We start from the raw sequence: 72,089 nt of genomic DNA, 5'->3' as shown, positions 1-72,089 counted from the left end.
ATAGTAAACTTTCCAGTTTTCAGGGAGCTAAAAAAGGGAGTCTAGATTCAGATTTGTCTTCTTTATTAGCTTTGAGATTATTACTATATTTCTCTCTCATCATCCCTTATCATTGCCAGAGAGAGCCAATTAAAATAACCCCCCCCTTTGTATGTATGACTTCTTTTTCCCCCTTTTCTTTTAAAAGTTTGCTTCTGCCCAAAGGGTGCATTGGTCTTTCCACTATCCCTTCCTCTCTTCTCTCCCTTTCTCTCATTCCATTCTTTCTGGCATCTCCTTCTCCAGTCTGGCCCCTCTCCCCTCTCCTCTGCTCTCCCCAGCCCCTCCTGTCCTTGTCCTTCCCTTTATTCCTTATTTTCACAAATTAACATATTATAAGCATTAACTGGCAGCCACCCTGAAAAGAGATGAGGCAGCAGGAGAGAAAGGAAGCATTAAGGCCAGGTTTTAACTAATTCCTGCCACCAGCCCTAGTTCTGTGGCATTTGCCGTGGCTGTGAAATTGCAATAAGCAAGGGGCTGTACTTATATTTCTAACCTTTCCTCTGTCTGGTGCCCAAGACATGAATTGAATGTTGAACAGTCATACTGCGCTGTCACTTTCTGAACATATTATATATTCTTTTGGAAGAAAATTGAAAGAAGTGAAGGTAGGATGGGGGAACAGGGAGAAAAACCTCCAGTAATAGAGCAGGAAAATAGTAATTTCTTTTATTGAAAGAAATTTATCATCTTAGTAATCCAGTAATGAGATGGCCTCAAAATGAGGTATTAATTTTCTAAGAATTAACCTCACCTATATAAAACCCCACAACTGTAGAGGAAAGTATTTTTTTTAATTCCATTAATTTTTTTTTTGGGCGGGGGGAGAGATGGAGAGTTCAGAATGGTGAGAGTACGAGGGTACTCAGTATTTGAAGAAGACTGTTTCTATATTCTGACGCAATGCTTAAACGCTTAGCTGGGCTGCTAACCAAAATGTCAGAGGTTCTAAACCACCAGCCACTCTGCAGGAGAAAGATGTAGCAGGCTGCTTCTGTCAAGATTACAGCCTTAGAAACCTTGTAGGGTAGTCCTGCTGTGTCCTATAAGGTTGCTATGAGTCGGAATCGACTTGATGGCAGCAGGTTTGGTTTAGGTTTATAACTCCTAAGGAGTTCAGATTAAGTGCTTGGTTGCTAAGTGAAAGGTCAGCTGTTCAAATCCACCAGTCTCTCCACAGGAGAAAGATGCGACAGTCTGCTTCCATAAAGATGCACAGTCTTGGAAACCCTTTGGGGCATTTCTACTCTGCCCTATAGGGTCACTATGAGTTGAAATTGGCTTAACTGCAACGGTTTTGCTTGTAGCACCAAGCCCAGTGGCATACAATAAATGTAACATATTTTGGGTTCCTACTCTGTGCTAGGCATGTCCTAACATTTATACACATTATCTCACAACATCCCCATTCCAGTCCTGAGGAAGGTACAATAAGCACCTCATTTTATAGATGGGGAAATACAACTTTAGAGAGGTTTAGTAAAGTGCCAAAGTCACAGAACTGGCCATATACCTAGGTGTTCAATAAATGCCTTTAAATGTTTTAATCTTTTTTTTCTGGTGAAGGTATTCAATACCCAGTCCAGAAGTGAGCAATCAAGGGCTAGCAAGGCAGCTGTGCTCTTTGAGGATGTAAATGACATCTTGGCTCTCTTTCATGGTTTTTTCATGCCTTGTAGTCTCCATTTTCTAGACCTCATGAAAGGGGGACTAGGGAGTCAAAGCAAGTGTGTTTTTCTTCAAGAATTTGATCAGAAGCTGAATTCTTTTACTCACAGCTACTCACATTCTGTTGGCCCAAGCACATTCTGTGGCTCACACCTAGCTTCAAGTTATTCTTTCTGTCAAGCTGGCTCTCACCCATGGAAACGTCATGTATAACAGAACAAAACTTTGCCCAGTCCTGCACCGTGATCATTGGTACGAGTCCACTGAGTCCGTTGTTGTAGCTACTGTGTCAATCCATCTCATTGAGGGTTTCCTTCATTTTCAGTCACCCTCTAATTTGTTGTTAGGTGCTGTTGAGTTGGGTTGGACTCATAGCAACCCTATGGACAACAGCACAAAAAAGTGCCTGGTCCTGCGCCATCCCCACAATTGTTATACTTGAGCCCATTGTTGCAGCCACTGTGTCATCCATCTCACTGAGGGTCTTCCTTTTTTGCTGACCCTCCACTTTACCAAGCATGGTGTCCTTGTCCAGAGAATGGTCCCTACTGATAACGTGTCCAAAGTATGTGAGACAAAGTCTTTCCATCCTTACTTCTAAGGAACATTCTGGCCGTACTTCTTCCAAGACAGATTTGTTTGTTCTTCTGGCAAAAAAAAAAACCCACAAAAACCTAAAAACAAAAACTCGTTGCCGTTGACTTGATTTTGACTCATAAGGACCCTAAGTCCACGGTACATTCAATATTCTTCACCAACACCATAATTCAAAGGTGTCAATTCTTATCCAGTCTTCCTTATTCATTATCCAGCTTTCGCATGCATATGAGGCAATTAAAAATACCATGGCTTGGATCAGACCTGCCTTAGTTCTTAAAGTGACATCTTTGCATTTTAACACTTTAAAGAGATTTTTTGCAGCAGATTTGCCCAATGCAATACGTCATTTGATTTCTTGACTGCTTTTTCCGTGGGTATTGATTGTGGATCCAAGTAAAATGAAATCCTTGACAACAACATAAAGAAAACAGAACCTTGTTTTCTTTATGTTGCAGTGTAATCCATATTGAAGGCTGTGGTCTTTGATCTTCACGAATAAGTGCTTCAAGTTCTCTTCACTTTCAGCAAGCAAGGTTGTGTCATTTGCATGTCACAGGTTGTTAATGGGTCTTCTTCCAATCCTGATGCTGCGTTCTTCTTCATATAGTCCAGCTTCTTGGATTATTTGCTCAGCATACAGGTTGACTAAGTATGCTGAAAGGATACAACCCTGACGTACACCTTTCCTGATTTTAAGCCACGCAGTATCCCCTTGTTCTGTTTGAACAACTGCCTCTTGGTCTATGTACAGCTTTCTCATGAGCATAATTAAGTGCTCTGGAATTCCTGTTCTTCACAATGGTATCCATAATTTGTTATGATCCACACAGTCAAATGTCTTTACGTAGTCAGTAAAACACAGGTAATCATCTCTCTGGTGTTCTCTGCTTTCAGCCAGGATCCATCTGACATCAGCAGCGATATCCCTTATTGCACATCCTCTTCTGAGTCTGGCCTGAATTTCTGGCAGTTCCCTGCTGATGTGCTGCTGCAGCTGCTTTTGAATGATCTTCAGTAAAAGTTTATTTGTGTGTGATATTAACGATAATTTCTGCATTTTCTTGGATTACCTTTCTTTGGTATGGGCACAAATATGGATCTCTTCCAGTTGGTTGGCCACGTAGCTGTCTTCCAAATATCTCGGCATAGACAAGTGCTTCCAGCACTGCATCCATTTGTTGAAACATCTCTGCGAGCATTCCATCAATTCCTGGAGCCTTGTTTTTTGCCAATGCCTTCAGCGCAGCTTGGACTTCTTCCTTCAGCACCATCAGTTCTTGATCAAATGCTACCTCCTGAAATGGTTGAAAGTTGACCAATTCTTTTTGGTATAGTGACTCTGTGTATTCCTTCCTTCTTCTTTGATGCTTCCTGCATCGTTTAATATTTTTCCTATAGAATCCTTCACTATTGCAACTAGAGGCTTGAATTTTCTCTTCAGTTCTTTCAGCTTGAGAAATATTGAGCATATTCTTACCTTTTGGTTTTCTAACTCTAGGTCTTTGCACATTTCATTTTAATACTTTACTTTGTCTTCTCGAGCCACACTTTGAAATCATCTGTTCAGCTCTTTTGCTTCATCATTTCTTCCTTTCACTTTAGCTAATTGACGTTCAAGAGCAACTTTCAGAGTCTCTTCTGACATCTATTTTGGTCTTTTTTTCTTTCTTGTCTTTTTAATGACCTCTTGCTTTCTTCATGTGTGATGTCCTTGATGTCATCCCACAACTCATCTGGTCTTCGGTCATTAGTGTTTAAAGAGTAAAATATATTCTTGAGATGCTCTCTAAATTTAGGTGGAATATACCCAAGGTCATACTTTGACTCTTGTGGACTTATTCTAATAACTTGCATATGAGCAGTTGATGGTCTGTTTGGCCCCTGGCCTTGCTTTGACTGATAATATTGAGCTTTTCCATCATCTCCTCCAAGTCATGGTCAGTTCGATTCCTGTGCATTCCATCTGGTGAGGTCCACTTGTATAGTCGTCATTTATGTTGGTGAAAAAGGTATTGCAGTGAAGAATTCATTGGTCTTGCAAAATTCTATCATGCAATCTCCAGCATCTTTTCTATCACCAAAGCCATATTGTCCAACTACGGTTCCTTCTTCTTTGTTTCCAACTTCTGCATTCCAATCACCAGTAGTTATCAATGCATGTTGATGCATGTTTGATCAATTTCGGACGGCAGAAGTTGTTAAAAAATCCAGTTGCCTCATCTTTAGTGGTTGGTTTGTAAATTTTTACAATAGTTGGATTAACTGGTCTTCCTTGTAGGCATACGGCTATTATTCTATCACTAAAAGCATTGTACTTCAGGATAGATCTTGAAACGTTTTTTTGGTCATGAATGCAATGATATTTCTCCTCAACGTGTCATTCCCAGCATAACATTCCATATGATTGTCTGATTCAAAATGGCTAATACCAGTCCATTTTGGAACAGTAATGTCTCAGATATTGATCTCTATGTGTTCTGTTTCCTTTTTTACAACTTCCAATTTTCCTAGATTCATACTTTGTATATTCCATATTCCTATTATTAATGGATATTTGCAGCTGCTTCTTAGTTTGAGTTGTCCCACATCAGTAAATGAAGGTCCCAAAAGTTTGACTCTATCTACATCATTAAGGTCGACTCTACTTTGGGGAGGCAGCTCTTCTGTCGTTTTTGGAGTGCCTTCCAACATGAGGGGCTCCTCTTCCGGCACTATATCAGACAATATTCTGCTGCTATTCATGAGGTTTTGTCTGGCTGATTTTTTCGGAAGTGGACCTCCAGGCCATTCTTTCTAGTCCACCTTAGTCTGGAAGCTCTGCTGAAACCTGTCCACCAAGGGTGACCTTGCTAGTATTTGAAATAGAGGTGGCATAAGGCACCACAGTATGGCAGACTGACAAATGTGTGGAAACCCTCTACTTTACTTTTTTGCTCATTCTAGATCCTGAAGCCAGCTCTTATTCATCTAACCTCCAGTTCTTGAGACTGGAGCTAGCAGCTTACCTACTGTGTTGCCGGCTGATCTTGGGATTCATTGGTCTTCGCAGCCTGTGAGCCAGAGCCCTGTTGTCTGACTTGTAGATTTTGGGTTTGCCAGCCCCTGCAGCTATGTGAATCAAGAGAAGCCTCCAGCCTGACCCACAGAATTGGGACGTTCTAGGCTTTACAACCACGTGAGCAACTCCTTAATATAAATCTCTCTATATTTGTATGCTCTACTGGTTTTGTTTCTCTGGAGAACCCAGCCTAAGACCATCACTTTACCAAGCATGCTGTCATGTTTGGTAAAGCTTCAAGAGAGACTGGGAAATACAGTCTCTAGATGAGCAGCTGCAAGCCCAGCTAAAATGACAGTGTAAGCTTGTGTGTGAAGGGTGTTGGGATGATCTCTGTTACTAAAAGAAAAGGGGAGGGTGCCAGCAGTTGGAGGGGATTAACAGACTCTACCTGAGAGCTTGACTGAAGCCTTGCCTTTGAAATAGGGAGTTAGCTTTCAAATAGTGTAAGCAAGATCTTAAAGTGGATCCTTAAGAGATTTATTCCATTTTCAAGCTATGTACAAGTGTCTATGTAATATTACTCAAGCAGTTCAAGGACCTCTACTTGGACCTGATTCTAGCACTTACTAGCTTTATGACCTTGGGCACATTACTGGTAATTAGTTTCTCTCAGCTGTTTTCTCATCTACAATTTTGACCTGATAATACCTGCCTCAACTGTTAATAAGGATTAAATGTGATATCCATAAAAGAATCTTGGCACAGAGTATTTACTCAAAATTGTAGCTCTGTTATTGTTGCAGACACTTGAAAATAATAAAAATAAGTGGCTTTAAATGCATTTTGATAGTTAAAATAGTTTAAAAGTTATTATTAAAGTTTAAAATATGACCCACAAGCCTGACTCCATTTCAGTGGATCGCATTCTCATTCCCATTTAATTCAAATTAGTTAATATTTTTACCTCAAGACAGCCAAGATTAAATTCCCCTTTTTTCTAAATTATCCTCACTTTTACATTCTCATTTTCCTTAACCACCAAGGATAGCTTCTTGGTGTTTCAGAACTCTGTTTGATACATTCTTTTACTGACTAACTAATTTCTCCTCATGGGATGAAATTCCTGCGGCTTTAGCCAAAAGAAAAGTGTAAATTCCAACCTAATTTCTTCTCAATGTCATACGATTTGGCCATTGCCCACGTGTATATGCTAGAAAATAGATTAATAGTATCACATGTGGGAAGGAAACGCCATTCTGGCAACCTGCTTAAAATGGTTATAGGATAGGGCTCCTGGATATGGCAAGCACAGAGAGGTCAATTCACCCTTTTCCCCCAAGATAATGATATAGCTGGACAGTCAAATCAACAATTTCAGGGCTCTAGAAATTGACCAAAGGCAACAACAACAAAAAATTGAGAAGCATTTATTCATAAAAAAATGTGCTTTTGGGACATGAACAGGGAGAGGCCACTGCCTTCTTGCCTAGGACTGCCCCTATTTCCCTCCACCCCAACAGAAGTTTTACCACTCTGAGGATGGTTCAAAAAACCAGGAGCTTTCCTGCCAGAGGGGGCAGGCTAGATTTGCAACAAAGGGCAAAAACCTGAGGTGTTGTCAGTAAAACAGCACACTTGGCAGGAAATAAGAGGGGAAACCCACAGCTCTGCTAGCCTGAGGTTGAGGTCCTTGTGGGGTGAGCAGTGCATCAGCCATAATTTAACGGGGATATCTGGAAACAAGAAAGCCATGGAAGGCTAAATAAACTCTCTACACATCCATGACTGACTGAGAAATTATGTGCATGTGCAGGGAAGGGGAGAACTAAGAGAGCCCAGCAGAAAGTGAAAGCCAAGGCAAACCTGAGAATTAACTGAGTTTTGATGGCTCTCCCCAACACACACAGATCAATCAGCGGTGGGTGGAAATCTTACAGGTTCGAGGTGTTCAAGCATAACTTCAGCCCAAACCATTGGCTGGCCTCTACACAATTCAGATTCAGGAAATATCTCAAGTAAGCCATGCTAAAAAATTAAAATAAATTAACCAAGCAGATCCATCAGTGATTGCACACTGTGAAAGAGAAAGATTCTGCTGCTCGAGTCCAGGCAAGTTAAAAGACAAGCACTCAGGAAAAATAAGTCAGAATCAAAGCAGCTATTACTAATATTTTCAAAGAACTAAAGGAAATTATGTTCAAAGAATTAAAGGAAAATATGATGACAAAGACTCAACAAGTAGGGAATCACGATAAAGAAATAGAAACTATTTTTTTTTTAAGTGGAAATACTGGAGTACAACAACTGAAATGAAAAATTAATTAACTGGGCTCAATAGCAGATTTGAGATGGCCAAAGGAAAATAATCAGTAAAACTGAAGATAGGTAGTAGAACTCCAAACTGAAGAACAGAAGAAATATTGAAGAAAAATAAACAGAGCCTCAGGAGCCTGTGGGAGAACATCAACCAAACCAACATATGTGTAATGGACATTCCAAAAAGAGAGAGGAAAGAAAGAGACAGGAAAAATCTAGAAAAATAATGGCAAAAACTTCCCAAATTAGATGAAAACATCAATGATAGATCAAATAATCCCAAAAAACCTCAAATAGGATAAACCAAGGAGATCCACACCTAAATACCTCATAGTCAAACTTCCAGGTGTAAAGACAAAGAAAAAATTTTGAAAGGAGCAAGAGAAAAACAAACCAAAGAGGAAAACATTACAATTAATGAGAGATTTCTCAACAGAAACAATGGAGGCCAAAAAGCAGGGCAATGACGTATTCAAAGTGCTGAAAGAAACAAGTCAACAAAGAATTTTACATCTAGCAATATAAAGATATTACCAGATTAATAAAAATTGGTAGGATTTGTAGCTAAAAGGTCTACCTTACAAGGAATATAAGGAAAATCTTTTAGGTTGAAAGAAAATGACTTCAGATGGTAAATAGAATTCACAGGAAAAAATGAAGAGCACGGCAAATGGTAAATATAAAGAACCTGCATAATTATATATTTTCTACTTCTATGTTTTCCAAAACATACTAATGTAAAAAGCAATAATTATACACTGTATTCTTGGGTTTGTAGCATACAGACAGTCCCCGGGTTATGAATGAGACCCGTTCCTAAGTGTGCCTTTAAGTCGAATTTGTAGGTAAATCAGAAAAGGTGCATATGGTTTTTATTTAGCCTTATCTTAGTGCAAGAAAAGCCTCGAGGCATTTTCAATGATTTAAAAGCTGCATGTACAGCAATTGAAGTTGATTATGATGAAGAATTTTTTGCCAGTAGAGTTTGGTTCAATTGTTTCAAAGTGAGGGCAAATTTACACAATGTTAAAGGGCAAGTAGGAGTTGTCAGGTGTTTGTAACCCAAGGACTGCTTGTATCTAAATTCAATGTCTGTGACAACAGTAGCATAAAACAAGAGAAGCAAATGGAGGTATACCAAAACAAAAAAAAAAAACAAAACAAAAAAACACAAACTCATTGCCATCGAGTCAATTCTGATTCCTAATGACCCTATAGGACAGAGAAGAACTGCCCCAGAGGGTTTCCAAGGAGCAGCTGATGGATTTGAACTGCCAACCTTTCAGTTAGCAGCTGTGCTCTGAACTACAATGCCACCAGGAATTAAGTCAGTATTAACCTGACATAGGTTGTATAAATTAAGATGTATATTGCAATTCCCAGAGCAAGCACTTAGAAAATAACTAAAAAGTATATAGTTAAAACAACATAGGCATTTAAAAGGTATACAAAAAAAAAATCCTTTAACACAAAAGAAGATAGTAATGGATAAACAGAGGGAAAAAAAAGACATGAGGCATTTAAAACAAATAGTAAAAAGACAGAAACAAACTCAATCATATCAATAAATACAGTCAATGTAAATAAATCATACATTTAAAAAAGCAGAGTTTGTCAGATTGGACAACAAAGCAGGAGTTAATAGATAAGAGACACACGTTAGATTCAAAGACCCACATAAATTTAAAGAAAAAAGGTAGAGAAAGGATTCACTATGCAAACAATAACTATAAGAGAGCAGGAATGACTATATTAATATCAAACAAGATAGGTTAACACAAGAAATGTTATTAGAAACATAGGGATGTTTCATAATTAAAAAGGGTCAATACATCAAGAAGATATTACAATTATAAATATACATGTACCTAACAAATGGAGCACCAAAATACATGTAACAAGAGCTGACTAAATTGGAAGGAGAAATAGACAATCCAACAATTATTAAATATTTCACTACTCTTCTCTCAGTAATTAATAGAACAACCATACAGAAAGAAAATCAGAAACCAGCCACTTATCAACCACTTTGATCTAACTGACATTTATGGAACATTCCACCTAAAAAGCACATTGTTTTCAAGTGCCCACAGAACATTCTTCAGGATAGACCATGTGCTAGGCCATAAAACAAGTCTCAATATATGTAAAGAACCAAATCATAAAAAGGCAAAAAAATTTTGAATAAACATCTTATCAAAGAGTGTGTACAAATGGTTAATAAGCACATGAAAAGATGGTTAACATCATTAGTCATTAGGGAAATACAAATTAAATTCACAGTGAGATACCACTATATCCACTCAAATAGCTGTAATAAACGGTTGACAATACCAAGAATTGGTGTGGATGTGGAAAAACTGGAACACTCATATATTACTTGTTGGAATGTGGAATGGTACTGCCACTTTGGAAACAATTTGGCAGTTTCTTAAAAGGGTAAAGATATATCTAGGAGATAACCCAACAATTCTCCTCCAATGCATATACCCAAGAGACACAAAACCGTGCCAAGAAAAAGAATTGAGTGTGAATGTTTATAATAGCATAATTCATGACAGCCAAAACCTAGAAATGATCCAAATGTCCATCAACTGGTGAATGGGTAAATAAAAGTGGTATAGTCATACAATGGAATATTATTCATCAATAAAATGAAATGAACTATTGATACATGCAACAATATTGATGAATCTCAAATGCATTATACCAAGTGAAAGAAACTGCATACAAAAGTCTACATACTGCATGATTCCCTTGTATGAAATTTCTAGAGGTCAAATCCATAGAGACAGGAAGCAGAGGGGTGGTTGCTTAAGGCTGGGATGGGAATGGGGATTGACTGCAGCCAGCACAAGGAACCTTTTTGGGGTAATGAAAATATTCTATAACTGGATTGTGGTGATGGTTGTACAACTGTATAAATTTACTAAAAAATCATTGAGCTGTACATTTATAATGTGTGAATTTTATGGTGTATAAAATATGCCTCAATAAAACTAGTAGAAAAACAAAGATGGTTTTTTAAAAAAAAGTTATTTCTTCTTTCAGAAGTTAAAAAGCAGCAATCCTTTAAATTTAAGAAAATTGTTTCTGGAATTAGAGCTGGATTAGGAGAAATGGAGGAATCACATGGCAAGCCAACCCTTGACTAGGAGAATCAGGAAAAAAATTAACTTTGGGGAACCATGGTTTGTGGGTATATTTCTCTGTTTGAAACACACCTAGGTAGGAGTATGGAGTCTATTTTTTCCCGGGCAGTGAAAGGAACACCTAAGCAACTCCATCAGGGCCTCAGAATAGGTAAGGTCATTCTGGTTATTGAAGTAAATATTGCTTAAAATGAACAGAAATAGGCTCAATCAAAAAAGTTTTCAACACTCTTTGATGTGCAGGAGGAGGAGGGAGGTAGAAGTGAGATTAGGCAGGTGGTTAAGTTGTGCACAGAAGAGGGCCAGGTGATTGGAATAGAGAAGCAGAACAGCTGGGAGTAGCAAATGAGCAGGATAAGTTTATTCCCTAAATTGGAGTTAAGGTATGACATTTTCCCTGGGGTTCTGTTTCTTCTATCTGAAAACATCTTTGTCTTCATTCTTTGTTGTTGTTGTTGTTGTTGTTGTTGTTGTTGTCTTTGTTCTTGAAGGATATTTTTGCTGAATATAGAATTCTGGGTTGACAGTTTTTTCTTTCAGCACTTTAAAGACATCTCCTGGCCTCCATTATTTCTGACAAGAACTAAGCTGTAATTCTTATTGCGTATCACTGTGTATAATGTGCTGTTTTTCTCTAGCTGCTTTCAAGATTTTTATCTTTGGTTTTCAGCACTTTGGCTATGATGTACATAGGTGTGATTTTCTTTGCATTTATCCTGCTTGTAGTTTCCTCAGCTTCTTGAATCTGTAGATTTATGTGCTTAACCAAATTTTGAAAAATTGGCCATTATTTCCTCAAATATTTTTCCTGCCCTAGTCCCTCTCTCCTCTTCTTTTGGGACTCTAATTTCACATAAGCTTGACCTTCTGATATTGTCCCACACATCTCTGATGATTTGTTTATATTTTTCTTTTTTTTTTCTCTTTGTTCTCCAGAATAAATCATTTCTATTGATGGGTATTCAAGTTCACTGACTTCTTTGTTATCTCTATTCTTCCATTAAGCTCATCCATTGTATTTTAATTTCAGATACTTTATTTTTCAGTTCTAAAATTTCCATTTGATTTAAAAAAAATAGTTGCTAGCTCTCTACTAAGATTTCCTATTTGTTTATTTATTAAGAGCATATTTTCCTTTTTGCTCTAGCACAGTTATAATCGCTGTTTTAAATTCTTTGTCTCCTCATTTCAAAATATGGGTCATATTAGGATTTGTCTTCATTGATCTTAATTTCTCTTGAGTATGAGTCACATTTTCCAATTTGTTTACTCATTTGGATTGAATCCTGGACATTGGATGATACACTGCAAAGACTCTGCTTATGTCTCTGTTATGTTCTTCTGAAAGTTACTGATTTTTTTTATAAAGCAGGCAATTAACTTAGTTGATGACAGCTGAAATATCATTCAACACTTTTAGTTGGGTTGTTTGGAGTCTGCCCTATATATGAGTACAGGCAGTCCCTGGGTTATGAATGAGATCTGTTCCTATATGTGTCTTTAAGTTGAATTTGTAGGGAAGTTGGAACAGGTGCATACAGTTCTTATTTAGCCTTACTTGAGTGCAAGAAAATACTCGAAGCCTTTTTAACGATTTAAAAGCTGCACGCAGGAAGTGAAGGCGATTGTGATGAAGAATTTGTTGTGAGTTTTTCACTTAGGGGCTGGTTCAATCCTTTCAAAGTTAGGGTATATTTAAAAAAAACATTAAAAGGCAAGTAGGAGTTGTCTGTAAGTCGGATGTTCCTAACTGGGGGACTACCTGTACTGTGGTTGCTCTGAATTCTGTTCTCTTATTCTTCAAGCCAGTAAGACTTCAGATTTTCCACCCTAGTGTTAGCTTCCTTGCTTGGCATAAACTTGGGTCTGCCCTCAGGTAAAAACTAATAAGACATGAGAAATTCATGCAGTAGCATTCCCTCTTCCAAGTGTTGTCTCCCTACCAGAGTCTGCTTTTCCTTGCTCTCCAGTGCCTTCAGATAACATTTTTGTTGTTGTTGTGCAATGTTTATAGTTGTTATCTTTGGGAGGATTACTCAAATAGAGTCTTCTCTTATTACCAGAAGCTGGAGTCCCTGCTACATTTTAAGGAATACTAGCATATAATTAATTGTGCTACATTTTGAGGGATACTTGGTTAATACTGTGGTTAATTATACCCTGGGTGGCACAAATGGTTAAGTGTTTGACTCTAGCTGAACGATTGGCAGTTCAAACTTACCCAGAGGTACCTTGGAAGATAGGCCTGGTAATCTGCTTCCAAAAAGGTCACAGCCTTGAGAGCCCTATGAAGCAGTTCTACTCTGTACACATGGAGTCACCATGAATCAGAATTGACTCGATACCAACTAACAAAGACAACAAACAAATTCTTCAAAACTTTTCCCATTGAATCACAATAGAACATCCTGGACAGAGCTGGGGGAAAATGTAGAACAAAATTCTAACTCACAAAAAAAGACCAGACTTAGTGGTCTGACAGACTGGAGAAACTCTGAGACTACGGCCCCCGGACACTCTTTTAACTCAGTACTGAAGTCACTCCTGAGGTTAACCCTTCAGACGAAGATTAGACGGGCCCATAAAACATAATGAGGCTAAATGGGCACACCAGCCCAGGGGCAAGGACGAGACGGCAGGAGAGGACAAGAAAGCTGGTAATGGGGAACCCAAGGTTGAGAAGGGGAGAGTATTGACACGTCTTGGGGTTGGCAACCAATGTCACAAAATGATATGTGTATTAATTGTTTAACAAGAAACTAATTTCTTCTGTAAACCTTCATCTAAAGCACACACACACATACACACAAATCTTCTCCCATTGAGACGTGAGAGCTATGTTCCTTCCCCTTGAATATTAGTGCAGCCTTTTTTGATTTGTACAATATGGTAGAAGTTGCACTGTGCCAGTTTTGGCCAAGATACTAAGTGACTGGTATCATCTACTTTCTGTTTCACAGGCACACTCTTTCTTAGAGCCCTTAGTTGCCATGTAGAAAATAAGGCTACCCTGAGGCTTCCATGCAGTGAGCAAGCCCAAACTAGTTACATGGAGAGGCTTTGTAGAGAAACAGAGACACATAGAGACAAACTCAGACAGCCACCAGCCACCCAGCCCCCAGCCATTTGAGTTATCCTTGCTGACTTTCCAGATATCATAGAGCGGAGCTGACTGTCCCGTCTGAATTCCTGACCCACAGAATAATGATGGATGTAATAATAATAAATTATTGTTTTGAGCTACCAAGTTTTGGGGTACTTTGTTACGTATCAATAGATAACAAAATATTAACCAATTCATATTACTTTAAATAAGGCATCATTTTTTAAGAGCAAAAATATAACTGATACATCAAGTGTCCACACCTAGAGTAAATCTACATGTCATGTTTACACTATCCTAATTTTTCTCCCTTTAATGGCTCCTGCAATTACAGACACAGACTTTCAGGAGAAAATAAGAAGGCATCAAGGGTTGTACCCTAAATAAGCTTATTTTTGTGACAGCAAAAGTAGCAGTGCCATTATTGACAGATGAAGAAACTGAGAAGCAGTTTAACTAAGGATAAGTGCCTGGAGTGGAATCACTAGGAGGTGCTAGGATTTGAATTGAGTGTTTCCAAATTCATTGCTTAGTTCAGAGAACATATTGATTAATTATTGACTCATTTCTGACAAGTTAGATCAATGAGCATAGATGAGTTCAAAAATAGCTACTATTATCCAATTGTGAGTCTTAAAAGGAAAATCAAGTAGAAGAGTTTGGGTCCCTTTTTTTGCACTGATCCCTGTTAACATCAATTAGACTTTGCCCTGCTATGATATTCTAATTCTTAGCACAGAGAGAAGATGAATTGATTTCAGGGTTGCTGTATCTTAGCATTTAAAGGGAAATACTTCTATTGAAAATATGGGCACTTTAACAATAAAATAAATGGCTTGACATTTCTGAGGGCAAAATAGTCAATACAAAGAGAATTTTCATATTGAAAAATAAATCATTAACCTAGTTATGTCTAAGTTCAATTTTAAAAACCTGAATATGTCATTAATACATTTTTCCTTCTACTTTCTTGTGATTAAGGCAACCTCTATCACAGGAAGGAATGGTCTGCTTTCACTGATACTCCTGATTCTTGGACAGACTAACAGCCCCAATTCATCTCTCCTCACTGCTTTTTTTTTTTTTTTTTTTTCCTTACAAAAAATAGGAATCCCCCATAACAAGCAGGAGGGATTTGGAGAGAGATTCAGTCATCATAGGCCAACACCAGACCCTCACAGAAGCGTTTTGTGAAAGGCTATGTCTTCTCTCTTGAGTATTTTGACAATGGAAATCAAGCCAGGTTAGGAATTCATTTCCGGGGTCCACTGTCAAGGCTTGTTATTGTGTCATTCCTTGACACTCCTTCTATCAACAGGTAGAATCCAATTCCCTTCTCCTTAAATATGGGTTGACCTTGGTGCTTCACTTCAAAGGAATAGAATGCAATAGAAGTAATGCTGTGTAACTTCTGAGGATAAATTAGAAAGGACAACAGTTTCTGCCTGACACTCTTTCTTGCGATGCTTGTTCTTAGAATGTAGTCATCATGCTATGAGAAAGCCCAGGTCATATGGAGAGGCCATGTGTAAATACTTCAGCTGACAACTCCAGCTGAGGTCCCAGCCAACAGTCAGCACTAACTTCCAGGCACATGAGTGAGTAAACTCTAAAAATGACTCTGTTCTTAGCCACTATCTGCCTGCAATCATGTGCGTGATCCCAAGCAAGAACTGAGCCCAGTCAACCACCAGAACTATGAGAGAAAATAGTAATGAAATATTGTTGTTTTAAGCTGCAAAGTTTTCAGGTGACTTATTACAGGGCAGTAGACAACTAGAACACAATGCAAAGTGGTATGGGCTTCTGTCTGGTTCTTCAGTTTATAAATGGATTCACAGCTGGCTCTTCAAAGCTTCACTTCCACCTGGTCATCATTCTCTTGGATTGGATTTCCCCAAAATCTGACCTTTGACAAGGAAATGGGTATAAGTGGTTGATTTGGGAGGTGATCACAGGAAACAGAAGTGAGGTAGAGGAGAAAGTGAGACTGTGGAGGGAAAAAGCCAATAAATGTTTGTAAATGAGCTGGTTATCACAGTGGGCAACTGGGGCTCAGAGACCATGGAAGCCTATGAGGAAATGTGTAGAGTGTGCCTCAGAATTGTCACACCAGAGGATGGGGGAGCTGGAGAATTTATCCACTCACTGTCATCACTCATGGATTAGGGTTGGCCACAGGGACATTGATGCCTCTGCATTTCCAGATTATACCTGCTTACAGATGAGCTTCCTTCTGCAGCTCAGGAGGAAGCAGAGTGTAGACATCATTCTGCACCTGCCCGACATGTGACATTGGCATCATTGCATGGAACTGTCCACCAAGCAGTGCTGAATTCAGGTGGGTCAAGGGAATGTGACCCAGTACTTACTTCACAGGCATCTACCACATCTTCTCATTCATTCTCCACACGTAAGCCAGGGAGAACGTCTTAAAACACAAATATGCTTTCAAAATACTCCCCTAATTCACATCCCCCAGTGGCTCCCCACTTGCTAATGGAAAAAGACAAAATTCTTATCATGGTCCTGCATAGTCTGGCCCTGCCTAACTCCCCAGCTCATCTCATACTGTTTCCTGACATTGTTTCGTTTCCTCAAAAAGCCACAGGGTCTTTGCACATGTGGTTCACTCTGCCTAGAATGATCAGCCCACCCTCACCTCCAGGCCACCTTGGTGACTCCTACTCATTCTTCCCATATCAGTTCAAGCATCACTTCCTCGGGGAAGTCTTTCCCTCAGATTGAATCAGGCTCCCCTAAAAGCTTATTACAATTTATAATTATATATTTCTCTAGGTGTCCATTCTATTTTTTTTTTCCTCATACTAGACTGAAGCACCAAGAGGGCTGAGATTGTTTCAGACTGAATAGCTGGGATACAGAAAGTGTGTCTGTGTGTGTGTGTTTATGCAGGTGTGCATTTTTGAGATTAGATGCAAAACCGTTTGAAAAATGTGTATTCTTTGGGTCATATGAATTGTTTCAAAGACTTGAATTCACCATTTTTTCTTCTCAAGAATGTATTTCTTTGAATAGCCCTCTCCTCTCTCTCCTTCACTCCAGCCTCCCTGTCAGCTTCAGATACACTTCTCAGACAGAGGTGCTAGGCTGAGGGAGGAGTAAGGATAGGGTCTGTGTGAAACAAACCCAGAATTAATCTCTCAAAGGAGAGATCCCCTTTTTGTTCTCGGCCTGCTGAAGAAGCAGCCAGAAAATATTTTCAGAGCTGCTAGCTCCTGCTCTCTAAAATAAGCCTGACTGAAAAACATGTATACTTTCTTGGTGCCCCAGAAGCTTTGGTGGGGTATATATATATACGTATACGTATATACACAAATATATGTATATATGTGTATATATATGTTTATGTTTATGTATATATAATACACTTATATATATACATGTAGTTGCCAAAATGGTTCAGAATTCCCCAGTGTGTTTGGAAACTAGAAATTTGAATGAATGAAAGGGGAGGAGAAGGAAACCTTACATTTCAAAATTCCAGAGTTTAATGGCAATAAAGATGGTACAAGAGCCGCATTTGGGGATGCTTAAGAAGAGGCATTGAATATAAATCCAGGGAATTACCTTGGTTCTTTGTAAGGACTGGCACAGCCCCGTTTGGAATACTGTGTGCAGTTCCAGTCACCTTATTATAAAAGGATATTATAGAAATGGAGATGGCACAACAAAGGGCAAAGGGAGCCATGCAGGGATTGAAGGATCTTAGCTATTCAGAGTGGTATTCTTTGGCAAAGAGATTAAGTGGGAACTCATTAAAGTATAGACAATTCTGAAGGGAGCACAGAGGATAATTGTTTCAAGGCTATTTGAGTTAGTGTCAAATACAAGAACAAGGGTTAGAAACTTAAGCTGAGAAAACAAATTTAGCCAGGCATTTTCTGAAGTGAGAGTAAATGATACAAAACAAAGGACAGCAGATGATAAAAATAAGACACACAGGTTTTACTGAGGAGAAAACATGTAATTTTTCCAATTTGGCTTGTTTACATTTAATAATGCAGAGAGATGTTTTTTCTTTTTCACTTTGAACAATGATATCTTACAGGCAGTGTTAAAATGAAAAAGTGTTAGGGTGGCTATTTATAAGTTTAAAGAACCTGGAGGGGAAGTTGCTAATTCCAGAGAAAGAATGCATGATTAAGAGCTTCTTGACTTTGTTCTGCCTCAAAATGTCTTAAGTTTCTGAGCTGAATCTGTCAAAATACCATGTACCTGTTCATAGTTTTACACCACCTGCCAGTCCTGGTGAAATTCTTCTTCTCTTCAGGTTGTAACATACCCCAACAGTAATTTTTAGAGTGTTAGTTACCATTTTGCTAAGGTAAAATTTGGGGGGGGGGGGAATAAATATATAGTATATTAAAAATATTAAGTGTTAGCAGTGGCTTATCCCATCCTGATCTTAAGAAATGTGCCGTTGTTTGTGCCATCAAGTCGATTCTGACTCATAGCAACCCCTATGGAACAGGGTACAGTTTCCTAGGCTATAATCTTTACAGAAACAGATCACTGGGTCTTTTCTCCCTTGAGCAGTTGGTGAGTTCAAACCACCAACCTTTTGGTTCACCGCCGAGAGCTTAACCGTTGTGCCACCATGGCTCCTTCAGAAATATGCTAGGTATTGTGAAATATTCAATGCCTGCACCTAAGGTACCTAACATTTATTGAACAGACACCATCCCTACCCTCAGTGAACTTGCATGCACATAATGGCATTGGTACCAAACGGGAAGGCACAAACAATGTTGTTGGGGACAGAGCAGGCACCATTTGAGCCATTTTATGCAGAGGAGTGATTAAGAGCCAGGCTTTGGAATCAGCTTGAAACTCTGCTTCATCATCAGCTGTGTCATCTTGGGCAAGCTACTACTCCAAACCTCAGTTTCTTTACCTGTAAAATGAAGGTGATAACATCCCCTTGGGAAACCCTGGTGGCCTAGTGGTTAAGTGCTACAGCTGCTAATCAAAGGGTCGGCAGTTCGAGTCTGCCAGGTGCTTCTTGGAAACTCTATGGGGCAGTTCTGCTCCGTCCTATAGGGTTGCTATGAGTCGCAATCAACTCGATGGCACTGGGTTTTTGGGTTTAGTATCCCCTCAAAGTCCAAATAAGGAATAAGCTGAATTGACACATGTAAATTACACATTACTGATGCATATTGAGTCCCAGGGTGGCACAAACAGCTAAATGCTTGGCTATTAGCTGAATGGTTGGCAGTTCAAATCAATCTACAGGTGCCTCAGAAAAAGGCCTGACAATCTACTTCTGAAAAATCAACCACTGAAAACCCAATGTAGCATAATTGTACTCTGAAGCACATGGGGTCACCGTGAGTTGTAATCAACTCGATGGCAACTGATAGTGCATACTGGGCATTCAAAACTGGTAGCTATTTAATTATGAAGCTGAAGGAACAGACTGGACAAAGGCTATGGCAGTAGGAAGCAGGGCTATCTTATGTGCTTAGAGGGAATGGGTGGAATTACTGTCATTCTCTAAGTTTCTCTTTCTTCATCTGTAAAATGTCATATATAATATAAAATGCTTAGCACAGTGACTAGCATTTAGTAAGTGCTTGTCATGGATTGAATTGTGTCCCCCCAAAATACGTGTCAACTTAGGCCATGATTACCAGTATTGAGTGGTTGTCCTCCATTTTGTGATTATAACTTTATGTTGAAGACGATTAGGGTGGGATTGTAACACCCTTACTGAGGTCACATCCCTGATCCAATGTAAAGAGAGTTTCCCTGGAGTGTGGCCTGCACCACCTTTTATCTTACAAAACACAGAAAGAAAGGGAAGCAAGCAGTGAGTGGGGACCTCGTACCACTAAGAAAGCAGTGCTGGGAGCAGAGCATGTCCTTTGGACCCATTGTTCCTGTGCAGAGAAGCTTCTAGTCCAGGGGAAGATTGATGACAAGGACCTTCCTCCAGAGCTGACAGACAAAGCCTTCCCCTGGAGCTGATGCCCAGAATTTGGACTTGTAGCCTACCAGACTGTGAGAGAATAAACTTCTGCTTGTTAAAGCCATCCACTTGTGGTATTTCTGTTATAGCAGCACTAGATGACTAAGACAGTGTTCAATAAGTGCTACCATTATTGTTATTATTCTAACCTGCTTCAGTGAGAAACTTCAGGCCGTATATGAAGATAGCTTATATATTTGTCTTTTCTCTCTCTCTCTTTTTACACAGTGCATAGAAAAGAAACTAGCTTTTTGCGCCCGCTTGCTTTGCTGCCAATCTCCTTATTGGCTCCTGAATAAACCATGAAAAGTCCTCCTGAAAAGATTCACAGAGTCTCTCCTTTGTGGGGAATGCTGATATTAAAGCGCACAGCCTTCCACGTCACAGTATACCCATGTCCAGCAACAATTCGTGGGAAGCAAGGTGTTTGTTTTATTCCTATGGATTATAATTCTAGCAGAAAAGCATAACACTAAAGACCTTTGGGAAATACAGTTTTATTTTTTTACATTTTATTATGAAAAATTCCAAACATGTACAGAAATCAAGAGATTAGTATAATAAACCTCCACGTACCAACCTCACAGCTTCAACTGTTACCACCGTCTGACCGATCTTGTTTATCTGGATGCCTCTCCCACGTCTCCTCCTCCTCAAGCTTCTGACCTGCCACCTCTCCACAGAAGACCCCCAACTTCACAGAAGGAGCTGTGTGAACCTCCTCTCAAGAGCCTACCTCTTCCTCTGCATCTTCACTCAATCTCCTGTCCTTTCCGGTGGGGATGGAGGGCGAGAATCTCCTAGCCCTGCACCCTTGGTCGTTTACCAAGTCCTTCCTCAGGTTTGACAGATGCTGAATCACCCTTCTTAAAGAACAAACTGACCTTTTCGGTGCAGACACATCAATGCCTAGTCCACAACCCTTGGACCTTTCCATGCTTTCTGGTGGCTTCCAGCAGGCAGGATCTGTGTCTCCCAACCTCGGAAGTCCACTCCATCTAGCATGGGAAGTGCTCGTGATTTCACAGCCTTGGGAGCAGCCCTCAACCAGTGACTTTCTGCAGTTGGTGTATAAACACCCTACCTCCCTTGCCCCAATAGGACAATCCTGAGGTACATGTTTGCACCATGCCCCTGAGGGATTCAATTCTGAGTACCCACAGTGGTAACTGGGCTCCTTCCCTCTCGCTGTATCATTTCTCACTCCCCTACTAGGATATTCCTTGCACCGTCAAAGAAACATTTGTGCTTGAATCCTTATCTCTGAGTTTGTTTTGGGAGAACATAAACTAAGATGTCTCCCTGGAGCCTACGTTGTCTTGCCTTCACCTCCTTGTTTCTAGCTTCTACAGAAAATTTTTAGTCCTTGTTTCACTTGATCTCTGGCAAAACTGGACTCTGATGACTACCTTCTCCTTCATGAAACATTCTGTGATACCTTACGGACCCTGTGCTCCTGATTGGCTTCATAACTCTGACCATTCCTTTCCAATATCCTTTATGGGCTCTGTTTTTAAAAAATAGCTTTATTGAGATATAATTCACCTACCATAAAATTCACTCATTTAAACTGTACAATTCTGTGGTTTTTAGTATGTTCATAGAGTTGTGCAGCCAGGACCACAAGCAATTTTATAACATTTTCATCACCACAAGAAGAAGCCTTATACCGATTCACAGAGACTCCCTCTTCCCCCTCCCCCAAGTTCTGGACAAGGACTAATCTACTTTCTGTCTGTATAGGCTGGCCTGTCCTGGACATTTCATAAACATGGAATCATACAATATGTGAGCTTTTGTGACTGACTTCTTTCATTTAGTATGCTTTCAATGTTCATCCATATTGTAGCGTATGTCAGTCACTTCATTCCTTTTTATGTCTGAATAATATTCTATTGCATGAATTTTTGACATTTTATTATCCATTTATCAGCTAATGGACATTTGGGTTGGTTCTACTTTTGGGCTGTTGTGAGTAATGCTGCTACAAACAGTTTTTGTGTGGACATATGTTTTCATTTCTCTTGGGTGTATACCTCTGAGTGGAATTATCAGGTTATACGTATTTAATGGAGCCCTGGGGGCATAGTGGTTAAGAGCTCGGGTGCTAACCAAAAGGTTAGCAGTTCAGATCCACCAGCTTCTCCTTGGAAACCCTCTGGGGCAGTTCTACTCTGTCCTATAAGGTCACTATGAGTCGGAATTAACTTGACAGCAACGGGTATGTATCTGAAGAACTACCAGGCTGTTTTCCAAAATGACTGTACCATTTTACATTCCAGCCAGCAATGTGTGAGGGTCTCAATTTCTCCACCTCCTTGCCAGCACTTCTCAGTGTCTGACTTCTTGATGATAGTCATTCCAGTGGGTGTGTAGTGATATTTCATTGTGGTTTTGATTTGCATTTCCCTAATTGCTAATAAGTCAGAGGACACCCTGGAGGCATAGTGGTTAAGAGCTATGGCTGCTAACCAAAATGTCAGCAGTTCAAATCCACCAGGCGCTCCTTGGAAGCTCTATGGGGCAGTTCTACTCTGTGCTATAGAGTCACTATGATTCAGAATTGACTTGACGGCAGTGGGTTTGGTTTTTGTTTTGTTTTGTTTTTAATTGCTAATGGGAGCCCTGGCGGTGCAGTGGTTAAGTGCTTGGCTGCTAACCAAAAGGTCAGCAGTTCGAATCCACCAGCCATTCCTTGGGAACACCATGGGGCAGCGCTACTCTCTCCTATAAGGTCACTATGAGTCGGAATCAACTCGACGGCAATGGGTTGGATATTGAACATCTTTTCACGTGCTTATTGGCCATGAAAGATATACCAAAGAAGATTAGTATATCTTTTTTGGAGAAATGTCTGTTCAAATCTTTTGCCACAGCTTTTTTTTTTTAAATTTTGGTTTCCATTGGATTCTGTATTGGCTCCTTTTCCTCCTTCCTGTTTGTTAGTCGTTCTCAATTGGAGTGGGGTAAAGGTGTGTTATGGGTTGAATTGTGTCCCCCCAAAATGCATGTCAATTTGGCTAGGACATGATTCCCAGTACTTGTGTGATTGTCCACATTTTGTCATCTGATGTGATTTTCCTATGTGTTGTAAATCCTACCTCTATGATGTTAATGAGGCAGGCTAAGAGGCAGTTATGTTAATGAGGCAGGACTCAATCTACAAGATTAGGTTGTATCTTGAGCAATATTTATTGAAATATAAAAAAGAGAAGCAAGCAGACAAAACAGGAACTCACAGCGCCAAGAATGTAGTGCCAGGTGCAAATCATGTCCTTTGGATCCAGGGTCCCTGCTCTGAGAAGCTCCTAGACCAGGGGGAGATTGATGACAAGGACCTTCCTCCAAAGTCGACAGAGAGATAAAGCCTTCTCCTGGAGCTGGCACCCTAAATTCAGATTTCTAGCCTCCTAGACTGTGAGAGAATAAATCTCTGTTTGTTGAAACCATCCACTTGAGGTATCTCTGTTATAGTGGCACTAGATAACTAAGACGGGGTGTATTAGAATCATTTGGGGAGCATTTTCTTCATATATGTATATATATACACTCTCCCTGCTCATTCTCTACTCATTTTTCAATGATATTTTCATTCAACAAATATTTATTAAGCACCTAAAATGTACCAGGCACTGTGCACTGTGCTCAATGTTGAAGCCAAACAGCAGTGAATAAACAGATGAGGTCCTTGGTGTTGGAAAGCTTGCATTTTTACACAGATGAAGATATCAAACAAAGAAGAAAATAGGTAAGATAATTTAAAATAGTGGCAAAGCTATGACATCAACAATGATGAAAAGAGTACTGCTGGTTGGGTGAGGGCATGGGCATTGCTTTAGATTGAGTGTCAAAGAAGTCCTCTCTGAGGAGGTGACATTTGAGCTGAGAACTGCATGATGAGAGGGAGCAAACCATAAGAAGATTTAGGGAATGAGCATCCCAGGAAGAAGTAAGGAATGAACTTTGTGTATTCCTGAAAGAATTAGAAGGCCAGTGTGGCCAGAGTGTGGTGAGCAAAGAGGAGAGGTAAGAGAGGCAGGCAGGGCCTTCCTCTAGAAGGCTGGTCAAGAAAAAGTTGACTAGAGCTGGATGGCTTTAGGAAACAAAATTTTATTCTTTCACAGTTTAGTAGGCTAGAAGTCTGAATACAGGGCACCAGCTCCAGGGGAACTTTCTCTCTCTGTTGACTTTGGGGAAGGTTCTTGTCATCAATCTTTCTCTGGTCTAGGAGCTTCTCAGCACATGGCCTCCAGATCCAAGTGACATGTTCCACTCCTGGCTCTTCTTGCTTGGTGGTAATGAGGACCCTACCTTTCTGCTTGATTCTCTCTCCTTTTATCTCTTGTTAAAGTTGATGTAGGCCACACCCCAGGGATACTACCCTTACATTGGATAGGGGCCGTGACCTGATTAAGGGTGTTACACCCCATCCTAATCCTCTTTTACATAAGCAAATCTTGCCTCATTGACCACAGAGATTAGGATTTACAACACACAGGAAAATTACATCAGATCACAAAATGGAGGACAACCACACAATACTGACAATCATGACCTAGCCAGGTTGACACACATTTTGGAGGGACACAATTCAATCCATGACAGCTGGAATTCTGGGGATTATCCTTAGTATGGTTTTGGTGGGAACAGTCAATACACCGAAAGCATAGTGGTAACCTCTGGACTGGACATTAAAACCTCTCTGTGCCCCCTTCATATCCCAATTATAACTGTTCCCACATAGAAACAAAAAGATACCATACCTGAGAATAGCTAATAAATAAAAAAACTGGCATGAACCTTTATTTTGTTAAAATAGAAAAAATAAAATCCAAACCAGCACTACAAGGTGACAATTTATGGTGTTGGAAATGTCTTCAGAAGCCTTTTTTAGAGTTTTATGTGGAATGTTTATGGAAGGTATAAAATTCTTATAATGCCTGCGTTTTATGAACAGCGCAGTTGGCAACTCCTTTTAGCTTGATCCTTGCTTTCAGAAAACGTGGATTTTTCTTTCATTTATTCATATTGTTTCCAGTCCATCAAAAATAGACAAGATGTAACAGGACAGTCCATTTGTACCATTCTTTTTGGAAATAATTGCCAGAAGCACTTTACGGTTGTTAAAGCCCACCGATGTGACTCCCGAGCTGTCTTCTGTGTTAAAAAGCACTCGCTTCCCACTCATCTTTGTATTCCTCTCCCATTTCCACCACCGGGAGGATAATCAAGCTAGGAGAAGCAACCCTTTAGAATTCAGTGCTATGCAAAGGGCAAGAAGAGGGGTGAAAACATTATAAGCAAGAGTCCCTCAAAGAAAAGGGAGGCATGGACTCCCTCTGTTTAAGAATGAGCTTTAAGAAAGAGTGAGGCAAAGCTTGGGCTTACCAGATATGCAGAACCATATGCCTGCATTAATTAAAAGAATGTGAAGGAGGAGGAGGGGATCTGAGAAAATAACAAAGCTGCAGTGTATGCGTGCAATGATTTTTCATTCTGTTTCGCTTCAGCTCTGCCCCTGCAACAGAGGATCTAATCAATCTGCCGGCTATTAAGTTTGTTAATTGATAATGCATACTAATTAGGCTGTGCGCAGTTACTTAAGAGACTTTGCTAAGGTGATTGTAGGCACAAGTCCAAATGGAGTTTAAAGTATTCTGTGTGAGGTTAAAATCCATCAACCAGAATAGATGGATTTTATATTATAACAGAAGGCACAACATACCCATAAGTATTTAATGTATTGCACAGTTATCCATTATTACATATTTTAACTCTACAAAATAATTAAAATGTAAAAACAGCTACTAAAAACTACAACTAAATCACATTGGTGAGGGTGTGAGGAAGTGTCAGTGAGAGAGTGCTGTTTTCTCATCAAGGTAAATGTTTAATTTTCTCATTTGTATTTAGGAACAGTCTGGGTTAGCAAGGGAGGAGGCTTGGTGAGAAGCAAGACTTACCGAGCTATGTGGACACCAGAGGCGAGGAACAGCCTCCAATGTCAGATTGTGATGCCCATTTTCAGAGGTCAGCATTCCAGAGGCTGTCCAGTTGACCCATAGAAACACATTATCTGGGAGCCCAATGTTGAAACATGTTTTATCAGCCATAAAATTAGCTGCTGGTCATCATATGGTTTGTACCCTTCCTTTGGAGTGCTATTACTTTGGGAATGGAGTAAAGAGGACATCAGCCTCCTGCAAATGTCCCTTGGGAAAGTGTCCTCAAGGAAGACGACTTATCCTTCCCCATGTGTGAAAGAACGAATCGGTTCCAGCTGAACCCCAAGAGATGAGTCTAGTTGCGTCCAAAGAGATTTCTCCAGGTCAGATAACATTTCTCTCTGCTCTGGTGAATTCTGAAGAGGTTTAGATAGATCAAGAACTACTAGCTCAGAAATCAAATCACAGAGCTATCCTAGAGAAAGGCAAAATTCCCCATGAGGTCTTAAAATGTCCTTATTCTTCTGGTGATTCAGAAACTATTCTCAGAGATTTCTTTATTCATTCATTCATTCATTCAGTAGATGTCTTTTGAGTAAAGTCCATATTGCAAGCACTGTGCTCAATACTGAGGATAACCTGATGAACGAGACAGAGGGAGTCCCCACTCCTCACATAGCTTACAGTCCAGCGCATCCAGCATGTCTGCCAGAGGGAGTTTTTTTTTTTTTTAATAATATTTTATTGTGTTTTAGGTGAAATTTTACATAGCAAATTAGGTTCCCGTTTGACAATTTCTACACAAATCATTCAGTGACATTAGTTACCTTTTTCATTCTCTTGCATTGTGTTCTGGTTGTTCCATTTCCAATATTCTAATTTCCCAGCCCCCTTATCTTCTCATCTTTGTTTTAGAGTAATTGCTTACCTTTTGGTCTCATATAGATGGTTTCGTAATGGAGCACCATACTCACAGATAATATCCTTTGTTTTGTGTGCCAATCTGTTATTTTGCTAAAACATGACCTCAGAGGATAGTTTCAGTTCAAGGAAGAGGGAGCTTTCTAAAAATAAATTTTTTTTAATATAACTTCCCTACTTAAAATTACTGATTCCTCATAACCTCTAGGATGAAGTCCAAATTCCATGGTATGGCATATGAGGTTCTCCAGCCTTATCCCTTGATACTTCCTCTTTTCAACAAAATATTTACTGAGAAATTTTGGCACGCTGGGGCTACATCTGAAAACCAAATTCAGTCCCTGCCTTCAGGGAGCTCACAAGGGAGCAGGTTCGAGCCATAGCCAGGGCACAATCTGTCTACAAGTTTGGATCAAAACCAGGCTCATCTAATCAAAATTAGACTACCATATTATTGATGTGGTTTCCTTGTCTTTTGTTTTTTGAGGCAAGTAGGGGAGTCGACGTGGGAGAAAGACCTGGCGATCTGCTCCCTTAAAGACGACAGCCTAGAAAACCCTGTGGGGCAGTTCTACTCTGTCACATGTGGTCACAATGAGTTGAAATCGACTTGACAGCACGCAACAATAAGTTGACATTCACAAAATTTCCAGTAGGCTAATCTACAAGCTTATGTTTAAAAAATAGGAGTGGGAGAAGAGCTTCTACAGAAGATTATTTAGGAAGGGCAAAGAGAGGTGTCTATTTTATTTCTACTCCTAAGGCAAACGGAGAGTTCCTGGAAACAGAAACTTGGAGCTGGCAGGAGGCAGTGGTGTAGATAGTGTGCATTTAATTAACAAATGAATTGTGTTCCTACAGTGTGACCATTGAACCTGGAACTGATCCATACTGCTTTGTTTTAGCTATTTTGAGACGACTGAGTTCAATGACTCTGTGTAGGGAAAACTAACCTCTGAATAGTCAATTGAAAGCAGCTAAGAGAAAGGATAAGTGGAGGTTCACTATGCTTATGAGCCAAACATTCTTAACTTGGTCAAGTAGCACAATACAGGATTGTGGTGAGTAAAGCCTCTGAGATAGAATAAGCCGTTTCCAAAGATGATTTGTGCAAGTTAGAATTTATCTGAATATACTGAGCACATTTTGATGTTTAACAATGACAGAAGTATTTCTTAAAAACATACGCCAATGGCACAAGCATTTTTTCTTATTGTACCAGAACATAAGGTTGGGAAAAAAATTTTTAAATGATTACGAAATACATATACATCTGTTTTTCCTCCTTGTTAAGAAGGTGTGACAAGGCCTTGTATTCTGATATATTGATACCATCATTTGGGCAATACTGAAAACAAATAACTTCTTAAAAACTGAATCATTTTTGAAGGAATTACAGGTAAAGGAAACACTTAGCCCTCAGTTTTGTGGCAGGGATCCACCAAAAATGGAGATTTGATACTTATTAGAACTGCAGAACTGTTAATGCCTGTTCAAGTCATTAAGAAAAAAGTATTTTCTGGTGCTCAGTTCGGCAGCACGTAAACTAAAATTGAAACAATACAAAGAAGCAGCAGGGCCCCTGCACAAGGATGATACGCAAATTTGTGAATCATTCCATATTTTTACATGTCATTGGGTTGGTGACCAATGTCACAAAACAATACGTGTATTAATTGTTTAATGAGAAACCGGTTTACTTTGTAAACCTTCATCTGAAGTACAATTTAAAAAACAAAGAAAGAAAAAAGAAGTATTTTCTGGACTTTTACTAGAATAATCAGTCTTTTATGCCTTCATTTTTATTTGTATTATGAATTGAGAAGGTAATTATAATAGTATTCTTTTCATATAAGGGTCTTAGAATTTATTAGTCAGGGTAAGAACCTGCTATAATAAATAATCCTAAGATCTTAATGGTGTAACACACAAAAAGGGTGTTTTTTTGTTGTTTGTTTTTCCTATTCAGATCACAGTCCATTGAGAGTTGGCAGGGAGACTGCTCCACACAGTCTTCGAGGAACCCAGAATCCTTGCAACTTGTGGCCCTGTCATTCTCTAAGGTCTTAGAGTTCTCTGTTTCATCCTCTGTGTTCAGCTAACGGATAAGGAAAACAGAGAAGCGAGGATTGTTGTGGGCTTTTCTGCCCATATTCCATTGCCAGAACTTATCACCTAGCTGCACCTAACTCCAACACAGGCTGGGAAATATAGTCTAGGTGAGTGCCCAGGAGGAAAACAGTCTGATGAACAGCTAGTCAGTCTCTACTGTATAAGGTTAGCCGTAACGATATCTCTATGAGGTAGGTTGGTGACCAAACAAGTTAAGAAGCCTTTTCCATGCTTGGCGATATTGGGGCACCAACCAAACATAAAATGTTTAACAGATGTTCCCCAGAGACATTTTATGGAGTAAAATGTGATCTGCATAACAATGTTTGAACAAAATAATACCATAAGAATTCCAAGGAAATTTTCATGTTATGAAACCGCAGTGTGTTGGGTCAAAACCAAGTTTCAGCAATTTCTGAGGCCAAGTGAAATGTGCAGTTATCCATCTATCTGTAACTCCCTTCAATGTCTCCTACATACACAAATCCTGCCGTGACCCACCACTCTAAGTTCTGTCACCAACCCTATCCACATCTCTTTTTTTTCTTAGTATAGGAACTCTACAGTTTAGGGTTTGAGGTTGCCATTAAATAGGGCCCTGGTGGCTGTGAGACTGAGGAATGCTAACTAGTCTCTAAAGGGGTGAAATTTTTCACAAGCCTTTGACTAAAGAACCTGATTGATGACAAATCATGAGTTTATCTATGTAAAATTTTTCCCCAGTTTATAAGAAGAGATAGATTTTGTTGTTCGGTGCCATCGAGTCGGTTCCGACTCATAGCAACCCTATGCACAACAGAACGAAACACTGCCCAGTCCTGAGCCATCCTTACAATTATTGTTATGCTTGAGCTCATTGTTGCAGCCACTGTGTCAACCCACCTCGTTGAGGGTCTTCCTCTTTTCCGCTGACCCTGTACTCTGCCAAGCATGATGTCCTTCTCCAGGGACTCGACCCTCCTGACAACATGTCCAAAGTATGTAAGACACAGTCTTGCCATCCTTGCCTCTGAGCAGCATTCTGGCTGTACTTCTTCCAAGACAGATTTGTTCGTTCTTTTGGCAGTCCATGGTATATTCAATATTCTTGGCCAACCCCACAATTCAAAGACGTCAACTCTTCTTCGGTCTTCCTTACTCATTGTCCAGCTTTCACATGCATATTATGTGATTGAAAATACCATGGCTTGGGTCAGGCACACCTTAGTCTTCAAGGTGACATCTTTGCTATTCAACACTTTGAAGAGGTCCTTTGCAGCAGATTTACCCAATGCGATGTGTCTTTTGATTTCTTGACTGCTGCTTCCATGGGTGTTGATTGTGGATCCAAGTAAAATGAAATCCTTGACAACCTCAATCTTTTCTCTGTTTATCATGATGTTGCTCATTGGTCCAGTTGTGAGGATTTTTGTTTTCTTTACGTTGAGGTATAATCCATACTGAAGGCTGTGGTCTTTGATCTTCATTAGTAAGTGCTTCAAGTCCTCTTCACTTTCAGCAAGCAAGGTTGTGTCATTTGCATATTGCAGGTTGTTAATGAGTCTTCCTCCAATCCTGATGCCCCATTCTTCTTCATATAGTCCAGCTTCTTGGATTATCTGTTCAGCATACAGACTAAATAGGTATAGTGAAAGAATACAACCCTGACACACACCTTTCCTGACTTTAAACCAATCAGTATCCCCTTGTTCTGTCCAAACAACTGCCTCTTGATCTGTGTAAAGGTACCTCATGAGCACAATAAAGTGTTCTGGAATTCCCATTCTTCGCAGTGTTATCCATAATTTGTTATGATCCACGCAGTCGAATGCCTTTGCATAGTCAATAAAACATAGGTAAACATCCTTCTGATATTCTCTGCTTTCAGCCAGGATCCATCTGACATCAGCAATGATATCCCTGGTTCCACGTCCTCTTCTGAATCCAGCCTGAATTTCTGGCAGTTCCCTGTCGATATACTGCTACCACCATTTTTGAATGATCTTCAGCAAAATTTTGCTTGCCTGTGATATTAATGATATTGTTCTATAATTTCCACATTCGGTTGGATCACCTTTCTTGGGAATAGGCATAAATATGGATCTCTTCCAGTCAGTTGGCCAGGAAGCTGTCTTCCGTATTTCTTGGCATAGACGAGTGAGCACCTCCAGCACTGCATCTGTTTGCTGAAACATCTCAGTTGATATTCCATCAATTCCTGGAGACTTGTTTTTCGCCAATGCCTTCAGATCAGCTTGGACTTCTTCCTTCAGTACCATCTATTCCTGATCACATGCCACCTCTTGAAATGGTTGAATATCGACTAATTCTTTTTGGTATAATGACTGTGTATTCCATAATACACAGATAGGTTTTATAACACAGTAAAATAAGAAGGTAATTATTTTCTTTATAGTAAAGTAAGACCCACTAGTTGAATTCCTTAGACTGCCAAACTTCTCTAGAGTAGTCAAAATATTGATTGGTGTCCCAAAATTTTAGCTGCTAATGAAAAATTGTAGGGCTTTTGGTAATATGTAAAGTATAATTTAAGGTATGCTCTTAGGTCACTAGATGAATAGATAGATAGATACAAATTTAATCCATTCTATACTATCTTTTCTTATTTATTCAGCTAGGAGAGCTGTTTCATTTCTTTTCATCTTTGAGAGAGATTTAATTTGATCATAAGAGTAATTGTGGTATCACTCTATTTCTTGCCATGCATGTTTCCAGAACTATTTTCCAAGTGTAAAGTCATTATACAAGTTGGTGCATTAGGAAAAAAAATTTTAAACTTGAAACTGTATGTTCTAAGTAGAAATGCTAAGGAAATTTAATAATGATTTGATACCTTATTGACTCCCTAAACTGAGCCATCTTAAATGAACCAGAAAAATGAATAAAAACTTTGCAATGTTATCAATTAATATGCACATAAAAGAAAAATTATTGACTTTCAGTTTGTTGCTACTGTGTCGATTAAATTATGTTAATTTTAAATTTTAAAAATGAAGATAAATGAATCTCTCTTTTATGAAGTTTCAAACATTAACTCAATTATTCTAAAATGACTTATATTATTTAGTACACTGAAAGGAACAGAAAATTACTTAATAATTCAGCATATCTGATTGAAGGCTTTGGCAAGGTACCCGAATCAATCAGGATTGCATTTGGTTGCATGTAACAGAAGCCTGACGTTAGTCAATTAAGAGGTTTGTTTTTATTCATTTATTTGTTTTTCATTATTTTAACAGTGATTCAGGGGTAGGTGGTTCAGGACGGCCATGGAATCAGGCTTTTTCTATCTTCTTGCTTTGCCATTCCTAGCATGTGTTTTGCATCCTTCAGAGTCAAAATATGATAACGGTGATTCTAGGTAGTATGTCTGCATTCCAAGCAAGAAGAGAAAAGGTCAAGAGTAAAATGACAAAAAGAACATGACCAAAAAGCTTGTCTTCTTCTCAAAAGTTTTCTTAGAAGTTGCATTCTGCACTTCTATTCATATCTCCTTGTTGGATTTTGTTGTGGGTTGAATTGTGTCCTCCAGACATGTACAGGTAGTCCCCAACTCATGGCGTACTTGAGTTATAACAAACTGCACTTACAAACATTTTTCTGTGTTTGTGTGTGCATTTTATCATTAGTAATATGTACTACATACATTGTTGCAACACGTAATTTGCTGATGTTATTCTCAGGTGTTCACGTGCAGATGTTCAATTTTATATTTTACTGTCAAAACACTGCTGTATAGATTTAGTTTCCTAAACTAAATCAGGGGCTTCAGTTGCTTGAAAACATGGACCCATGTTTTTGCTTTGCTAAAGTTGATAGGCAGATTCGGAAAGTAGTGAGATGTTACATGAAATATATGAAGAAAAAAAGAAAAGGACCATACAGACAACTCTAATTTTTTGACTAGAATCACCATCCCCATTCCCAGGGATAATCCAGATGATCCAGAACCTTCAACCAAGCCAAAACCTGTTGCCATTGAGTTGATTCCAACTCATAGGTGACCATATAGGACGGAGCAGAGCTGCCCCATAGGGTTTCCAAGGCTGTAATACTTATGGAAGCAGACTGCCACGTCTTTCTCCCACGGAGCAGCTTCTGGGTTTGAACCACCAACTTTCTGGTTAGCAGCCAAGCACTTAATCAGGGCTCTTGAATCTTCCACAAGTGAAATTATTACAGCAACTGACAAAATGCCAACGTCGTCCAACTCTTCTTCATCTTCAGGGGAAATATATATAATTTGTATATTTTTATGTATGTATGCATTAAAATATATCTGTAAGTTTATATGTAACGTTTCTGGTACGGATTGAATTGTGTTCCCCAAAAATGTGTGACAATTGGCTAGGCCATGATTCCCAGTATTGTGTAATTTTTCACCATTTTGTCATCTGATATGATTTTCCTGTGTGTTGTAAATCCTACCTCTATAATGTTAATGAGGCAGGATTAGAGGTAGTTATGTTAATGAAGCAGGACTCAATCTACAAGATTAGGTTTTGTCTTATATCTATCTCTTTTGAGACATAAAAGAGAGAAGGAAGCAGAGAGACAGAGGGACCTCATATCAACAATAAACAAGAGCCAGGAGGATAGTACAACTTTTGGACCCAGAGTCCCTGCACTGAGACGCTCCTAGACCAAGTGAAGGTTGATAACAAGGACCTCTCCCCAGATCCAACAGAGAAAGAAAGCCTTCCCCTGGAGCTGGCATCCTCAATTCAGACTTCTAGCCTCCTAAACTGTAAGAGAATGAATTTCTCTTTGTTAAAGCCATCCACTTGTGGCATTTCTGTTATAGCAGCACTAGATGACTAATACAGTTTCCAACCCTCAAAGACAAATGAAGATCAGATTTACAAAGATACTGGTAATAAAAGGCAACAATAATGAAAACTGAAAAAGAAAAACAAGGTATTCAGTTTATGTCAGAACTGACTTATGATGGAGCCATCAGAATGGTAGTTGGGAACTATCTGTATGTGGAAGCCCTAACCTCAAGTACCTGTGAACGGGAGCTTATTTAGAAATAGGTTAAGATGAAGTCAAACTGGATTAGGGAAAAAAAGAAAAACTGAATTCGTTGCCATCAAGTCAATTTGGACTCATAGCCACCCTTTAGGACAGAGAACTGCCCTGTGGGGTTTCAAAGGCTATAATCTTTATGGAAGCAGATTGCCATGTCTTTCTTCGTAAAGCAGCCGGTGAGTTTGAACTGCTGACCTTTCAGTTACCACTTCGCTACCAGGAATCCTATGCTAGATTAGGGTGGGCCCTAAATTCAGTGACTGATAGTCTTAGAAGGAGAGGTAGATTCAGAGACACACAGGTAAAATTCCATGTGAAGATGGAGGCAGAGATTGGAGTGATGTGCTGCAAACCAAGGATTGCTGGCAACCACTAGAATCTAGGAACATGGAATGGGACAGATTCTCCCCCAGAACCTCCAGAAGAAACCAATTCTGTGGACACTTTGATTTCAGACTTTTGGCCTCCAAAACTCTGAGAGAATAAATTTCTGTTGTTTTAAGCTACCCAGTTTGTGGTATTTTGTTATGACACAGGTAGGAAACTAATACAGATCTACCCATACCTTCTCCATCTTGCTCTGTGCCCCAAGAGGCTGACCTTTATGGACTGCCTCAATGAATTCTTTGTCCTCTGGCTTCTGGAGGAAGCTATGGCACCATTTGCTTTGTGAGGCAATGGGAGGCACTCAAAAGAGTTAGGAGGTGGGAGAAGAGTGAGGTTGATCTATTTATTTCCGTAGCTCTTCCCTGCTAGTTTCTTAAAGGTTGGCTAAATCCCTTTTCTAAAGCCTCAGCTCCTGTCAGCCAAGAGTTGACAAAGAGTTGATTGAATTGAACTGGGGATCATGAGATCTGGAAAAGAGTTCAGCCTACAGACAGAATTAGCTCTTAAATCTGAGAGGAGCTGAGTTACCTGTTGCTTTGTGAGGAAAAGTATCAGATTTGCTTAACATCAACCCAGCCCTAGGTTTTCACGTTGGGTTATTGGGTTATAGTTAGCCAAAAATTCTGAGGAGATCAGACATATACAAGTCTGGCCAAAGTATACTTTACAATACAGTTGGACAGCTAAACCTTGGATTCTTCCTGGCCTTTACATCCGAGGCCTTCCTTTATTTTTTATTTATTTATACTTAAATGGGACCTCAAGTGAACACAACTATTCTACCCTACTAGTTTATGACATGTAGTTTTCATTGTCCACGTGTGGTCCTATCCTTTATTTATTTATTCATACAATGTAGGAGAGGAGCCCTTGTTGTACAGTGGTTAAGTGCTTGGCTGCTAACCGAAAGGTTGGTGGTTCAAACTCACCAGCTGCTCCACTGGAGAAAGATATGGCAGTCCACTTCCATAAAGATTTACAGCCTTGAAAACCCTATGGGGCAGTTCTGCTCCGTCCTATAGGGTTGCTATGAGTCGGAATCAGCTCTATGGCAATGGGTTGGGTTGAGTTAATGAACCCCTATGAAGTCACTACTTGACCCCAACAATAAAACGTTGACAAAAACTTACATCTGGTGTGTTCTTCCTCTATCCTGTCTCCTTGCCCTCTAAGATAATCATTATCCTAAAGTGTGTGTTTATCCCTTTCTTGTGGTGGTTATAGTTTTATTAAACATGTAATAAGTATGATAATATATAATCATATATATAGACCCACATAAAATATGCCTAAACAGTTTATTATTTAGTTTTAGTTGTTTTAAAACTATATAAAATGGATATCACATGCTATCGGTAACTTCTGGGACTTGTTTTTCTTTATACAACATTATGTTACTATCATGGATTGAATTATGTCACCTAAAAATGTGTGTATTAACTTGGTTAGGCCATGGTGCCGTGTATCGTGTGATTGTCCTCCATTTTGTGATTGTGATTTTATGTTACAGAGCATTAGGGTGGGATTATAACATCCTTACCAAGTCACATCCCTGATCCAGTGTAAAAAGAGTCTCCCTGGGGGTGTGGCCTGCACCACCTTTTATCTTACAAGAGATAAAAGGAAAGGGAAGCAAACAGAGAAAGCAGTGCCGGGAGCAGAGCGTGTCCTTTGGACCTGAGGTGCCTGCACTGAGACACTCTCAGACCAAGGGAAGACTAATGACAAGGACCTTCCTCCAGAGCCAACAGAGAGAGAAAGTCTTCCCCTAGAGCCGGTGCCCTGAATTCAGACTTCTAGCCTACTGGACTGTGAGACAATAAACTTCTCTTTGTTAAAGCCCTCCACTTGTGGTATTTCTGTTATAGCAGCACTAGGTGACTAAGACAGTTACTAAGATCCATCCATGTTGTTGGAGGTGATTCATTTATTGTCACTGTTATACAGTATTTCCTTAGTTGTTTATTCTCGTGCTGATGGGCATTTGAGTTTTTTCTATTTTTTGCTATTACGAACAGTGCTGCAATCAATTTTCTTAAACATAACCTCTGATGCACATGTGTGGGAGTTTTCCTTAGCTATATCCCTAGGAATGAAACCAATTAGTCATAGAGTACATAAATGCTACCTTTATAAAAGCAACGCCACATTATTTTTCAAAGTGGTTTTGTGTTTTTTATACTCCCACTAGTAGTATATGTATAAAAAGTGTCTTGGTCCACATCCTGTCAATACTTGATATTGTCAGACTTGTTCATTTTTTCAGTTTAAATGGGTGAAAAATGATAGTCTTTCGTAGCCTTGATTTATGTTTCTCTCATTACTAATGAGGTTAAGCATCTTCTCATATGTTTATTGTCTATAAGTGTTTTCTATTCCTTGTGAAGCCTGCTCAGGTCTTTTGACCATTTAAAAATTGAGTTATTTGTCCTTTTCTTTCTCAGATTTTGGTAGGACAAGCAGACAAAATCAGTAAAAACTGAGAAGATTTGAACAAAATAATTAATAACCTTCATCTAATGATATATGTCCCCCACGTGTCTGTCAGTTTGTCATACTGTGGGGGCTTGTGTGTTGCTGTGATGCTGGAAGCTATGCCACCGGTATTCAGATACCAGCAGGGTCACCCATGAAGGACAGATTTCAGCTGAGCTTCCAGACTAAGACTGGGAAGAAGGACCCGACAGTCTACTTCTGAAAAGCATTAGCCAGTGAAAACCTTATGCATAGCAGCAGACCATTGTCTGATAGAGGAGTCCCCAAGGTTGGAAGACACTCAGAAGATGACTGGGGAAGAGCTGTCTCCTCAAAGTAGAGTTGACCTTAATGACGTGGATGGAGTAAAGCTTTCGGGACCTTCATTTGCTGATGTGGCATGACTCAAAATGAGAAGAAAGAGCTGCAAACATCCATTAATAATCGGAACCTGGAATGTACAAAGTATGAATATAGGAAAACTGGGAATCATCAAAAATGAAATGGAGTGCATAAACATCTATATCTTAGGCATTAGTGAGCTGAAATGGACTGGTACTGGCCATTTTGAATCAGAGAATCACATAGTCTACTATGCTGGGAATGACAACCTGAAGAGGAATGGTGTCGTATTCATCATCAAAAAGAACGTTTCAAGATCTATCCTGAAGTACAACGCTGTCAGTGATAGGATAATATCCATACGGCTACAAGGAAGACCAGTTAATACGACTATTATTCAAATTTACGCACCAACCGTTAGAACCAAAGATGAATAGAAAACTTTTATCAGCTGCTGCAGTCTGAAATTGATTGAACATACAATCAAGATGCATCGATAATTACTGGCAATTGGAATGCAAAAGTTAGAAACAAAGAAGAAGGATCAGTAGTTGGAAAATATGGCCTTGGTGATAGAAACAATGCCAGAGATCAAATGATAGAATTTTGCAAGACGAACAACTTCTTCAGTGCAAAAACCTTCTTTCACCAATGTAAACAGTGACTATACCCATGGACCTCACCAGACGGAACACACAGAAATCAAATTTACTACATCTGTGGAAAGAGACAATGGAAAAGCTCAATATCATCAGTCAGAACAAGGCCAGAGGCTGACTGTGGAACAGACCATCAATCGCTCATATACAAGTTCAAGCTGAAACTGAAGAAAATCAGAGCAAGTCCACGAGAGCCAAAATATGACCTTGAGTATATCCCGCCTGAATTTAGACACCATCTGAAGAATAGATTTGATGCATTGAACACTAGTGACCAAACGCCAGATGAGTTGTGGGATGACATTAAGGACACCACACATGAAGAAAGCAAGAGGTCATTGAAAAGAAAGGAAAGAAAGAACAGGCCAAGATGGATGTCAGAGAAGACTCTGAAACTTGCTCTCGAACATTGAGCAGATAAAGCAAAAGGAAGAATTGATGAAGTAAAAGAACTGAACAGAAGATTTCAGAGGTCCTCTCGAGAAGACAAAATAAAGTATTATAATGACATGTGCAAAGAGCTGAGATGGAAAACCAAAAGGGAAGAGGAAGAACACGCTCGGCGTTTCTCAAGCTGAAAGAACTGAAGAAGAAATTCAAGACTCGAGTTGCAATAGTCAAGGATTCTATGGGGAAAATATTAAATGGTGCAGGAAGCATCAAAAGAAGATGGAAAGAATACACAGAGTCATTATACCAAAAAGAATTAGCTGATGTTCAACCATTTCAATAGGTGGCATGTGATCAGGAACCGATGGTACTGAAGGAAGAAATCCAAGCTGCTCTGAAGGCATTGGCGAAAAACAAGTCTCCAGGAATTGATGGAATATCAACTGAGATGTTTCAGCAAACAGATGCAGCGCTGGAGGTGCTCACTCATCTACATCAAGAAATATGGAAGACAGCTTCCTGGCTAACTGACTGGAAGGGATTTATATTTATGCCTATTCCCAAGAAAGGTGATCCAACCAAATGTGGAAATTATAGAACAATATCATTAATATCACACACAAGCAAAATTTTGCTGAAGATCATTCAAAAATGCCTGCAGCAATATATCGACAGGGAACTGCCAGAAATTCAGGCTGGATTCAGAAGAGGACGTGGAACCAGGGATATCATTGCTGATGTCAGATGGATCCTGGCTGAAAGCAGAGAATACCAGAAGGATATTTATCTGTGTTTTATTGACTATGCAAAGGCATTCAACTGTGTGGATCATAACAAATTATGGATAACATTGCGAGGAATAGGAATTCCAGAGCACTTAATTGTGCTCTTGAGGAACCTTTACATAGATCAAGACATTGTTCTGTCCTTGTTGTTTGGACAGAACAAGGGGATACTGATTGGTTTAAAGTCAGTAAAGGTGTGCATCAGGGCTGTATTCTTTCCTCATACCTATTTAGTCTGTATGCTGAGCAAATAATCCGAGAAGCTGGACTACACGAAGAAGAATGGGGCATCAGGATTGGAGGAAGACTCATTAACAACCTGCGTTATGCAGATGACACAACCTTCCTTGCTGAAAGTGAAGAGGACTTGAAGCACTTATCAATGAAGATCAAAGGCCACAGCCTTCTGTATGGATTGCGCCTCAACATAAAGAAAACAAAAATCCTCACAACGGGACCAACGAGCAACAGCATGATAAACAGACAAAAGTTTGAAGTTGTCAAGGATTTCATTTTACTTGTATCCACAATCAGCAGCCATGGAAGCAGCAGTCAGGAAATCAAAAGACGCATCGCATTGGGTAAATCTGCTGCAAAGGACCTCTTTAAAGTGTTGAAGAGCAAAGATGTCACCTTGAAGACTAAGGTGCGCCTGACCCAAGCCATGGTATTTTCAATCGCATTGCATACATATGAAAGCTGGACAGTGAATAAGGAAGATCAAAGAAGAATTGATGGCTTTGAATTGTGGTGTTGGTGAAGAATATCGAATATACCATGGACTGCAAAAAGAACAAATCTGTCTTAGAAGAAGTACAGCCAGAATGCTCCTTAGAGGCAAGGATGGCGAAACTGCGTCTTACATACTTTGGACATGTTGTCAAAAGGGATCAGTCCCTGGAGAAGGACATCATGCTTGGCAAAGTACAGGGTCAGCAGAAAAGAGGAAGACCCTCAACGAGGTGGATTGACACAGTGGCTGCAATGATGAGCTCAAGCATAACAATAATTGTAAGGATGGCTCAGGACTGGGCAGTGTTTCGTTCTGTTGTGCATAGGGTCACTATGAGTCGGAACCAACTCCACAGCACCAAACAACAACAACAATGGATATATGTAGAATTTTCCTTCCGACAATTGGAGTGTACACATTCTTCTCAAGGACACATGGAACATTCCCCAAAATAGACAATGTACTAGGTCATACGTTTCAACATAAATAAAAAAGTTACCACAAAAATTACCACAACACAGAAATTAGTATCAGAAAGTAAGCTGAAAGAAATCCTCATGTATTTGCAAATTTAAAATACTTCTAAATAACTCATGAAAAAAATCAAGATGCCTGTCGTTTATCACCAGGATCCAGACACGCTCTCTCCACTCCAGAACAGTAGCCCTACCCAGGAGCAGAGCAGGCTGCTTAGGGGCCTGGCCCTTCCGTCTCAACCCTGTCAATCTCATAGACTCCCATGTACCGTCGCCCACAAACTGCCCCATTCAAGATTTAGACTCACACTTGACTCTCAAAGACATCGCCTCCAAGAAATCAAGAAAGAGGGAAAGACGTGATGATGTTTCTGTTTTTTTATTTTTAGACAAAGTAGAAATAAGCCTTCAGAAATAATCACCCACCTAAAATTTCTGAGCAAGACCACACTAATGTCAAACGCCACCTACACCTTCTGCTTTGCACTGCAGGACAGGGAGAAAAGGAATTAACTGCTCTACAATAATCTTCCTATTCCCCCTCCCCCATACCATTCCAAAATACATAGGGGTTGTCACTGTTCAGTTGATTTGAAAGGGATTTCCAGATATGAATATCAGCTATTCCCATTTTTAAGCTTGAAGAAAAGAGCACAGATTCTACCTTTTTTTCCCATATGGCCACAGAGATCACATGTCATCAAGACTTTACGTGGGAATGGCCCATTAATCAGATATCTTTTAAATGATAGAAAATCCATTTTCTTCTGCTACTTACACCTGGTGGATTTTGCCTAACTTGCATTTCCCTGCAGGTAGGCACAATAGCAGCAAAACAAAATAAAACAAATCTGTTGCCATCAAGTCAATTCCAACTCATAGTGACCCTACAGGGGACACAGTAGAACTGCCCCTAGAGTTTCCAAGGAGCACCTGGTGGATTTGAACTACTGACCTTTTGGTTAGGAGACCTACGAAAAATAAAACAGAAGATCGCAGTTAACGGAGTTAGTTGGTACCTCATACACAGTCAAGAGCCTTCTAGAAAGAGATGGGATTACCATGACGCTAATGAAGCTTAGGAAAACCTGGTGGAGTAGTGGTTAAGAGCTACAGCTGCTAACCAAAAGGTTGGCAGTTTGAATCCACCAGGTGCCTCTTGGAAACTGTAAGAGGCAGTTCTACTCTGTCCTATAGGTTCGCTGTGAGTTGGAATCGACTTGACCACAATGGATTTGGTTTTTTTGTTTGTTTGTTTTTGGTTTAATGAAGCTTATGCTTCAAGGCCACTCACATTTGCAGGGGGCCCTTTTAAGGCTTCATTTGGGGTCCTAGCAATTTTTAATTTATGATTTTGTATTCTTTTTCTCAAGGAGAGACTTCCAGATTGTATAAGTTTAAGGATCTATACCACCACCTATCTGTTAAATGTCATACTGTGGTGGCTTGCGTGTTGCTATGATGCTGGAAGTGATGACACTGGTATTTCAAATACCATTAGGGTCACCCATGGTGAGCAGGTTTTAGTGGAACTTCCAGACTAAGATAGACTGGGAAAAAGGACCTCATGATCTACTTCCAAAAATTAACCAATGAAAATCCTGTGGACCACAACAGAATATTATCTGATATAATTATGGAAGATGAGTCCCCTAGGTTGGAAGGCACTCAAACTACACAGTGGTCCCAATAATGGACTCGACCATACCAGTGATTGTGAAGATGGCCCAGGACTGGGCCACATTTCTTTCTGTTATACATGAGGTCTTCATGAGTCAAAGCCAACTCGATGGCAACTAACAACAACAAAAACCAAACAAACCAAACTCATTGCTGTTGAGTTGATTCTAACTCATAACAACCCTAAAGAACAGGGTAGAACTGCCCCATAGGGTTTCCAAAGAGCTACTGGTGGATTTGAACTGCATAACTTTTGGTTAGTAGCCATAGCTCTTAACCACCGTGCCACCAGGGCTCCTAACAACTACAAGGATCCACAAAACCTGGGTCTGCCTCTGAACATGGACATAATCAAAATACACAAAGCCCGAATCCATCTCGTGATAGGCAAACTCCTGGTGATGGGCTAACCTCTGGAAGAAACTCTAAATTGTCCTCAACCTAGGGGTGGAAAAGGCTGGGGTTTGGAAATTAAACCAAGTGATTTCATCTTGAAAATTACACTGTTTCTCCTTTTTTTCATTTTCACCAGCTGGTGCTGAACGTTCAGCGTAGAAAATATACAATGTTGAAACAACGCAATTAATTTTGTTGCTGTTGTTAGGTGCCATTGAGTCGGTTCTGACTCATGCAACGTTATGTACAACAGCATGAAACACTGCCCAGTCCTGCACTATCCTCACAAGCGTTGTTATGCTTGAGCCCATCCTTGTAGCCACTGTACACTCAATCTTTTCCTTGCAGACTTTTTGAATGGGTCCAAAATAACATTTCTTGAAGACTAAACTCTATTTTTATCTCCTTTTTTTTTATTACCCACATAAGTTGATGCCACCCAGAAATATCTTCCCAAGTAAAGATGCTCCTCTAAAATGTACGTATTTGATATAAGTGTGAATAATGATAACCCATTGTCCTTGACCTGTACTTCTGCCTTGTTTTCAAACATGTATAAAGGTGGTATTAAAAATATTGAACAAACTATGTGGCTCAGATACTGAAGTGGGATCCTGGAAAGACTCTGGGTGCAGATGTTGGGAACAGTAGAAGGGGAAGATGAGGCTGGGAGGCACCCATGGAGTTCAGGGCAGTGACGGTTTAACAAATGGTTTAGAGGTATTTCAATACTTTAACATCTGCTTGTGGTATTTTTGTTATAGCAGCACTAGATAACTAAGACTACTTTTTTTTTTTAATTTTTATTGTGCTTTAAGTGAAAGTTTACAAATCAAGTCAGACTCTCATACAAAAATTTATATATACCTTGCTATATACTCCTAGTTGCTCTCCCCCTAATGAGACAGCACACTCCTCTCCACCCTGTATTTCTGTGTCCATTCAGCCAGCTTCTGTCCCTCTCCGCCTTCTCATCTCTCCTCCAGACAAGAGCTGCCCACATAGTCTCACGTGCCTGCTTGATCCAAGAAGCTCACCCCTCACCAGTATCATTTCCTATCTTATAGTCCAGCCTAATCTGTGTCTGAAGCACCTGGAGCAAAGGAGAATGAAGAACACCAAAGACACAAGGTAATTATGAGCCCAAGAGACAGAAAGGGCCACATAAATCAGAGACTACATCAGCCTGAGACCAGAAGAGCTAGTTGCTGCCTGGCTACAACCAATGACTGCCCTGGCAGGGAACACAACAGAGAACCCCTGAGGGATCAGGAGAGCAGGGGGATGCAGACCTCAAATTCTCATAAAAAGACCAGACTTAATGGTCTGACTGAGATCAGAAGGACCCCAGAGGTCATGGTCCCCATACCATCTGTTAGCCCAAGATAAGAACCATTCCAAAATCTATTAAGACAACTCTTAGAAACACATATATATATATCTAGATATAATGTAGAAGTGTGACACTAGTTCTTAACATTGGTAAATCAGATGGATGTTAAATGTTATAATTGCAAACAGTTTTCTCTTTATAAAATACTTAATAAGATTTAATTAAAAATTCAATTTATTAATAAAATAATTCATAATTTATTAATTAAAATTTTCGGCATTATCTAAATAAATGGATTTAAAATTTTGGTATTCATTATAATTTTTATTCTAGCTTTGAAGTTCTATAAATACCTTTGAATGGACTAAAAATAACATTTTGAACAAATATATAATGAGAATTTTAGTTTTTTATATTTAATTGATATTTTATGAGCATATTCCAATTTGCATATTGAACACAATTGTATTCTTTTAAATTGTTTAGGTCATTACTGTCAAAACAATACAAATCATGTAAAGAATCTTGATTATAACATCTTCAGTAAATTTGTTGAAATAAAGGCAGGAGAAAGAAATTTTATAGACTAAATCTTAATTTTTTTTTTTTAATTAATTTTTATTAAGCTCCAAGTGAACATTTACCATTCCAATCAGTCTGTCACATGTAGGTTTACATACATCTTACTCCCTTCTCCCACTTGCTCTCCCCCTATTGAGTCAGCCCTTACAGTCTCTCGTTTCGTGCCAATTTTGCCATCTTTCCTCTCTCTCTATCTTCCCCTCCCCCCTCCAGTCAAGAGTTGCCAACACACTCTCCAGTGTCCACCTGATTTAATTAGCTCACTCTTCATCAACATCTCTCTCCCCCACCACTGACCAGTCCTTTTCATGCCTGATGATTTGTCTTCAGGGATGGTTCCTGTCCTGTGCCATCAGAAGTTCTGGGGAGCATTGTCTCTGGGATTCCTCTAGTCGCAATCATACCATTAGGTATGGTCTTTTCATGAGAATTTGGGGACTGTATCCCATTGGTCCCCTGCTCCCTCAGGAGTTGTCTGTTGTGCTCCCTGTCAGGGCAGACATCGATTGTGGCCGGGCAGCAACTAGTTCTTCTGGTCTCAGGATAATGTAGGTCTCTGGTTCATGTGGCCCTTTCTGTCTCTTGGGTTCTTAGTTGTCGTTTGACCTTGGTGTTCTTCCTTTGCCTTTGCTCCAGGTGGGTTGAGACCAAATGATGTATCTTAGATGGCCGCTTGTTGGCATTTAGGACCCCAGGCGCCACAATTCAAAGTGGGATGCAGAATGTTTTCATAATAGAATTATTTTGCCCATTGACTTAGAAGTCCCCTCAAACCAAGTTCCCCAGACCCCAGCCCCTGCTCCACTGACCTTTGAAGCATTCATTTTATCCCGGAAACCTCTTTGCTTTTAGTCCAGTCCAATTAGGCTGACCTTCCTTGTATTGAGTGCTGTCTTTCCCTTCACCCAAAGCAGTTCTTATCTACAGATTGATCAATAAAAAGCCCTCTCCCTCCCTCCCTCCCTCCCCACTTTGTAACCAGAAAAGTATGTGTTCTCCGTTTTTTCTATTTCTCAAGATCTTATAATAGTGGTCTTATACAATATTTGTCCTTTTGGAACTGACTAATTTCGCTCAGCATGATGCCTTCCAGGTTCCTCCATGTTATGAAATGTTTCAGAGATTCGTCACTGTTCTTTATCGATGCGTAGTATTCCATTGTGTGAATATACCACAATTTATTTACCCATTCATCCGTTGACGGACATCTTGGTTGCTTCCAGCTTTTTGCTATTGTAAACAGAGCTGCAATAAACATGGGTGTGCATATATCTGTTTGTGTGAAGGCTCTTGTATCTCTAGGGTATATTCCGAGGAGTGGGATTTCTGGGTTGTATGGTAGTTCTATTTCTAACTGTTTAAGATAACGCCAGATGGATTTCCAAAGTGGTTGTACCATTTTACAATCCCACCAGCAGTGTATGAAAGTTCCAATCTCTCCGCAGCCTCTCCAACATTTATTATTTTGTGTTTTTTGGATTAATGCCAGTCTAGTTGGTGTGAGATGGAATCTCATCGTAGTTTTAATTTGCATTTCTCTAATGGCTAATGATCGAGAGCATTTTCTCATGTATCTGTTGGCTGCCTGAATATCTTCTTTAGTGAAATGTGTGTTCATATCCTTTGCCCACTTTTTGATTGGGTTGTTTGTCTTTTTGTGGTTGAGTTTTGACAGAATCATGTAGATTTTAGAGATCAGGCGCTGGTCGGAGATGTCATAGCTGAAAATTCTTTCCCAGTCTGTAGGTGGTCTTTTTACTCTTTTGGTGAAGTCTTTAGATGAGCATAGGTGTTTGATTTTTAGGAGCTCCCAGTTATCTGGTTTCTCTTCATCATTTTTGGTAATGTTTTGTATTCTGTTTATGCCCTGTATTAGGGCTCCTAGGGTTGATCCTATTTTTTCTTCCATGATCTTTATCGTTTTAGTCTTTATGTTTAGGTCTTTGATCCACTTGGAGTTAGTTTTTGTGCATGGTGTGAGGTATGGGTCCTGTTTCATTCTTTTGCAAATGGATATCCAGTTATGCCAGCACCATTTGTTAAAAAGACTATCATTTCCCCAATTGACTGACACTGGTCCTTTGTCAAATATCAGCTGCTCATACGTGGATGGATTTATATCTGGGTTCTCAATTCTGTTCCATTGGTCTATGTGCCTGTTGTTGTACCAGTACCAGGCTGTTTTGACTACTGTGGCTGTATAATAGCTTCTGAAATCAGGTAGAGTGAGGCCTCCCACTTTCTTCTTCTTTTTCAATAATGCTTTGCTTATCCGGGGGTTCTTTCCCTTCCATATGAAATTAGTGATTTGTTTCTCTATCCCCTTAAAATATGACATTGGTATTTGGATTGGAAGTGCGTTATATGTATAGATGGCTTTTGGTAGAATAGACATTTTTACTATGTTAAGTCTTCCTATCCATGAGCAGGGTATGTTTTTCCACTTAAGTATGTCCTTTTGAATTTCTTGCAGCAGAGTTTTATAGTTTTCTTTGTATAGGTCTTTTACATCCTTGGTAAGATTTATTCCTAAGTATTTTATCTTCTTGGGGGCTACTGTGAATGGTATTGATTTGGTTATTTCCTCTTCGGTGTTCTTTTTGTTGATGTAGAGGAATCCAAGTGATGTTTGTATGTTTATTTTATAACCTGAGACTCTGCCAAACTCTTCTATTAGTTTCAGTAGTTTTCTGGAGGATTCCTTAGGGTTTTCCATGTATACGATCATGTCATCTGCAAATAGTGATAACTTTACTTCCTCCTTACCAATCTGGATGCCCTTTATTTCTTTGTCTAGCCTAATTGCCCTGGCTAGGACTTCAAGTACGATGTTGAATAAGAGCGGTGATAAAGGGCATCCTTGTTTGGTTCCCGTTCTCAAGGGAAATCCTTTCAGGTTCTCTCCATTTAGAGTGATATTGGCCGTTGGCTTTGCATACATGCCCTTTATTATGTTGAGGAATTTTCCTTCAATTCCTATTTTGGTTAGAGTTTTTATCATAAATGGGTGTTGAACTTTGTCAAATGCCTTTTCTGCATCTATTGATAAGATCATGTGGTTTTTATCTTTTGGTTTATTTATGTGATGGATTACATTAATGGTTTTTCTGATATTAAACCAGCCTTGCATACCTGGTATAAATCCCACTTGATCAGGGTGAATTATTTTTTTGATGTGTTGTTGGATTCTATTGGCTAGAATTTTGTTGAGGATTTTTGCATCTATGCTCATGAGGGATATAGGTCTAAAATTTTCTTTTTTTGTAATGTCTTTACCTGGGTTTGGTATTAGGGAGATGGTAGCTTCATAGAATGAGTTGGGTAGTATTCCATCTTTTTCTATGCTTTGAAATACCTTCAATAGTAATGGTGTTAAGTCTTCTCTGAAGGTTTGGTAGAACTCTGCAGTGAAGCTGTCTGGGCCAGGACTTTTTTTTGTTGGAAGTTTTTTGATTACCGTTTCAATGTCTTTTTTTGTTATGGGTCTATTTAGTTGTTCTACTTCTGAATGTGTTAGTTTAGGTAGGTAGTATTGTTCCAAGAATTTATCCATTTCTTCTAGGTTTTCAAATTTGTTAGAGTACAATTTTACGTAGTAATCTGAAATGATTCTTTTAATTTCATTTGGCTCTGTTGTGATGTGGTCCTTCTCGTTTCTTATTCGGGTTATTTGTTTCCTTTCCTGTTTTTCTTTAGTCAGTCTAGCCAATGGTTTATCAATTTTGTTAATTTTTTCAAAGAACCAGCTTTTGGCTTTGTTAATTCTTTCAATTGTTTTTCTGTTCTCCAATTCATTTAGTTCAGCTCTAATTTTTATTATTTGTTTTCTTCTGGTGCCTGCTGGGTTCTTTTGTTGCTCACTTTCTATTTGTTCAAGTTGTAGGGACAGTTCTCTGATTTTGGCTCTTTCTTCTTTTTGTATGTGTGCATTTATCGATATAAATTGGCCTCTGAGCACTGCTTTTGCTGTGTCCCAGAGGTTTTGGTAGGAAGTATTTTCATTCTCGTTGCTTTCTAAGAATTTCCTTATTCCCTCCTTGATGTCTTCTATAACCCAGTCTTTTTTCAGGAGGGTATTGTTCATTTTCCAAGTATTTGATTTCTTTTCCCTAGTTTTTCTGTGATTGATTTCTAGCTTCATTGCCTTGTGGTCTGAGAAGATGCTTTGTAATATTTCGATGTTTTGGACTCTGCAAAGGTTTGTTTATGACCTAATATGTGGCCTATTCTAGAGAATGTTCCATGTGCACTAGAAAAAAAAGTATATTTTGTAGCAGTTGGGTGGAGAGTTCTGTATAAGTCAATGAGGTCAAGTTGGTTGATTGTTGTAAGTAGGTCTTCCGTGTCTCTATTGAGCTTCTTACTGGATGTCCTGTCCTTCTCCGAAAGTGGTGTGTTGAAGTCTCCTACTATAAATGTGGAGGTGTCTATCTCACTTTTCAATTCTGTTAAAATTTGATTTATGTATCTTGCAGCCCTGTCATTGGGTGCATAAATATTTAATATGGTTATGTCTTCCTGATCAATTGTCCCTTTTATCATTATATAGTGTCCTTCTTTATCCTTTGTGGTGGATTTAAGTCTAAAGTCTATTTTGTCAGAACATTAATATTGCAACTCCTCTTCTTTTGTGCTTATTGTTTGCTTGATATATTTTTTTCCATCCTTTGAGTTTTAGTTTGTTTGTGTCTCTAAGTCTAAGGTGTGTGTCTTGTAGGCAGCATATAGATGGATCGTGTTTCTTTATCCAGTCCGTGACTCTCTGTCTCTTTATTGGTGCATTTAGTCCATTTACATTCAGCGTAATTATAGATAAATAAGTTTTTAGTGCTGTCATTTTGATGCCTTTTCATGTGTGTTGTTGGCCATTTCATTTTTCCACATGCTTTTTTGTGCTGAGACGTTTTTCTTAGTAGCTTGTGAGATCCTCATTTTCATAATGTTTAACTTTGTGTTTGTTGAGTTGTTACGTTTTTCTTGGCTTTTTTCTTGAGTTATGGAATTGATATTCCTTTTTGTGGTTACCTTATTATTTACCCCTATTTTTCTAAGTAAAAACCTAACTCGTATCCTTCTATATCGCCTTGTATCACTCTCCATCTGGCAGTTCAATGCCTCCTATATTTAGTCCCTCTTTTTGATTATTGTGATCGTTTATCTATTGATTTCCATGATTTCCTGTTACGTGTATTATTTTGTTTATGTATTTATTTTTTAGAATTAGTCTTAATTTGTTTGTTTTTGTGCTTTCCCTATTTGAGTTGCGTTGATATCAGGGCATTCTGTTTTGTGACCTTGTATTGTGCTGGTACCTGATATTATTGGTCATCAGGCCAAACAATCTCCTTTAGCATTTCTTGCAGTCTTGGTTTAGTTTTTGCAAATTCTCTAAACTTGTGTTTATCTGTAAATATCTTAATTTCTCCTTCATATTTCAGAGAGAGTTTTGCTGGATATATGATCCTTGGTTGGCAGTTTTTCTCCTTCAGTGCTCTGTATACGTCATCCCATTCCCTTCTTGCCTGCATGGTTTCTGCTGAGTAGTCTGAACTTATTGATTCTCCCTTGAAGGAAACCTTTCTTTTCTCCCTGGCTGCTTTTAAAATTTTCTGTTTGTCTTTGGTTTTGGCAAGTTTGATGATAATATGTCTTGATGTTTTTCTTTTTGGATCAATCTTAAATGGGGTTCGATGAGCATCTTGGATAGATATCCTTTCGTCTTTCATGATGTCAGGGAAGTTTTGTGTCAGGAGTTCTTCAACTATTTTCTCTGTGTTTTCTGTCCCCCCTCCCTGTTCTGGGACTCCAATCACTCGCAAGTTATCCTTCTTGATAGAGTCCCACATGATTCTTAGGGTTTCTTCATTTTTTTTAATTCTTTTATCTGATTTTTTTTCAGCTATGTTGGTGTTGATTCCCTGGTCCTCCAGAAGTCCCAGTCTACATTCTAATTGCTCGAGTCTGCTCCTCTGGCTTTCTATTGCGTTGTCAAATTCTGTAATTTTATTGTTAATCTTTTGGATTTCTACATGCTGTCTCTCTATGGATTCTTGCAACTTATTAATTTTTCCACTATGTTCTTGAATAATCTTTTTGAGTTCTTCAACAGTTTTATCAGTGTGTTCCTTGGCTTTTTCTGCAGTTAGCCTAATTTCATTTGTGATGTCTTTAAGCATTCTGTAAATTAGTTTTTTATATTCTGTATCTGATAATTCCAGGATTGTATCTTCATTTGGGAAAGATTTTGATTCTTTTGTTTGGGGCTTGGAGAAGCTGTCATGGTCTGTTTCTTTATGTGGTTTGGTATGGACTGCTGTCTCCGAGCCATCACTGGGAAACTAGATTTTCCAGGTAATCAGCTAAAAAAAATGCAGTCAAATCCCTCTCTGAATTCTCCCTCTGGCTCCAGGTATTCGGATGTTAATGGAGCTGCCTGGGGAGGGTGGGGGAGGGATCAGAGAGCTAGGAGTGTAGCACCACAGAATATAGAGCTGATCACCGCGTTCACGCTCCACCCCCGTCCGCCAAAATCCCGGAGGGACGGCTCCCCGGTTGGGACGCTACTCTCCCCACTCCAAGACCAGTCACTTCCTCCTGGGGACTTCTCCCTCCGGAGCGCCGCGCCACACGCGCGAACTGGGTGGGCGTCCCCCTGCACGAAAGTGTGGGCCCTGTCCCGGGGTCGCTTTAGGGAAATATAGCTGACCCCCCCCGCTAGTGCCCCACCCGCTTCTCGCCAAACTCCTGGCGGGATGGCTCCCCGGCTGGGACACTGCTCTCCCCGCTCCAAGATCAGTCACTGCCTCCCGGGTGCTTCTCCCTCCGGCTGCGCCGCTACACTGCCCACGCCAACCAGCTAGACTCTCTCCCGGGATGGGTTCGGGGGGGTAGGGCTGGGCCCTTTGTCTGTGCCATCTGCCCCCCTGGGCTCTGCCCCAGATCGGGCTCCAAAGGTCACCTGCCTGGTATGCTGGCTCCCGGTTCTGAAAACGGTTGCTGCCTGCTTGTATTTGTTCGTTTTCCGTCTCTAAGTCTGTGCTTGTTGTTCAGGGTTCATAGATTGTTATGTATGTGATCGATTCACTTGTTTTTCCGAGTCTTTGTTGCAAGAGGGATCCGCGGTAGCGTCCACCTAGTCCGCCATCTTGGCCCCGCCTTTAAATCTTAATTTTTTATAAACTATGTTTTTTTATGTACGTTTTTAGGAGCCGTAATCGTGCAGCAGGAGCCCTGGTGGTACAGTGGTTAAAGTGCTTGGCTGCTAACTAAAAGGCCTGTGGCTTCAACCCACCCAGCTACTTCATAGGAGAAAGATGTGGTAGTCTGCTTCCATAAGGATTTTTTTTTAATAGTATTTTATTGAGTTTTTGGTGAACTTTACCCAGCAAGTTTGGTTCCCATTTGACAATTTCCACACAAATTATTCAGTGACATTAGTTATATTTATCACAATATATCAACATTTTCTTTGTGTTCTGTTTGTTGCCTTTCTAGTACTCTAGTTTCTCTGCCCCCTTATCTTCTCATCTTTACGTTTGAGCAATTACTGACCTTTTGGTCTCATACTGAAGGTTTTTAAATAGAGCACCAATCTTATAGGAAACATCTTTTATTTCGTGTGCCACCCTGCTATTTCACTAAAAGCTGCTCTCAGGGGATGGGCTCAGTTCTAGGTTTAAAGAGTTTCTCAGGATGATGGTATCAGGGAGTTCTCTGTTCTTACTGTTCCAGTTTGTCTGGATTTTTTTTTTTAATAAGAATTTGAGTTCTGCTCCATAGTTTTCTCCCATTCTATCCAGGACCAATTATTGTGGCCCTGGTCAGAACGGTCGGTGGTAGTAGCCGGGCACTATCTAGTTCTGGTCCTAGGGTAAATTAGGTTGTGGTTTGTGTAGACTGGTTTCTTCTCTGTGCTTTTGGTTGCCTTCTTACTGTTTTGTTCCTGGTGAGTAGAGACCCACAGTTGTGTCTTTGACGTCTTCTCTCAAGTTTTTAAGACCCCCGATGCTACTCACTTTACTAGAATGCAGACCGTGATTTTTATGAACTGTTATGCAAATTGCTGAGTTGTCCGATGAGACTATGGCCCTAAGCCTTCAAACCCAAAAAAACCAACATTGGAAGGTATTTGTGTCTTCAATTAATATATGTTCCTGTTCCCATATATTTGTATTTACACATACCTATAGATACGCTATGAGTCAGAATTGACTCGACAACAAAGTTTTTTTTTTTTTTATATGTAGATAAATCTCTCTGTTCTCACTTATGTGCCACGTGTACCTATCAAAGTCATTTTTACTTTGGTTGTGCTATGCTTACTCCATCCACTTTCGGAGCCACTTTTCCCATCACCAAAAAAACTAGTCTCTACAGTATAAAACATACCTTCCCCACCCACTGTCCTCTCCCTGGTAACTACCAATGAACATTGGTCTCTGTCAATTCTTGTCCTCTTATAAAAGAGAGATCATAAATATTTGTCCTTATATGCTTGACTTTTTTAACTTAGCATTATGCCTTCCAGGTCTATGCATGTTATATTTTGCAGATTCATCATTGTTCTTTACGGTTGAGTAGTATTCCACCGCATGTATTTACCTCAACTTGCTTATCTATTCCTCCGTCAATGGGCACTTCGGTTGTTTCCATTTATTTGCTATTGTGAATAAAGCAGCAATGAACATAGATTTGCATATGTCTGTTCATGTCATTGTTTTTAGGTTTCTAGGGTGTATACCTAGGAGTGAGATTGCTGGATCATAGGTTATTTCTTTTTTTTCTTTTTTATTGAACTTTAGGTGAAGGTTTACAGAACAAACTAGTTTCTCATCAAGTAGTTAGTACACACATTGTTGTATGACGTTGGCTAACAACCCCATGACATATCAACACTCTCCCTTCTCAACCCTGAGTTCCCAATTACCAGCTTTCCTGTTCCCTCCTGGCTTCCAGTCCTTGCCCCAGGGCTGGTACTCCCCTTTAGTCTTCTGTTTTTCCATGGGCCTGTTCAATCTTTGGTTGAAGGGTGAACCTCAGGAGTGGCTTCGTTACTGAGCTGAAAAGGTGTCCGGAGGCCATACTCTCAGGGTTTCTCCAGTCTCTGTCAGGCAGCAAGTTTGGTCTTTCTCTTTTTTTTCTCATTCTATAAGATCTTTTTTTTTTTAATTTTTACCGTGCTTTAAGTGAAAGTTTAAAAATCAAGTCAGTCTCTTATACAAAAATTTACATATACCTTGCTATGTACTCCTAATTGCTCTCCCCCTAATAAGACAGCCCGCTCCTTCCCTCCACTCTGTCTTTTCGTGTCCATTCTGCCAGCTTCTAACCCCATCTGCTCTCTCATCTCCCCTCCAGATAGGAGATGAGGTCTTTCTTTTTGAGTGAGAATTTTGTTCTACATTTTTTCCAGCTCTGTCCAGGACCCTCCATTGTGATTCCTGTCAGAGCCATCAATGGTAGTAGCCGGCCACCATCTCATTGTACTGGACTCAGTCTGGTGGAAGCCCTGGTAGATGTGGTCCATTAGTCCTTTGGACTAATCTTTCCCTTGTGTCTTTAGTTTTCTCCATTCTTCCTTGCTCATGACAATGTGTGTATCAACCTGGTTAGGCCATGTGTGGTTGTCCTCCAGTGTGATCGTAATTTTATGTTGAGAGGATTAGGGTGGATTGTAAAACCACCCTTACTCAGGTCACATCCCTGATCCAAGGTAAAGTGATTTTCGCTGGGATGTGGCCTGCACTACCTTTTATCAAGAGATGAAAGGAAAGGGAAGTAAATGGAGAGTGGGGGACCCCATACCATCAAGAAAGCAGCCAGGAGCAGAGCACATCCTTTGGACACAGGGTGCCTGCACCTGAGAAACTCCTCAACCAGGGGAGGATTGAGGACAAGAAACTTCCTCCAAAGCCGACAGAAAAAGCCATCCCCTGGAGCCGACACCCTGAATTTGGACTTATAACCTACTAGACTGTGAGAAAATAAATATCTCTTTGTTAAAGCCGTCCACTTGTGGTATTTCTGTTATGGCAGCACTAGATGACTAAGACACTCATCATAGGGTATTTCTATTTCTAGTTTTTTTAGAAAGTACCTGTGATCATTAAGGTTACGTGTCAACTTGCCTGGACCATGATCCTCAGTGGTTTGGCAGTTACGATGAAGTTTGGCAGTATGGTGATGTGATCACTTCCATGATGAAATTTGATATAATGAGATCACCTCCATGGTGGGATCAGCTGGGAGTAGCCAATCAGTTGAAAGGAGTTTCCTTGGGGGTGTAGCCTGCATCCACTATAGGTGGACTTTCTGGCAGCACTTGTAGGCTTTTGCTTGTTCTGGATCCTGCAGTTGGCTCCTGTTCACCTGACCTCAAATTCTTGGGACTTGAGCTAGCAGTTACCTGCAGTTTTGCCTGCCGATCTTGCGATTCGTCAGGTCTCTGCAGCCTGTAAGCAAGAGCCCTGCTATCTGACCTGCCAATATTTGGTTTGCCAGTCCTGTGGCTATGTGAATCGGGAGAAGCCTCCAGCCTGACCCATGGACTTGAGGTGTTCCAGCCTCTACAACTGCGTGAGGCATTTCTTTGATATCTCTCTCTAATCTATTTATACACTTTGCTGGTTTTGCTTTTCTACAGAACCAGGCCTAAGACAGCACCATACTGTTTTCCACAGTGATTATACCATTTTATACTCCCATCAACAATGAATAAGTGTTCCAATCTCCCCACATCCTTGCCAACATAGGTTGTTATGTTTGTTCATTTGTTTGTTTTAATCAGTGCCATTTTAGCTGGTATAAGATGGTATTTCATTGTAGTTTTGATTTGCATCTCTCTAATGGCCCTGGTGGCATAGTGGTTAAGAGCTTGGCTGCTAACCAAAAGTTTAGTGATTTAAATCCACCAGCTGCTCCTTGAAAATCCTATGGGGCAGTTCTACTTTGTCCTATAGGGTCTCTATTAGTTGGAATCGACTCAATAGCAACAGGTTTGGTTTAGGTAATGGCTAATGACTGTGAACATCTTTTCATATGTTTGTTGGCTACTTGAATGTCCTGTTTGGTGAAGGTTCTGTTTATGTCTTTTGCCCATTTTGTGATTGAGTTGTTTGTCTTTTTGTTGTTGAGTTGTTGCAGTTTTCTATACAGTTTAGAGATTAGACCCTTATTGGATAAGTCATTTCCAAAGATTTTTTGCAGCCTGTAAGTTGTCTATTTACTCTTTTAATAAAGTCTTTTGATGAGCATAAGTTTTTAATTTTTAGGAAGTCCCATCTATCTGTTCTCTTATATTCACGCATTTGTTGTTACGTTTGTTAACATATTCTTACAAAAGATTAGGTCCCATAGTTTTCTTCCTGTGTTGACTTCCAGGAATTTTATTGCTTTAGGTTTAACATTTAAGTCTTTGATCCATTTTGAGTTAGTTTTTGTGTATGGTATGAGGTATGGGTCCTGTTTCCTTTTTCTGCAGGTGAATATCCAGTTTTCCCAGCACCATGTATTAAAGAAACTGTTTCTGCCCCACTGAATGGACTATGACCCCTTGTTGAAAATCTGTTGTTCATAGATGGCTGCGTTTAATTCTGAGTCCTCAATTCTATTACACAGGTCTATCTGTCCATTGTTGAACCAAAACCAGGTTGTATTGATTAGAGTGGCTATATAGTATGTTTTAATATCGGGGAGTGTGAGGTCTCCTGCTTTATTCTTTTTCTTCAATATTGCTTTGGCTCTTCAGGGTTTCTTTCCTTTCATTGGTCACAAGTTTTTCCAGTTCAGTAAAGAATGTTGTCGGGATTTGTATTGGGATTGCATTGTATCTGTAGATGACTTTAGGTAGAATTGACACTTTCACTGTATTAAGTCTTCCAATCCATGAGCACAGGATGTCTTTCCAATTTTGTAGGCTTCTCTTACAACTAGTATTTTAAAATTTTTATTGTATAAGTCTTTTATGTCACTGGTTAAATTAATCCCTAGGTATTTGATCAATTTGGGGGTTATTATAAATGGTATTGTTTTCTTGATTTCTTTTTTCGAGTAGTAGTTGTTAGTATAGAGGAACCCAACTGATTTTTGTATGTTGGTCTTATACCCTGCAATGTTGCTAAATTCTTCTATTAGTTCCAGCAGTTTTCTTGTAGAATCCTTAGGGTCTTCTGTGTGTAGGATCAGAGCCCTGGTGGCACAGTGGTTAAGAGCTATGGTGTGCTATGGCTGCTAACCAAAAAGGTCAGCAGTTCAAACACACCAGCCACTTTTCGGAAACCCTATGGGGCAGTTCTACTCTGTCCAGTGGGGTCACTATGAGTCAGAATCAACTCGAAGGCAATGAGTTTGGGTTTGTGTTATGTGTAGGATCATGTCATCTGCAAGTGAAGACAGTTTTACTTCTTCCTTTCCAATTTGGATAACTTTTATTGTTCTGGCTAGGACTTTTAGTGCAAAGTTGAATAAGAGCAGTGATAGTGGGTATCCTCGTCTCATTCCTGTTCTCAAAGGGAAGGCTCTGAGCCTTCCTCTGTTGAGTATAGTATTGGCTGTTGGTTTTGCATATATACCCTTAATTATGTTGAGAAATTTGCCTTCTATTCCTATTTTGCTAAGAGTTTTTATCAGGAAAGGGTGTTGAATTTTATCAAATGCCTTTTCTGCACCAATAGATATGATCATATGATTCTTTTCCTTTGTTTTATTTATGTGGTGGACTACATTGGTTGATTTCCTAATGTTGAACCACCCTTGCAATCCTGGCATGAATCCCACTTGATCACGGTGTATAATTTTGTTTTTGATATGTTGCTAAAGTTTATTGGCTAGAATTTTGTTGAGAAATTTTACATCTGTGTTCATAGGGATATTGGTCTGTAATTTTCTTTTTTTGTGGTATATTTGCCTGGTTTAGGTATCAGGGTTATGCTGGCTTCATAGAAGAAATTCGGCAGTGTTCCTTCCTCTTCTATGTTTCTGAAGAGGTTTAGTAGGATTTGTGTCAACTCTTCTCTGAATGTTTGGTAGAATTCTCTAGTGTAGCTATCTGGTCCTGGGCTTTTGTTGTTGTTGGCAGTTTTTTTAAATGACATCTTCAATCTCTTCTTTTGTAACGGGTCTTTTTAAATGTTCTCTCTCCGTTTGTGTCGGTTTGGGTAGGCAGTGTGTTTCTAGGAATTTGTCCATTTCATCTAGGTTTTTTAATTTGTTGGAGTACAATTTTTTATAGTACAGGAAGTCCCCAGGTCAGGCATGTCTGACTTACGGGAACTCGTTCTTGCCCTTTAATGTTATGTAAATTTGTCCTCACTTTGAAACAATCAAACCAACTCCTACTGGCAACAGATTCTTCATCACATTCACCTTCACTTGCAATACATGCAGTTTTTAAATCATTGAAAAGGTTTCAAGCCTATTCCCGCACTAAAGTAAGGCTAAATAAGAACTGTAGGCACCTGTTCCAGCTTACCTACAAATTCTTAAAGGCACACTTAGGCACGGATCTTGTTCTTAACCCGGGAACTGCCTGTACTCAGTTATGATCATCTTTACCTTTGCTGGGTTGATTGTAATGCCACCAATTTCATTTCTTAATTTGGTTATTTGCCTCTTCTGGTTTTGTTTTGTTTTCTTCTGCCAGTCTAGCCAGTGGTTTGTCTATTTTTTTCAAAAAACCAACTTCTAATTTTGTTGGTTCTTCCTTATGTTTTTCTATTTCATTTATTTCTGCCCTAACCTTTATGATTTCCTTTTTTTCTGGTAGCTTTTGCCCTCTTTTGCTCTTTCTTTTCTATTTGTTCATATTGTTGGTTTAAGTTAATGATTTTGGATCTTTCTTCTTTTTTAGTGTAGGTGTTTATTGCTATAAATTTCCCTCTGAGTATTGCTTTTGATGTGTTTCAGAAGTTTTGGTATATTGTGTTTTCATTTTCATTTGGTTCTAGGAATTTTTAATTTTCACTTTTGACTTCTTCTATGACCTAATGGTTTTTTAGTGGTATATATATATATTGTTTGTTTGTTTAGTTTCCATGTATTTTTTCCCCCATTGTTGATTTATAGCTTCATACCATTATGGTCAGAGAAGATGGTTTGTATGATTTCAGTCTTTTTGGTGATGGGAGAAGTGGCACTGAATATGGATGGAGTGAGCACAGCACAACCAAAGTAAAAATGACTGATCCTATATGGATGGGTATAGGCAAATTGGTAAACAGGTAGGTACAGGTGGTACATGGGTGAGAACAGATAGAAGTATCTATAAAAAAAGTATGTATAAATACAAATACGTGGGTGCAGGAACATATATTCATTGGAGACGCAAATATAGATACTCCTCAGACATAACCAAACACCTTCAAACATTGTTTTTTTTTTGGGGTTTGAAGGCTTAGGACCATAGTCTTATGGGACAACTCAGCAATTTGCATAACAGTTCATAAAAATCACGTTCTGCATCCTAGTAGAGTGAGTAGCATCGGGGGTCTTAAAAACTTGAGAGCAGACGTCGAAGACACAGTGGTGGGTCTCTACTCACCAGGAGCAAAACAGTAAGAAGGCAACCAAAAGCACAGAGAAGAAACCAGTCTACGCAAGCCACAACCTCATTTACCCCGAGACTAGAAGAACTAGACAGTACCTGGCTACTACCACTGAGTGTTCTAACCAGGGCCACAATAATTGGTCCTGGATAGAATGGGAAAAAAAAAAAATGGAGCAGAACTCAAATTCTTATTTAAAAAAAAAAAAAAACGGACAAACTGGAACAGTAAGAACAGAGGACTCCCTGATACCATCATCCTGAGAAACTCTTTAAACCTAGAACTGAGCCCATCCCCTGAGAGCAGCTTTTAGTGAAATAGCAGGGTGGCACACAAAATAAAAGATGTTTCCCATAAAATTGGTGCTCTACTTAAAAACCATCAGTTTGAGACCAAAAGGTCAATAATTGCTCAAACCCAAAGATAAGAAGATAAGGAGGCAGGGAAACTAGAGTACTAGAAAGGGAAAAAACAGAACACGATTAAAGAAAATGCTGACACATAGTGATAAATGTAACCCCCTTGCATTCAATTTGCATGTGCAGAAGGGGGGCTTAGCTGATCACAGACACTGACATAAGCAGTGAGGCTTGACTTTCCTGTGGTGACTACAGGGGGCTCACTATGTCTTTCCCTCACTGGTGCCCTTGCACAGGTACTCCCTTGGTTTCCCACTGTGGGGCATTTCCTGTGTCACCTGTCAGTCTGAAGTATTCTCCTTGCCCTGTTGCCCGTGCAATTCCTCCTAGTCCTAGTGCCTGTCCTCGGGTCTCAGTGGGATTCAACAGCATTCTCACACAGCACCACTGCTTCCCTTTGCCTCCTCCCAATTGCATAGCCTATGAACTCCCATGGCCAATTTTCTTTTTTTCTAGTTTGTTGTTGTTAAGAATACACACAGCAAAACATACACCAATTCATTAGTTTCTACATATATGATTTAGTGACATTGATTACATTCTTTGAGTTGTGCAACCATTCTCACCGTCTTTTCTGAGTTGTTCCTCCCCCATTAACATAAACTTACTGCCCCCTAAGTTTCCTATCTAATCTTTCAAATTGCTGTTGTCAATTTGATCCCATATAGATAGTTCTTAAAAGATCATAATGCTCAAGGCAGACATTTTTTACTAGTTAAGCTAAACTATTGTTCGGTTTTTAGAAGGCTTCACAGGATATTTTTTTATTTAAGGTTTAAAGATTATCTCAGAGCAATTGTTTCAGGAATTCATCTACTCTTCATGATTCCAGGGAGTCTAAAGTCCATGAGAATTTCTATTTTGTTGTACATTTTTCCCCTTTTAATCAGAATTCTTCCATAGAATCTTTGATCAAAATATTCGGTAATGGTAACTGGGCACCATCCGGTTCTGCTGGTCTCATAGCAAGGGAGGCAGTTAGTTTTTCATGGAGACAATTAGCCACACATTCCATATCATCCTCCTATTTTTGACTCTCCTTCTTCCTGTTGCTCCAGGTGCATAGAGACCAATTGTTGTGCCTTGGATGGCCACTTGCTAGCTTTTAAGACCCCAAGCGCTATGCAACGAATGAGGAGATAGAACAGAAGCGCTAAACATGTTATTAGGCCAATTAACTGGGATGTTCCCTGAAACCATGACCCTAAACCTCCAAACTAAGAAAGTCCCATGAAGTGTTTGGTTGTACATAAGCAGCCTCAGCAGCTACTATTTGTTGTTGTTGTTGTTATAAGTATATCACACAACTTTTGCCAATTCAACTTTTTACAGGTGTACAACTTACTGACAGTAATTACAATAACCAGCTGTGCTCCCACGGCCTATTTTCACTGCCTTAAAAAAAAAAAATTGAGCTAGAGCTTCCTCAGATTAGCTCTTTTTCTGTGTTCCCTGTTTGGAATGTTACCCAACCCTGTCCCAAAATGGTTGCAATGAGTGAGTACTACTGATGTTAGGGAGTGGGGTCTCCCAGCTTCTGTGCCGACCTCATTACTCCTCTTCCCTGCTTCTGAGCTCACCTCGACTCTCCAATACCTCAGCTGCTGTCCAGAGTTCTGAGATGTCAGTCTGTGCTTGTTTTTGTTGTTCAGTGGTGAACAAATGGGAGCATCCACTTACTTCACCATCTTGCTCTGCCTCCCTTCCGTAAAGATTTACAGCCTTGGGAAACCTATGGGCAGTTCTACTCTGTCCTATAAGGTCACTATAAGTCAGAATTGACTCAATAGCAATGGATTTGGGTTTGGTGGTGCTGTGGTTAAGCACTGGGCTGCTAAACAAAAGGTCGGCTGCTCCATGGGAGATAGTCGAATCGACTAGATGGCAACAAGCATGTATGTTTTTAATTTGTTACTCGTTCAAGTATCACCAGTCTAGCAATGGAACATCCCGACATACAAAATGATAATTAGATTCAGTTGCTTTTGATATCTTGCTGACCTTCATTCGCATAAAAACTAAACCTTTTAAAATATTTTTTGCATTTTGTCATCATGAAGGGATATTTGCCAAGGTAGAAAAGAATATATTTTATTTAACAGTTTTTTCGCTTCGTTCATAAATTTTAAATATGTAAAGATAAAATATGTGGGCCTGTATTTGTAGCCTTCCCTCAGGCCCAGCAAATGATAACCATGGCCTCCACCAAAAGATTTTAAGAACTGTACTAAGATGCAAAAAAAAAAAAAAATCTGAAGTGTGATGAAATTTTGAGGAGTCCATCAATACTGCTCATTTGGCTTGTGATTCCCCATATTTTGAACTTGGACAAACCTTTTGACTTTTCTCTGTTTTGCTTTCCCCTCCTGACACATCAAATGACACCTTAGCCACACAAGGGCAAGATGGCAAACATCGAATGGTGTGAGAGCTTCAAGGAATATTTGCAGCCTGAGTCCATAAGGGCAGTCAAACTTTTACACTTTTTACAAAAGGGATTATAATTTGGAGACTGAATTTTAAATACATCATAAGCAAGCTGTTTCTAAAGATTAACCTAATATTTTTATATAATACCACATATGTTTTTGAAACCATAGAAAAGACACCTGGAATCACAATATTCTCTCAGTGGCTAATGTCATATTACGTTTTTAGGACATTACGTCAATTTAGTATTTCACCTATTATTAATAGTGCCTCATTACATAAAATTATTACTGAACTGGCAATTAAGTGGATGTGAAGGATCCATATGCTAAACTGCTCATAACATTTCAATTATGAATTTCTCATCAGATATCTTCTAGTGTACATTAACAACATCAACCAACAATCTCTTCGCCAGAATCCCCCAAATGAACTCTGCTCTGTAGTATGTGATATTGGTATAAAGCCATTTTGTACATTTTCCTGAATGTAAAGAAATTAGAAATGGAAGCAGCAGAAGAAGCATCGTGTTCCCACCCCTGTCAGTAGTAAAGCATTTGTTGATGCTGTAATTAGCTCTCTCTTGAATATATAAAGCCTTGGGTGTGGGGCCATTTGTGCTTCTTGGTTCTTTTCTTGTTCTTTGGTTTACGTTTCCTCCAAGCAAACAAACGACAGTGATTCCATTGTTTCTCATTGTATGCTGTGTGCTCACTTTTGTCCATAACTGGCTCACCTTTTTGTTGTTTGTATACTCAAGTGGTAGAATAGTAGGGTGTTTCTGCCCAGGGGTGATCCTTGAACACAAAACCCAGTGAGTCCTTAAAGAAAGGTTGGTACCCCTCACTCCATAGTGAGAATTTATCGACCAAGAAAAGCGTATGTGATTTGAAACACAGCAGCACAGAAAGTCATTTGGACCTCAAAGACAGTCATTCGTGAAGCAAATCCCTCCCTTTGCTTACCTGCAGTAGTGGACAGTAGTGCCTCATTTACAGGCTGATCTTAGGGTCTTTTCCAAGAACTGAGGTTGGTAACTCTGGCTATTAATGTAGTGGGCAGATGAACAGTTTCATAAGGCAAGTACAACTTGAGTCTTTTCCTTCCTGCAGTTGCAATATATAATAACAATGAGTAAGGCCCACTGGTGCTTAGGCTACACTGTGTGCTGAAAATAGAATGGAGGTAGAAGGGGTGTGGTCAATTTTGCTGGAATAAAGGTGGGGGCTGAAAACTGATCTACCTGGGAAGGGGTTGGTCAAGAAGACCTGACACCTGAGTGAAGGTCATGAAGTACAAGTGGGCATTTGCATGGTGGAGACAGAGAGAGTAACATATACAAGGGCAAAGAAAAGAAACAGCAGGAGACACTCAGGGGTGTACAGATAGTTCAGAATGGCTCAAGCACAGAGAACAAAGGATAAAACAGCAGGAAATGAGGCTGGAGAGATGACTCTGCATGCCCTCACAAGTACTGTGCCTCATTCAGGAGTGCAAACTTATCATTAATGCTAGGGTCTGTGAGAGATTGAGTTATTGTCCCCAATCCTCCACTCCTTTCTGCATTTACATTCAACGATATGTTTCTTCTTGACTTTGTGTTTGGCAATGTAAGTAGCTTTGGCCAGTACAGTGAGGTGCAGATGATCATGTACCAGCTCCAAGCCTAGGCTTTAAGAGGCCTTGTGTGTTTTTTCCTTTCCCTACTTGTACCTTTGCCTCCCCATGAAAAGAGCATGCTGGACTAGCAAGATGTAAGACATGTGGACCACAGCCAAATCACGGCAGCCAAACCCAGCCTGACCCCCTAGCCGGCCTCCAGACTCAGGCCAAATAAATGTGTTCTGTTGAATGCCTCTGAGATTTTTGTGGTTGTTTGTTATGCAGTATTTTTATGGAATTTTCTAACTGATATAGTACCCTTAAAAGGGCCACAAGCAAAGGTGTAACATGGTCCAATTTTCTTTTTAGAATGTTTATTTCATCTGCTTGTGATGGATAGATTTGAGAGGAGCAAGAATGGAAGCTGGAAGACCAATGAAGATATGGTAATAATCCAAGGAGTATTACAAGGAGTTTGAACTAGGCCCTTTGACCATTGGCAGGGAGACAAGAGAAACTAAGATTTAAGGGCAATTTCACCTCAATTAAAAATAATAAATAATAATAAAAGATATTTAAAAGGAAAATCTGTGATTTTCTAATGAAAGAAGTGATGCTTTCTAATCTGTAAACAGGTTAAAAAACCCGAAACCCATCACTGTCGAGTCGATTCTGACTCATAGCGACCCTATAGGGCAGAGTAGAACTCCCCCATAGAATTTCCAAGGAGCACCTGGTAGAGTCAAACTGCTGACTTTTTGGTAGCATTTAACCACTACACGGCCAGGGTTTCGTGTAAATAGGTTAAAAAAAAAATAGGTTAGTGAGAGAAAATTAACTACTTAGATGTCTGAAGCAGTAACTGCTTCCCTTCCACTCTGGGAGTCATTGGAAGTGTTTGGATATGAAGAACATCGACAGTTTTCTTACATTTTCCAAATATATTGTTGCCCATTTTTTACTTCTACATTGTTTCCCCCAGATAGAAGAGAGCAGTCCTCATTCTAACATGAGAATATTCTGAAAGCCCCCAGCTGTCAGATGCTGACCGTAGACATCAAAGAAAAACGTGGCTGAGCCCTGCTGCCATTAGCACACAGTTTCCTAGATCAAGCACTCCTGCCAGTGAAACATTTTTAGCCTATATCCCCATCCCCATTATGATGGTTAGGTTATGTGTTAACTTGGCTAGGCCATGATTCTCATTGGTTTGGCAGATGTGATGTAATCACTATCCACGAGGTGATCTGTCGTGAGCAGCCAATCAGTTAAAAAGAGAGTTTCCTTGGGGGTTTGGCCTGCATCCAACAAATACGGATGTTCTGACAAAGCTTGCCCTCTCTGGGTCCTACGTCTGACTCATCATCTAACCTCTGGTTCCCAGGACATGAGCCAGCAGCCTGCCGTCTGACCTGCAGATTTTGGAATTCACCAGCCCCCACAACCCATGCAACCATGTGAGTCAGGAGAAGCCTCCAGCCTGACGTCTGACCTATAGATTTGGGACTTGCCAGCCTCCTCAACTGTGTGAACCATTTCCTTGAATTAAATCTTTCTTGTTTCTCTCTCTCTCTCTCTACACACACACACACGCACACCAAAAAAAAAAAAAAAACTCATCGCCATTCAGTTGATTCTGATTCATAGCAACTCCACAGGACAGAGTAGAATTGCCTCTAGGGTTTCCAAGTAGTGGCTGGTGGATTCAAACTGCCGACCTTTTGGTTAGCAGCCAAACTCTTAACCACTGCACCGCCAGGGCTCCATAAATATATATTCACGCTTCACTGGTTTTGTTCTTCTAGTGAACCCAGCCTAAGACACCCATTAAAAAAAAAAAAAAAAAAACCATTGCCATCCAGTTGATTCTGGCTCATAGCAACCCTACAGGGCAGAGTAGAACTGCCCCATAGGGTTTCCAAGGAGCAGCTACCTGGTGGATTCAAACTACCATCCTTTTGGTTAGCAGCCGTGGCTCTTAACTACTGCTCCACCAGGGCTCAAAAGATACCCATATTTACATTTAGTTTAATTTATAAATTTAACTTGTAATTTATACTCGTACTATAAAACTAATGGAGTCCCTGGATAGTACAAACAGTTAATGAACTTGGCTATTAAGTGAAAGAATGGTAGGTTGAGTCAAGCCAAGCGTGCCTCAGAAGAAAGGCCTAGTGATCTACATGTGAACAATCGGCCACTGAAAGCCCTATGGAGCACAGTTCTACTCTGATATTCATGGGGTCCCCATGAGTTAGAATCAACTCGAAGGTAACTGGTTTTTTTTTTTTAATGAAAGTCATAAATCATATGCATTATAAAGCATAAGCCAAAATAGAAATTTTAAATGGATATGATGTGCAATAAATGTGAATAGGTGTTCTAATATTTCTCTCCCACTCTCCCTGGAGTGTCTCCCTCACTTTTGAAGCCTCTGATTACAAGAGATCACCTGATCACCTCTCTGTTAAGTGGGAAAACCCGGTTTCCCTTACCATTGTTCTGAAAGTGGCATTGCTTACTCTTTCCAAAGATATTTGGCACACGTGAAAACACATATTTAAGAAATTAAATTAAAAATTATTTGTGCTATGCAAAGTGGAAATTAGAAACTTTTTTCCTTTTTTTTTTTAATTACCAGCTCCCTTTCCCACACCATTCCTGGCAACCACTGACTGGTTCTTCATCTCTATAGTTTTGTCATTTTGTATGTTACACAAATGGAATCATACAGTGTATGACCTTGATTTACTTTCTTCACTCAGCATAGTGCCCATGAGATCCGTCCAAGTTGTTGCACATATCAGTAGTAGGCTCATTCCTTTGTATTGCTGAGTAGTATTCCACGGTATGGATGTACCACAGTCTGCTTAATCAGTCGCCTATTGTAAGGCAATTGGTTGTTTCCAGTTATTAACTATTACAAATAGAGTTACAATGAACAACAGTGTATAGGTTTTTTTTTTTATTAACTTTTATTAAGCTTCAAGTGAACGTTTACAAATCCAATCAGTCTGTCACATATAAGTTTACATACATCTCACTCCCTACTCCCACTTGCTCTCCCCCTCTTGAGTCAGCCCTTTCAGTCTCTCCTTTCCTGACGATTTTGCCAGCTTCTCTCTCTCTCTATCCTCCCATCCCCCCTCCAGACAAGAGTTGCCAACACAATCTCAAGTGTCCACCTGATATAATTAGCTCGCTCTTCATCAGCATCTCTCCCCCCCCCCCCCCCCCCGCTGACCAGTCCCTTTCATGTCTGATGAGTTGTCTTCGGGGATGGTTCCTGTCCTGTGCCAACAGAAGGTCTGGGGACCATGGCCGCCGGGATTCCTCTAGTCTCAGTCAGACCATTAAGTTTGGTCTTTTTATGAGAATTTGGGGTCTGTATCCCACTGATCTCCTGCTCCCTCAGGGGTCCTCTGTTGTGCTCCCTGTCAGGGCAGTCATCGATTGTGGCCGGGCACCAACTAGTTCTTCTGGTCTCAGGATGATGTAGGTCTCTGGTTCATGGGGCCCTTTCTGTCTCTTGGGCTCTTAGTTGTTGTGTGGCCTTGGTGTTCTTCATTTTCCTTTGCTCCAGGTGGGTTGAGACCAATTGCTGCATCTTAGATGGCCGCTTGTTAGCATTTAAGACCCCAGACACCACATTTCAAAGTGGGATGCAGAATGTTTTCATAATAGAATTATTTTGCCAATTGACTTAGAAGTCCCCGTAAACCATGTTCCCCAGACCCCCGCCCTTGCTCCGTTGACCTTTGAAGCATTCATTTTATCCCGGAAACTTCTTTGCTTTTGGTCCACTCCAATTGAGCTGACCTTCCATGTATTGAGTGTTGTCTTTCCCTTCACCCAAAGCAGTTCTTATCTACAGATTGATCAATAAAAAACCCTCTCCCACCCTCCCTCCCTCCCCCCCTCGTAACCACAAAAGTATGTGTTCTTCTCAGGTTTACTATTTCTCAAGATCTTATAATAGTGGTCTTATACAATATTTGTCCTTTTGCCTCTGACTAATTTCACTCAGCATAATGCCTTCCAGGTTCCTCCATGTTATGAAATGTTTCACAGATTCGTCACTGTTCTTTATCGATGCGTAGTATTCCATTGTGTGAATATACCACAATTTATTTACCCACTCATCCGTTGATGGACACCTTGGTTGCTTCCAACTTTTTGCTATTGTAAATAGAGCTGCAATAAACATGGGTGTGCATATATCTGTTTGTATGAAGGCTCTTGTATCTCTAGGGTATCTTCCCAGGAGTGGGATTTCTGGGTTGTATGGTAGTTCTATTTCTAACTGTTTAAGATAACGCCAGATGGATTTCCAAAGTGGTTGTACCATTTTACATTCCCACCAGCAGTGTATGAGAGTTCCAATCTCTCCGCAGCCTCTCCAACATTTATTATTTTGTGTTTTTTGGATTAATGCCAGCCTTGTTGGTGTGAGATGGAATCTAATCGTAGTTTTAATTTGCATTTCTCTAATGGCTAATGATCGAGAGCATTTTCTCATGTATCTGTTGGCTGCCTGAATATCTTCTTTAGTGAAATGAGTGTTCATATCCTTTGCCCACTTTTTGATTGGGTTGTTTGTCTTTTTGTGGTTGAGTTTTGACAGAATCATGTAGATTTTAGAGATCAGGCGCTGGTCGGAGATGTCATAGCTGAAAATTCTTTCCCAGTCTGTAGGTGGTCTTTTTACTCTTTTGGTGAAGTCTTTAGATGAGCATAGGTGTTTGATTTTTAGGAGCTCCCAGATATCGGGTTTCTCTTCGTCATTTTTGGTAATGTTTTGTATTCTGTTTATGCCTTGTATTAGGGCTCCTAGGGTTGTCCCAATTTTTTCTTCCATGATCTTTATCGTTTTAGTCTTTATGTTTAGGTCTTTGATCCACTTGGAGTTAGTTTTTGTGCATGGTGTAAGGTATGGGTCCTGTTTCATTTTTTTGCAAATGGATATCCAGTTATGCCAGCACCATTTGTTAAAAAGGCTTTCTTTTCCCCAATTAATTGACACTGGTCCTTTGTCAAGTATCAGCTGCTCATACGTGGATGGATCTATGTCTGGGTTCTCAATTCTGTTCCATTGGTCTGTGTGCCTGTTGTTGTACCAGTACCAGGCTGTTTTGACTACTGTGGCTGTATAATAGCTTCTGAAATCAGGTAAAGTGAGGCCTCCCACTTTCTTCTTCTTTTTCAGTAGTGCTTTGCTTATCTGGGGGTTCTTTCCCTTCCGTATGAAATTGGTGATTTGTTTCTCTATCCCCTTAAAATATGACATTGGAATTTGGATCAGAAGTGCGTTAAATGTATAGATGGCTTTTGGTAGAATAGACATTTTTACTATGTTAAGTCTTCCTAACCATGAGCAAGGTATGTTTTTCCACTTAAGTATGTCCTTTTATTTCTTGTAGTAGAGCTTTGTAGTTTTCTTTGTATAGGTCTTTTACATCCTTGGTAAGATTTATTCCTAAGTATCTTATCTTCTTGGGGGCTACTGTGAATGGTATTGATTTGGTTATTTCCTCTTCGGTGTTCTTTTTGTTGATGTAGAGGAATCCAAGTGATTTTTGTATGTTTATTTTATAACCTGAGACTCTGCCAAACTCTTCTATTAGTTTCAGTAGTTTTCTGCAGGATTCCTTAGGGTTTTCTGTGTATATAATCATGTCATCTGCAAATAGTGATAACTTTACTTCTTCCTTGCCAATCCGGATACGTTTTATTTCTTTGTCTAGCCTAATTGCCCTGGCTAGGACTTCCAGCACGATGTTGAATAAGAGCGGTGATAAAGGGCATCCTTGTCTGGTTCCCGTTCTCAAGGGAAATGCTTTCAGGTTCTCTCCATTTAGAGTGATATTGGCTGTTGGCTTTGCATAGATGCCCTTTATTATGTTGAGGAATTTTCCTTCAATTCCTATTTTGGTTAGAGTTTTTATCATAAATGGGTGTTGAACTTTGTCAAATGCCTTTTCTGCATCTATTGATAAGATCATGTGGTTTTTGTCTTTTGTTTTATTTATGTGATGGATTACATTAATGGTTTTTCTGATATTAAACCAGCCTTGCATACCTGGTATAAATTCCACTTGATCATGGTGAATTATTTTTTTGATGTGTTGTTGGATTCTATTGGCTAGAATTTTGTTGAGGATTTTTGCATCAATGTTCATGAGGGATATAGGTCTATAATTTTCTTTTTTTGTAATGTCTTTACCTGGTTTTGGTATCAGGGAGATGGTGGCTTCATAGAATGAGTTGGGTAGTATTCCGTCATTTTCTATGCTTTGGAATACCTTCAGAAGTAGTGGTGTTAACTCTTCTCTGAAAGTTTGGTAGAACTCTGCAGTGAAGCCGTCCGGGCCAGGGCTTTTTTTTGTTGGGAGTTTTTTGATTACCGCTTCAATCTCTTTTTTTGTTATGGGTCTATTTAGTTGTTCTACTTCTGAATGTGTTAGTTTAGGTAGGTAGTGTTTTTCCAGGAATTCATCCATTTCTTCTAGATTTTCAAATTTGTTAGAGTATAATTTTTCATAATAATCTGAAATGATTCTTTTAATTTCATTTAGTTCTGTTGTGATGTGGTCCTTCTCGTTTCTTATTCGGGTTATTTGTTTCCTTTCCTGTTTTTCTTTAGTCAGTCTAGCCAATGGTTTATCAATTTTGTTAATTTTTTCAAAGAACCAGCTTTTGGCTTTGTTAATTCTTTCAATTGTTTTTCTGTTCTCTAATTCATTTAGTTCAGCTCTAATTTTTATTATTTGTTTTCTTCTGGTGCCTGATGGATTCTTTTGTTGCTCACTTTCTATTTGTTCAAGTTGTCGGGACAGTTCTCTGATTTTGGCTCTTTCTTCTTTTTGTATGTGTGCATTTATCGATATAAATTGGCCTCTGAGCACTGCTTTTGCTGTGTCCCAGAGGTTTTGGTAGGAAGTATTTTCATTCTCGTTGCTTTCTAAGAATTTCCTTATTCCCTCCTTGATGTCTTCTATAACCCAGTCTTTTTTCAGGAGGGTATTGTTCATTTTCCAAGTATTTGATTTCTTTTCCCTAGTTTTTCTGTGATTGATTTCTAGCTTCATTGCCTTGTGGTCTGAGAAGATGCTTTGTAATATTTCGATGTTTTGGACTCTGCAAAGGTTTGTTTTATGACCTAATATGTGGTCTATTCTAGAGAATGTCCCATGTGCGCTAGAAAAAAAAGTATATTTTGTAGCAGTTGGGTGGAGAGTTCTGTATAAGTCAATGAGGTCAAGTTGGTTGATTGTTGTAAGTAGGTCTTCCGTGTCTCTATTGAGCTTCTTACTGGATGTCCTGTCCTTCTCCGAAAGTGGTGTGTTGAAGTCTCCTACTATAATTTTGGAGGTATCTATCTCACTTTTCAATTCTGTTAAAATTTGATTTATGTATCTTGCAGCCCTGTCATTGGGTGCATAAATATTTAATATGGTTATGTCTTCCTGATCAATTGTCCCTTTTATCATTATATAGTGTCCTTCTTTATCCTTTGTGGTGGATTTAAGTCTAAAGTCTATTTTGTCAGAACATTAATATTGCAACTCCTCTTCTTTTGTGCTTATTGTTTGCTTGATATATTTTTTTCCATCCTTTGAGTTTTAGTTTGTTTGTGTCTCTAAGTCTAAGCTGTGTCTCTTGTAGGCAGCATATAGATGGATCGTGTTTCTTTATCCAGTCAGTGACTCTCTGTCTCTTTATTGGTGCATTCAGTCCATTTATATTCAGCGTAATTATAGATAAATAAGTTTTTAGTGCTGTCATTTTGATGCCTTTTCATGTGTGTTGTTGACAATTTCATTTTTCCACATACTTTTTTGTGCTGAGGCGTTTTTCTTAGTAAATTGTGAGATCCTCATTTTCATAGTGTTTGACTTTATGTTAGTTGAGTCGTTACGTTTTTCTTGGCTTTTATCTTGAGTTATAGAGTTGTTATACCTTTTTGTGGTTACCTTATTATTTACCCCTATTTTTCTAAGTAAAAACCTAACTTGTATTGTTCTATATCGCCTTGTATCACTCTCCATCTGGCAGTTCAATGCCTCCTGTATTTAGTCCCTCTTTTTGATTATTGTGATCTTTTACCTATTGACTTCCATGATTCCCTGTTATGTGTATTTTTTTTTTTAATTAATCTTAATTTGTTTGTTTTTGTGATTTCCCTATTTGAGTTGATATCAGGACGTTCTGTTTTGTGACCTTGTGTTGTGCTGGTATCTGATATTATTGGTTCTCTGACCAAACAATATCCTTTAGTATTCCTTGTAGCTTTGGTTTGGTTTTTGCAAATTCTCTAAACTTGTGTTTATCAGTAAATATCTTAATTTCGCCTTCATATTTCAGAGAGAGTTTTGCTGGATATATGATCCTTGGCTGGCAGTTTTTCTCCTTCAGTGTTCTGTATATGTCGTCCCATTCCCTTCTTGCCTTCATGGTTTCTGCTGAGTAGTCTGAACTTATTCTTATTGATTCTCCCTTGAAGGAAACCTTTGTTTTCTCCCTGGCTGCTTTTAAAATTTTCTGTTTATCTTTGGTTTTGGCGAGTTTGATGATAATATGTCTTGGTGTTTTTCTTTTTGGATCAATCTTAAATGGGGTTCGATGAGCATCTTGGATAGATATCCTTTCGTCTTTCATGATGTCAGGGAAGTTTTCTGTCAGGAGTTTTTCAACTATTTTCTCTGTGTTTTCTGTCCCCCCTCCCTGTTCTGGGACTCCAGTCACCCGCAGGTTATCCTTCTTGATAGAGTCCCACATAATTCTTAGGGTTTCTTCATTTTTTTTAATTCTTTTATCTGATTTTTTTTCAGCTATGTTGGTGTTGATTCCCTGGTCCTCCAGATTTCCTAGTCTGCATTCTAATTGCTCGAGTCTGCTCCTCTGACTTCCTATTGCGTTGTCTAATTCTGTAATTTTATTGTTAATCTTTTGGATTTCTACATGCTGTCTGTCT

At 39.5% G+C, this 72,089-nt stretch overlaps 1 non-coding gene across 1 annotated transcript; it reads left to right on the top strand.

Moving 5' to 3' along the window:
- Nucleotides 1-28,265: 28,265 nt before the first annotated feature.
- On the top strand, nucleotides 28,266-28,370 carry LOC111750012 (U6 spliceosomal RNA). Its single transcript, XR_002785161.1, has one exon. It is a non-coding gene; the product is annotated as a U6 spliceosomal RNA (small nuclear RNA).
- Nucleotides 28,371-72,089: the final 43,719 nt, after the last annotated feature.

This window comes from Loxodonta africana, chromosome 2 (genome assembly GCF_030014295.1).
Source record: "Loxodonta africana isolate mLoxAfr1 chromosome 2, mLoxAfr1.hap2, whole genome shotgun sequence".
In the NCBI taxonomy this organism is placed as follows: Eukaryota; Metazoa; Chordata; class Mammalia; order Proboscidea; family Elephantidae; genus Loxodonta; species Loxodonta africana.
Note: the sequence above shows the minus strand (reverse complement) of the source record. Positions and strands in the feature narration are given on the sequence as shown.